Source organism: Pyxicephalus adspersus, chromosome 5, assembly GCF_032062135.1.
Source record: "Pyxicephalus adspersus chromosome 5, UCB_Pads_2.0, whole genome shotgun sequence".
NCBI classification, from domain to species: Eukaryota; Metazoa; Chordata; class Amphibia; order Anura; family Pyxicephalidae; genus Pyxicephalus; species Pyxicephalus adspersus.
The window spans coordinates 66,776,094-66,848,182 of NC_092862.1; the positions used below are offsets into that span (position 1 = coordinate 66,776,094).

Below are 72,089 nucleotides of genomic sequence, written 5' to 3' on the forward strand. Positions count from 1 at the left end.
TTGAGGAATAATTAAGGGAGAACAATTTGGAGGGATCCGATGGAACCATTATACCCAGATATTTAATGGCATCAGAGCAAATCCGGAAAGGCACATTAAAACGCATAGCTGACAGTTGAGCAGAGTCCAAGGTAACATTAAGAATTTCAGATTTGGAATAATTAACCTTGAAGTTACTATGTATAGCAAATTCATCAAGTTCCCTCAGGATGGAAGGTATCGAGATATGAGGGGACGTTATATATATCAAGAGGTCATCTGCGTATAAAGAAATTTTATATTGTGCATCACCCACCTGGATCCCTTTTACATCTGGATTGTGGCGCAAGGCCACAGCCAAATGTTCCATAATTAAGGCATAAAGTAAAGGGGAAAGAGGGCACCCCTGCCTTGTGCCATTCTTGATTTGAAAAGAATCGGAGAGAGCGCCATTAACCCGCACCCGGGCTCTGGGTGAAGAGTACAAAGCTGCGATTCTAGAAACCATGCAGGGGCCCAGGCCCACCTGACGCAACGCCGAGTACATAAACTGCCAACTAACCCTGTCAAAGGCTTTTTCAGCTTCTATTGACAGTAAGCACGCAGGGGTGCCTGAGGATTTAGCGAATTGGGTCAGCAGAAGAGTCTTAATAGTATTGTCCCTGGCTTCCCTTCCATAAATAAACCCTGTTTGATCCTTATGGATCAATGATGGCATATGTGGGGACAACCTATTGGCAATCAACTTGGAGAAAATTTTTGCATCCACATTAATCAATGATATAGGTCTATAATTAGAGCAAACCGTATGGTCTTTGCCAGGCTTGGGAAGAACAGTAATATGCGCTTCCAAACTTTGTGAGGGGAACGGCGTAGCGGCAGAAACGGAAGAAAACACTCTGGTCATAAAGGGGACAAGATTAGTAGCGTGGAGCTTATAGAACCGTGGAGTGAATCCATCTGGACCCGGGCTTTTTCCGGTCGGGGTGGCCTGCAGGGCAGCAGATACCTCCTCTTCCGTAAACGGGGATTCCAATTGAGAAATCACCTCAGAATTTAAAGTTGGCAGGGCTGTTTTAGTTAAATATGCCTGTAGAGAGGAAGGGGTAGCTGAAGCAGGGCGTAGTTGATAGAGCTCCGCATAATATTTATAAAAAGTTTGCAGAATCTCTTTGGGGATAGATGTCAACCTGCCATCAGGATCGTGTATGGACGGGATATATGTAGTGGATGTGCGCGGGTGGAGACCCCTCGCCAGTAGTCTGCCACATTTATCCCCATATTGGTAGATCAATTTACGGAAACGATCCCTGTGGCGTTGGTGGGCCAAGTCATACAGTTTCAAGAGATGGGTTCTAGCAGCAGTCAATTCTAAAAACACGGCAGGGGCCATGTTTTGTTTATGCAGGTGTTCCAGAGCGCGGATTTTATCGGATGTACAAGCTATATCCTGTGCTCTGATCTTTTTAAGCCTAGTGCCTTGTTGTATTAGAACCCCTCGAACAACCGCATTCATAGCCTCCCACTGCATAGGAAGGGAAGTGGAATCCAAGGCATGATCTCCAATAAAATTGGTTATCGCATCGAGAGCCGCTTTTGCACAGAGAGAGACTTTAAACAAAGAGTCATTACATCTCCATGTCCAAGCTCTAGGGCCCATATGGGGGATCTGAAATGAGAGGGACACTGAAGAATGGTCGGACCAGGGGCAGGACTCTATAGAAGCACTAGGACACCAATCAAGTATGGAATGGCTCGCCAGGATATAATCTATACGAGAATACATATTGTGTGGGTGGGAGAAAAAGGTATAGTCTTTGGTAGTGGGGTGCAAAATGCGCCACATATCCATTATTCTAGAATCATGCAATTTAGAACGAAGGGAGTTCAATTTGGAGTACGAGATCGGAGTTTTCCCTGATGAAGTGTCTATGCGGGGATCCAAAACGCAATTAAAGTCTCCACCCACAATAATAGATCCCTCGGCAAACCCTTTCAGTAACTCCAAATATTGAGAAAGGGCCGGAGGCGATGAATGACCCGTGGAGGTGCTAGGAGAACTGTCAGGTGGAAGACGTGGAAGAGCTTGTAATGGTGCTGGTTTGACGAGAAGTGAAGCCGCAGTAGGCCATTCAGGTAATAGGATATCAGGAAGATGCAGAGCTCGTACAATATGAGGCAGATCCGATGGCTCACGAAGAACAAAGGTTCTACTTCCTGTTCGGATAATAAGATGAAAGGGAAATCCCCATCTATATGGGATGTTCCGTTCACGAAGAGCTGTTAGAGCCCTGCGGAGATCCAGAGTATGTTTAGAGAGGTCAGGCAGCAATTGTATCTGTGCCCCAGCATATTCAATATTGGTGGATTCTCTAGCTTTTTTCATGATATCTTCTTTGGTTCTAAAAAAGTGAATCCGACAGATAACATCCCTAGGGCGTTGCGGATTTGTACTGCGTGGACCCAGGGTTCTGTGTATCCGATCTATCTCTATATCCACATCAGATGGGATAGCAAGAAGCTTAGCAAATATAGAGTAGGCCACCGTGAGTAATTCTGAATTCGGTACAGTTTCAGGTAGACCCCTTATGCGTATGTTGTTCCGCCTGTTGCGGTTTTCAGCGTCATCATGTAACAAATACAACATATTAATTTGGGCCTCGTGGCGTTCCAACATATCCGCATGTGATACTACTTGTGAAGAAAGGTCAGCGCATTGAGTTTGTAGAGCTGTGGTAGCGCTTGTAACTTGTTGTACGGATTCACGCAGGGCGTTAAATTCTGCCTTGCAGCTCGCTTCCAAACGCCCTATACTGCACTCTAAATCCTGCCTGGTAGGTAAGGCACGGAGATGGGCCTTCCAGTCCCACTCCTCCTCAGTATTCAAATTTGCTGGGCTAGGACTCAAGGAAGCTGCTAATGAAGGTGACATACAGGGGCTAAGGATGGGGGATTCAGGCTGTACCTCTGATGGTGGGGTGTCAGAGTCATCTGACCCCTGTGCTGCCGGATCCTGCTGCAGTTCGGCCCCCTGTTGTGCGCTCCGCGCCGATGGTGCCTGTTCGTCGGGCGCCTTCAAAAATTTAGCCCCCGGCTTTGGGGCCTTGTTGCGGTCCCCGCGGCTTCCCGCGGGGAAGAAGCTGGTGATGCCTCCGGAGGAGGAGTCGCCCCCTCCGGAGCGTCCCTTTTGTGTCCCCTTAATCTTGGGACCCATGCTGGTGAAGGAGAAAGCGCTGAAGCGCTGACACAGAGTGGTTAACCCAGGCGGGACACGGAGCTCTAAATGTGAGCGTCCTACTCCGCCGCCATCAGGACACGCCCCCTTGGTTGTCTATTTTTAATCAGAATAATATTTTTGGATTTTGGAAACTGTCGGAGCTCTGAACAATTGCATTACACTTTATGTGTGCTAATTTATGCAGTAACAATTCTACAGCTTAAGAAGAGATTTATCTTTTTCTTGTTGCAGAATGTATTACAGAGAATGTGGAAAAGTCCTGCCTGGGGTATATGTTTAACCCAAGCTTCTTAAAATTTATAGAGCCTCTGAATCACTCCAAGTATTAAACCGATCTTGGATTACAATTAAGCAGCTAGGAGATATGCTCATGCATATTGCTCTGTAACCTGAGGAGTAGACAACTCGAAGTTGTCTGATAAGTAGGAAACTGCTTTACAGCCTCCCAGAAAGGAACAGTGTTTCTGTGAAGTTAGTTCTAGGACATGATTAGGATTTGTTTTGTTTTGGGAGCACTTGACCCAGGGAGCTGGCATTGTTTTTCCTTCTACCTTCAGCCACTCTTTTCCTACTCTTCTTCCCCAGTTGCAAGCTCTCGGAGGCCCACACCAAACATGGTTCTCCATTTTACCACACGCCCTTTTTAAGGTGCCCTCTGAGGACCCCAACCACCCCCTCTAACAAACTTACTTTCCCCCCTTACAAGGGTGGGTGGGAGGACAATGCTTCTTTCTAACTCTTTGACTCCCCCCAATTCCTGTTTGACTCCCTTTTAACTGTTCCCTTCTCCACCCCACTTTTCTCTCCCAGCCTATTCCTGTGCCTATACTGTGCCTATTCTTGTGCCTATGCCTTGTGCCTTTCACCTATTCCTATCTTCTTTCTTTTCACCCAGCTATCCTTTGCTCCATCTAGCCCCTCTTCATGCCTGCCCTCTGCTTTACCTCCTCCCCCTGTCACTCACAGCTTCCTGTATAGCTTTGTAAAAATTTGTACACGACACCAAAAGCACAGCATTATTGCAATAGGCTGGTTTTCTATTCTCTAGAAGACTGGTCATCACAGTTTGCCTTACAACCGCTACTTACATTCACTTACATATGAATAGGGATTTATTAAAAGAATCTGCAAAGGGGTTCTAAAGAAAAAAAACTGCTGTTTAAACATGAAATGAGGGAGTAATATTTGAAAGAACATTTCAGCGAACAATAAACAGGTTTGGTGGCTTCCTTGCTAACTGGTGAGTCACAGAAGTCTTAGCCCATGGGTGCATGGATTACAATAAGCTTGGGGAGGAAATATTGGTGCATGACTAGGAATTACAGTGGCTGAGTTTCAGCTCATACACCTGGCCAGGAAATGTCTGCACGTAGAATCCCTGTCAGGGACAAAGATCATTAAAGTGTACCTAAACTTAAAATTTTCACTTTACATAAAAGGGTAGACAACCGTTTTATGTAAAGCTAAAATTCATTTGTTTGTTTTTTTTAAGTGCAACACCCTTTTTTTTAAAAAAAAAAAAAAGAAGGGTGCAGCACCACCCCCTAATTCTCGATTGCCTAGGCGATCGAGTATGAATGGGAGTGCGAAGCCTCCTGGAATACCTACGTCGCGCATGCCGGGAGGCTCTTGCGTATTCCTTCTGCACATGCCTGAGCATTTTTGGCATGCGCAGAAGTACCTTCTTCTGAAAAGGAAAAAATATTGCGCATGCGCAGTGAGCTTGGCAAGTTTCTTTCCCATCTACGTCACCCAATCTCGCGCCTGGGTCGGGCGACGTAGGAAGAAGAATCAGGAGGAAGAAGAGAAGTTGGCGGCGCCCAGAACGCAGACCCGGTGACGGATGCTGGGACGACGCAGGACCCGATGGAAGAGACCTCCGGACTGATCGCCTGCGCTGTGGGATTAAAAGTAAGTGAATTTTTTTTGTTTTGGGGCACTTTTGAGTTTAGTTCCTCTTTAAGTGGGTAGTTGAGGATGGTTACTTGCAAATATGGGTGAGCTAAGGGAATCCCTATTTACCTGATTATCTGTGAGGACTTGAGGTAAGGCTCACCAACCACAGTATTCTAGTAACTGGTAAAACTATTTGGAAAAAGTGGGTGGAAAGCCTGGTAAAGAGACAGGGGTAGACATTTTGATGTAAAGGGTAGGGATTGGGTGTCCCATGTTGGAAAACACATTGCCTTTCTGCAGACAAATATTAAATGTTTCTGTTGCCATGAACTTAAGCATGTGGCTATAAACTGCCCTTTGACTGATGGATTCATGCCATATGATTTCTCTTTCAGTAATACATATAGAATTATGCTATAGTAACTGTGAAATTCAGAATGGCCTTCACTGCACATACATGTGTACACTAATATGGCATTCAAATCCAATTGATCAATTGAGAAAAAGTTTGAAACAATCTTTAGTCTACAAGATCTCCCACAGATCAGTCCATGTGCATTGGACACACACAAAACATATTGACACTCAAGTGTCATATGCCTAGGTTTTTATGTGTAATCTAATGTTATTTTAGCAGAATAAATAGCATTTGTCTTGTAAAAGGATGTTCTCTTAACAATAAACAATTACATTTTTTTCTTCCAGAGCTTGGAGTAAACTATGTTAAAAAAATAGAATGATTGGTACATGGGAAAACATGGGTGATCCAGAAAACAAAAGATCTGGCCCAGAATTGAATGCATTTGCCAACTAATAGCAAATTATTTTGAAGAAATCTATTCTAGGTTTAGTGGATCACCCAGATTCTCCCATGATAATTTATATTTTAATGTCTTGGAGAACTTTAAAAAATCGGGCCCAATGTATTGTCATTGTATTGCTCCCCAATGTCCCTGGTTATGGGGGTGGCCATAATTTCACCTGTTGGCTATTTAAGAGGAAGCCCTGGGGTAATCTAGGGAAGTTTAAAAGAAGGAGCCCACTGGTTAGGGCAAGTGGCCTCAGGCCTTTTTGCCCCCGGGCTCCAGTTTGCTATTGGATTTGCAGATAGGGCCCCAGTGAGCAGATAGTGTTGCAGGCTACCAGAAAACAGGTAAAGCAAACCTATCCTGGGTTTGTGTGAACCTTAGTGCTGTCATGTTTGTCTTCATGCCATTGTCTGTTCCTATAAACAATGAAGCTATATAATGAATTAACAGTATTAAGGTACTGTCCAGCAGTTAACAATTTAAATGAAAGATTTCAGCTTCAGCTCTGTGGGAAAACATCTGTCCACTAAAATTTCTGTGCAGCACTTCAGACAGGCTTACAGTGGTAGAAAAAAGGTTCCAAACCCCCTATGCTACTTGCCTTTTTTACCACTAAACATCCAATTTTGAAGTAATACAAAATAAATTTGGAGCTTTTTTTCCATCGAGTGTGCACAGGAGTTACATTGCCCCTGATTCATCATTGAAATCCGCGATCACTGGAAGCGCGAACGTACGCGCGGCCAGCGATCGCGGATCACCGCGGGCCGGGCTCGAGTATGCGCGTACACCTGCCTCACTACCAGCCGGATTCCAGCCTTCACAATAGGGAGCGCGAATCTGCCAATTAAGGCGATTAGATTTACGAATGCGCGACCGATAATCCGATTTTGCTTGATGAATCAGGGGCATTGTCTCAGACATCTTCATGGGCTCTACACTGCATGGCCTACCGGTATGTGCTGTGCAATATAAGACAAAAATATAACATATTTTATATAAATTTTAAAAAAGCCACTAGGAGCAGGGGAAAGTTTTTTGGACCAAAATAATTCTTACCTGCTGGTGACTTTATGCATTTTGGGTTTAAGATCCCCAAAAAATATATGAAAGTAAACCGTATGGAATTTAAGGAAACTTTACAGAAGAGGCAAGTGCAAAAGGGGCTTTCTTGAAATGTAGTGCCAATCTCATGCATGTGCAGTGAGGTCAGCACTTTTTCTGTAACATTTACAGGAGAGCATGTCACCTGCATGTCACCGCGCCTGCACATTGCGAGATTTGGTGATGTCACCAAAAGGAAGAAGACAGAAGAAGATGGCCGCACCAAGTTCCAGTCTGTGCCAGGAAGAAGAAGGTAAACCAGACCTCGCAGGACTGATTGGACTAGGATAGCGGAGGGAGAGCGACGCCTTTCCACCTGTAAATGTAAGTGTCATTTGTTTTTTAATGACATTTCCACTTTAAACCTGTATTATGTGGTCACACAACACAATCAATCCATGGTAGATGGAAGGGATCATTTGTATCCTTAATGCAGTACTGCCTCCTACTGACCAACTAGCAAAGTGTTTATTCTTGGATTTGTGCTCACCTCTACCTGTTAGTTGCATTTTGCTTTTTGAAAGTTTGCTAACTGGACAGTGATACCAAAAACTGCAGCAAAATATAGAATTCACATAGGACCTATGTATAAGAAGCATAAAAACATTTCACTGATCTAGTCAGTCAGTGAAAAGAGGACACGCAAGGTAAATTGCTACTTAGTTTGGTAAACTGTTCCAGTTGATGGGAAGAAATGAGATAGCATGGATACAGAGTTGCGTGTATCAAGTGTCTGATTTGTGGGTGGGCAGTATTTCTGTCGTCCTATCTCCAGTTAGGTTAGTTACTTAATAGGACATGTATTGGCAATTTCTGGTATCTATAAAACGTGTGTCAGTGTCTGATATCATCAGGATGTACATTAACTATATCTGGTGTTGACGTAAATAGTATTTTCAGTATCTAGTATTAGTAAGATGTGTAAATTTGATGCATTATGCCAGTTTTAATATCAGCAGAATAAATATTATCTGGTAACGGGATGGGAAGTCTGCTATTCTTTACGCTCATACTACTTTGGATGTTTTTTTGTTAATGTTTAACAAGCTAATATAAACACTGGAGACTATGATCAAAGTCAGGGAGTTACTACATGCCTAGGTCCCCATATAGTCTTTAGCTATAGGCAGGGGATTGTGCACGTCTTCTGGCAGTGCCGCTACGCCCAAACCATGTTGAAGACCTTGGGACAGGAACTGAGCTGATTCATGTAGAGGACGTCCATCACACATCGCATTGTGCTGTATGGTCTGTTCCACAGCAAGAGGAAATTGAGGGAGCTTGGAGGATCATGAACTATTTTAAGGATGCCATCTGGTGTGCCAGGAAGCGTCTTATCCATCGGAGATAGAGGATGTCTATCGAGGACTGCTGCTGACTGGTCCTCAGTTTGCTCAGAGACTATGACCTTTTGGATTTTCCAGAAGAGGATGAAGACATCTGAAAAAGTGTGTCTGGGAATATAAATAGGTATTTTGTGTGTTGAAAATGTTCTTACCTTTTGAAAAAAAAACAATGTAAGCACCACATCTAACTAGAACCGGAAACTGCAATACATTTGGTTTTTGTTCTTGGGTTTGGTGCCTTTCAATGTAAAAAATTGATATTGTTCAAAAAAAGTGTTCAATGTAGCCTCGGTACCTCTCCATCAGACAAATATAAATAAAAATTGAAAAGGGATTGCTATTTGCAACAATGTGTTGCTCCTACTAAAAACATGTGAACAGTCTTCTATAGAAGCTCTGCATCTGTTCAAATTTTCCCTTGTGTACGTTTCAGAGATAAAAAAAAGGTACTACCAGATTGTCAATTATATGTAATCACTTTCTCCTTTGGTGTGACAGTGTTCTCTGTCTCCAACTGTTCTAGGGCATGGTTGCCAAACCTACGGATTGCAAGCCAACATGTGGCCTGTAGAGCTACGGTAAGAGATCCAGCCTTCTGCTCATTCCTTCTCTGATCTCTCTGCTCTACTTGTGGTGGATGGGGAAAAAGCATCTCCTATGTTTCTCTATGAGATTGTGCTGCCAGGAGAGGGAGCTTCCTGAGCATGCTCAGTGTTTGCTCCCTGGAAGTGGGTGTATGCTATAGACCCGGCAACCAGCTGTGGCAGCTCTCTGCCCACCTTGTACTGAGATAATCCCACCCCTCATGCAGCAGCAGCATGAGAGCTGTGTCCATGGAGCTGACATTATCCCCATGTATAAACCTTCATATCTCCTACAGTGATTGTCAAAGAAATGTGAAATTTTTAGGGTACACAGGGGACCCTGAGAGCTTCTACTAAACATAACAAGTTGCCAGATACAGGGTTACAAGTTTAAAATGCTAATAACAATTGGATATTTTTACATTAAGGTGACGCTATTTCAAGACCAGGGTTCCCAAATTGAGTTTGCATGTTGGGGACACCGGAGGCCAGTTCCATGGTAATGAACATTAGGGTACTGTCAACCCACTCTGTGGTGTGGTGCCACAAATATATACTTGCTTGTTCACAAAACTTCAAGGCTGCCTTCAGACTGGCAGAGGTTGTGATGCGGTTACCCCTTCCTCATGCCAAAGAACCCTGCCTTGGGGGTGACGCTCACTGCCACCTGGAGTCAAATCTGCAAACATTGCAGTGTGAGAGACTGAGCAGCTGGTGGGGTGCCTGTTACACATAGCTGACCACTTACCTTCTCTGAATACCAATTTCTTTGAAACAGAGGGATGTTGGCAACTGGAAATATGGAATCCAGTAGGAAACCCTTTTGGTGCCCCCTCCCCTTCCCCATTAAAACATTATACCCATCATATCATGCTACCCTGTCACATATAGCTATCCCCCTACTCTCTATGAACCCAAATTACTCTGTAAGAAAAGAGAAATATATCTGTAAGTGGAGGACTCCTCTAAAATTCCATCACTATGGCGCCAACACAAGATACGAATTAATGGTATCACTCCTACAATACCATGAAGCCCTGTCACATATAAGTGTCTGCTTATGTTCTTTAAACCCCAATTTCTCCTGAAAGGGGAGCTGTAGGTATATTAAAATGTAGGATAAGTGGGGGACTCTTGTGGCTAACCCTGCCTAAAATGTTATTGCTGTGGCACCATCACAAGACAGGAAAAACTTTAGCTATTATACCGTGCTACCCTGTCACACATATCTGGCCACTTACCTTTTGTGAACCATAATTTCTCAGGAATGGGGAGATGTAGGGACCTGAAAATGGAGTAGTAAGAACATGTACCCCTTGGCTGTATGTCACATGAATTGCATTTCTCTGGAAGTATCTATTGCAAAGTTTTTGGGGTACAAATAAAATTAGTAGCCCCCTATAACTGACAGATTGCATTGTATGGTGTAGTTTCCTCTTTGGTACAGGAATGGTGAGCGAGGAGCAATATATGACCGGCCAGCACTGTATGATAGCTTTAGTTTTGTATCTTTCATTAACCCCCTGAGCGGTAATCCCGAGTGTGGGGGTAAAAAAGAAAAACATGCTGAAAGGGGTAACCCCGAGCCCCCCAAAAAAAAACACTCACCTGGTCCCATCAGCATCCTGCCCTTCGGATTCCATCCTCCCTCCCATCCCCGTGTCCTCTTCTTCTGATTTTGCGCCAGCGAGTGCTCTGATGTTCTCCGGGAGTACCCAGTGGCGTTGGTGCGTGCAGGAGGCACGGTGGGAAATTCAAATTATTTTGTATTGGATTCAATACTAATTTTATATAGTACTAATTATATATTATATATATATATATATATATATATATATATATATATATATATATATATTATATGCTACTGTACAGTTATATTACAGGTTTCAGTATTTTTTGCACCCTTGTTTTAACAGATTTTTTTATTTAAAGGTTAGTAATAAATTTTTAAATATTGGACATATTTCGGTGAGTTGTGCCTAACAATTATAGGCCTACAATGTAAAATAAGTTTCCATGCAAAACAATGTACCACTTTTGGCGTAAAAATATTGACATAGTAAGACTGCCAGGAAGGTAAATAAAAATGAACATCAAATGCTAAATGAGGATTGCGGAGGAGGTCCTTCTACATTCAAGGAGGGTATACTACTGATCCCGAGCCTGGCCAGTCCTCTGAGGGGGGGGGGGGGGGGATGTGTTCCCATTCCAGGTTGTGGATTGTGGTGTAGCCTAACAGATGTCTATGCATGCCCAGCCAGTACATACTATGGATCTGAAATACACCACTAAAGAAGCCTTTCAGGAGAATTTCTTTGCTGATTTGAGAGTGCAAAAGACTAAAGAAGAAAAGAAGACCAAAAAGCCATTGGATAAACGTGACAAGTATTTCTTTGATAAAAATGAGGAGAAGAAAGCATTGCCTAAAGAGGAGAAACAGAAATTAAAGGAGGAGGCAAAAAAGCTTCAGCTTGCATATTGAACGGGCATCAGGAAAAAATTGACAACCTCAAAATCGAATTACTGGGTTTTTTCTGTGGCCGAGGTGACTCCCCAAAATGAGTATAAAACCAGAAGATGTCATTATAAACTGCAGCAAAGACTCAAAGATTCCGGAGCCCCCTCCTAGCCACAAACAGAAGGAAGTACGCTTTGATAACACGGTCACCTGGCTGGCTTCCTGGACAGAAAAAATTTTGAGTTCAATCAAGTACATCATGCTAAACCCCAGTTCAAAATTCAAGGAGGGAAAAGGATTGGCAGAAATACGAGAACATGGAATCTGATGGGTCTGAAGAAGAGAAAAAACCTGTCAAAAAGCCTGCAGCCAAGAAAAATGTAAAGGAGGAGTCTGAAGATGAAGAAGACTCAGAAGATAGAAGCAATGGAAACAAACCTCCCTGTCGCTAAAGGAAAAACTGCTACTTATGCCAAAAAAGATAAATCTAGGGATAAGGAGGCGGAAGATGCTGGGAAGTCAAAGGTTGGAGATGCAAAAAGTGAAGTAAAGGCTAAAGAGACAAGCTTCAGATGAGGATGTGGAAGCTTCTGAGAAGACTGGGGACTCTTCTGAAGCGCCAGCTGAAAAGGCTGCCTCTTCTACAACCCCAGCTGTTTCTGAACCCCCATCACAAGAGTCCAAGGAATCAAAACCTACATCTGAAGAAACTGAAACTGCAAAACCTTCAGCTGAAGAAACTGCTACGGCACCAACTGAGGTTCAGAATGCAGAAAATATCACTAGGGAAGATGCTCAGGTGTTAACTGAGATTGAAGCTAAAGAAAGTGTTCTTGTATTGACTGACAAGAATACCGTATTTTTCGGCGTATAAGACGCACTTTTTCTTCCCCAAAACTGGGGGGGAAAAGTGGGTGCGTCTTATACACCGAATACATGTTAAATATAATAAAAAAAAATCATACTCATCCGATACCGCGATCCCGCGATGCTGCGTGCTTCTTCTCCTCGCTCTCCTCCCGGCTGCAGCGCGTGTCTCCTCCTCCTCTGAGCGAGGAGAAGCCGGCACACGTGCCCTCGCGATCCGGTAAGCAGGCTGATCCAGCCTGCTTATGGGATCGCGGGGGTATGCGTGTCGGCTTCTCCTCTCTCAGAGGAGGAGACACGCGCTGCAGCCAGGAGGAGAGCCAGGAGAAGCCGACACCCGTGCCCCCGCGATCTCATAAGCAGGCTGGATCAGCCTGCTTACGGGATCGCGAGGGCACGGGTGCCGGCTTCTCCTGGCTCTCCTCCCGGCTGCAGCGCGTGTCTCCTCCTCCTCTGAGCGAGGAGAAGCCGGCACACGTGCCCTCGCGATCCGGTAAGCAGGCTGATCCAGCCTGCTTATGGGATCGCTGGGGTATGCGTGTCGGCTTCTCCTCGCTCAGAGGAGGAGGGGACACGCGCTGCAGCCAGGAGGGGAGCGAGGAGAAGAAGAAGCCCACAGCATCGCGGGATCGCGGTATCGGGTGAGTATGATTTTTTGGCACAGGGTGATCAGAAGGGGATACATTGTGTCAATGTATCCCCTTCTAATCACTCTGTGTCAATGTATCCCCTTCTGATCACTCTGTGTCAGAGTGATTAGAAGGGGATACATTGACACAGAGTGATTAGAAGGCGATACATTGACACAGAGTGATTTTTTAGTATTTTGTTCAGAATCTTTTTTTTCTAGGTTTTTCTCGTTTAAAATTGGGTGCGTCTTATAGGCCGGAGCTTCTTATACGCCGAAAAATACGGTACTTCTGTGCTGACTTAGGTGCAAGCTGATGAATGTGTTCCTGTGTTAGCGGTAGAAAAGTTTCCTCTTGTTGAAGTCCAAGCTAAAGGATGGGATACTGTTTCAGCTAAGACAAAAAACAGCCCGAATGGCAGGAAGAAGCTGTGCCAACGGTGGCTGAAGATGAAGAGAATGAAGGGACAAAAAAGAAAGAGGAAGAAGTTGGCAATCTGTAACTGGGCCTGGTCTACCAGTACAGTAGCAAGCACAATAGTGCCATACCTCACTTCACACAGTCTACTGAAGTCATAGAGAAGTGAGTGGGTCTACCTTCAGAACAGTTGAAAAAAAGCTGCAAATGAATCCAATGAGAAAATTCGGAAGGAAATGGATGAATTAAATGGACTTCTTTCAGACATAAAGGAGAAGATTGAAGATTCCAAGAAAACCCATGATAGTATCTCTGTTTCCAAGAAGGTGCGAGAAGAGTTTAATAAATTAAGTGAAGTAAAGATGAGAAAAGCTATATGAATGCTACGTTTGTCATGTTCAGTTTACACAGGGTGGAACCATGAAAATGCACTGCAAAAAGCCTACTGAGAATGAATCCGAAATTCACTGCTCTCATTGTGATACAGTTATTGCAAAAAAAAAAAAAAGTGATCTAGAGGCTGACTTAAGAAAGCAGCGTCCTTCTACCAAACAAGAAGTGCAACTTCTGTGATACATTCTTCGATGACCATTATGCCCTTATTCAACATCAGAAGTTTCACAACAATGAAAAGCAATTTAAATGAGATTGGGGTGTGGCAGAGAAAAGTGTGAAGACCATCACCACAGTGGCTGTTAAGGGTGCCATGCCAATAATACATAAACTGGAAGCTTGCTGTAGCAAACAACATTGCTGGCATTGTACTGATACTGATTTGTATCAGCCAAGTGACAAGATTGTAACTAATGCCTCAGAAGCAGTCGTGGTGCTAAAGAAGCAGTGATTCAAAGTAAACCTGGAGTGGTTGATAAGACCAAGGGAGCAGTGTATGACAGTGTGGAGATGACCAAATCTGTTGTAAATGTGGTGCTCAAAATGAGCAGTGGTGTTGATACTGCTCTTTCAAAGTCTGAAACGCTTCCTAAACAATACCTACCACCAACTGATGAGGAACTAGAAAAGGAGGCGGCAAAAACAGAGGGGTTTGGGGTGTCAGATGACAAAGCAAGCTACTATGTTTGCTTTGGATAACTCTACCAAGGCATGCAAATGTGCTTACCGTTAAGCATTGGCAAGATTCAGGGATGCTAAATGCAGAAGTCAGGAGGCCATTGCTCAGCTAGTCTACAGTTGACCTGATTGAATATGCCAAGAAGAACATGAAGATGCCAATCAGAAGATACATGATGTTCAGGAGATGCTCTACAACAAAAGGTAGAAACCTGGACAAAAGCAGAAAGTGCGGTCCAAGCAAGAAGGTTCAACCAAGTAGTAAAGATAAAGCAAGGACTGGGTGAAGAGTTAACAAAGGAGAAAATTGACATTCTGTGTAATACCTGCACTAAGCTAAAAGAGCAGAAGAAGTTAGTAACAAAGGAGAAGGAAGAACTGCTGGAGCTGAAGGATGATGTTCAGGAGTACTGTGAGGATCTGGAAGAAACTGATTTAAAAAAAAGAGACTTTGGCGAAGTTGCCTAAAGATACCAGAGACAACTTGGTCCAGAGCACCGGGCCTCTAAAAAAATAATTTTTTTTTGTGTTTGAGTTTTGGCCTGGAAAAGGAATGCAGTGGCTCTAGCTAGGATTATTGTTATGGGGAAAATGTGTCCAACCCCATGGGGGTTGAACGGGGGGCGGGAGAGGTATGTGGTAGTGTGTCCCTAAAATGTCAGAGATGGTGTTAAAAAGGCTCCAAGGAAAGAGAGTGTTAATAAGTTTCTAGGAAGAAACCAGGTTCTTTGGGGGCCTGGAGCTGGCCAAGGGAGTGAAAGGGTGGGTTCCTTGGCCCAACCCAATCCTGACTGGGATATATGCACCTGCACTGCACTGTGTAAGGTGAGGAGTAGGAAGTAATCAGCCAGAGGTATCCAGGCTGAGAGTGAGCAGTCATAGGCTGGAGAGAACCAGAGGAATCCAGGCTGAGTGCTGGAGGGTTCCAGGCTGAGCAGGAAGTGGCCTGTAAGCAAGCTTGTGGGGAATCAAGGAGGAGGTTGCTGTTGATGCTGTCCTGTGGATGTGGACCTCTTTGTTTGCTGGACTGTGGAAACCCTAGGCTGGGGGATTGGACCTTTACACAAGACCTAGTTTGGACTTACCTATACCATGGGGACGTTCGAATGGAAATTCACACCTAGGCTGAAGTAAGCCAGTGTGTTATATTGTTTTCCTGAGTTGCTGAAACGAGGCAGTTTTGTTTAGCTTTTTCCCAATAAAAGTTTGTGTTCTAATGAAAAGCATGCTGGTTGCAATCTGAGTTGATCCCCAAACTTATTCACTGTATAAAAGACACCTGTCCACAGAAGCAATCAATCAGATTCCAAACTAGCCACCATGGCCAAGGCCAAAGAGCTGTCTAAGGATGTCAGGGACAATATTATAGACCTACACAAGGCTGGACTGGGCTTCAAGACTATCACCAAGCAGCTTGGTGAGAAGGTGACAACAGTTGGCATGATAATTCGCAAATGAAAGAAACACAAAATAACTGTCAATCTCCCTCGGTCTTGGGCTACATGCAAGATCTCCCCTCGTGGAGTTGCAATGATCATGAGAACGGTGACGAAGCAGCCCAGAACTACACGAGGGGAACTTGTCAATGATCTCAGGGCAGCTGGGACCATAGTCACCAGGAAAACAATTGGTAACACACGGTGCCGTGAAGGCCTGAAATCCTGTAGAGCCAGCAAGGGCCCCCTGCTCAAGACAGTACATGTACAGGCCCATCTGCAGTTTGCCAATGAACATCTGAATGATCCAGAGAAGAACAGGGTGAAAGTGTTGTGGTCAGATGAGACAAAAATTGAGCTCTTTGGCCTCAACTCGCTGTGTTTGGAGGGGGAGGAATGCTGCCTATGACCCCAAGAACACGATCCCCACCGTCAAACATGGAGGTGGACACATTATGCTTTGAGGGTGTTTTTCTGCTAAGGGGACAGGACAACTTCACTGCATTCAGGGGACAATGGACAGGGCCATTTAATGTCAAATCTTGTGTGAGCACCTCAGCCAGGGCATTGAAAATGGGTCGTGGATGGGTAATCCAGGATGACAATGACCCAAAACACATGGCCAAGGCAACAAAGGAGTGGCACAATAAAAAGCACATAAAGGTCCTGGAGTGGCCTAGCCAGTCCCCAGACTGGTTGATAGGGTATGAAATACTTATTTAACTCATTACAATGCACATCAAGCTCTGACTTTTAAGCACTGGGTTTTTGGGGGTTCTTTTGATGTTATTCTTTCTCTCACATTACCATTACAACTATGGAGGGCAAACGTACAAAATCAGCAGGGGATCAAATACTTCTTTCCCGCACTATTCGTTACGGTAACTAAAAACATTTCAATTTAATTTTTATCTCAGTGTCAACAGTGGCCCCCAGAGGGGGTTGGGCACCACTGTCCTAGGGTCTTTGAATTGTAATCACCCTTGTCCAGTGCCACCACACTACCAACAATATCCATGGCCCTGATTAATCTAATGCCTTCTCTGCCTAATGCCTAAAATTACCATGACATGACATTTTTTAACCGTCAAATTGCTGCTACTATTTTTGTATTTACCTTTCTTTTACTTCATATAATTGATCCAAAAATGTCCTTGTTATTTGATTGGGATAAAAAGATGATCGGTGGTATACAGGGGATTGGATGCTCTACATGTTTGTCAAATGTCACCTTCAATGCATTTCTAAAGAAGCTCCACCAATTATATAATGGCAATACACTCTTTAAATGTTTCACTATACCGAGAAACATTTTGACAACTATCACTTTCAGCCAGTTCTAACTTCATCTTCTTCACAATGCCTCAAATATGTTCTTTCAACTTTAACCTCCCGACCGTTAAGCCCGACCTTGGTACGGGCTAAAAAAAATTGCTATAATGGTTAACCCCGAGATTTTCCGTACATTAAAATCCCCACTTACCTGGTCCCGCTGTGCTCATCCAGCGTCGTGTACGTGTTCCAGCGTCGTCCTCCGTCGATTGTCATCCGTCGATCTCCCTCTCCAGCGTCGGGTGCCTTCTCCTATACCAGCGGGGCCGGTAAGATGCCGGCCGGCTTCTTACCTGGTCCCGCTGATCGTCCCGCGTCGTTCTCCGTCCAGCGCCGGGTGCCTTCTGAAACGAGAAGCCGTCCGGCGGAGAAAAAAAAGCCGCTCGGCTTCTCCCTGCATGCGCGATGACGTCGGCGCGTGTGCGGGAAATTCAAATTCAAACTCATTCATTCATTTTGTATTGGATTGAATACAAACTTCTGTATCCAATCCAATACAAAATAATTCAAATAAATACAAAGTGTGTAATTGGTAAATTCAAACTCTCATTTTGTATTGGATTGAATACAAACTCCTGTATCCAATCCAATACAAAATAATTCAAATAAATACAAAGTGTGTAATTGGTAAATTCAAACTCTCATTTTGTATTGGATTGTATACAAACTCGTGTATCCAATCCAATACAAAATAATACAAAATAAATACAAAGTATATAACTGGTAAATTCAAATTCATATTTTGTATTGGATTGGATACAAACTCGTGTATCCAATCCAATACAAAATAATACAAAATAAATACAAAGTATATAACTGGTAAATTCAAATTCATATTTTGTATTGGATTGGATACAAACTCCCGTATCCAATCAAATACAAAATAATTCAAAACAAACTCCAATAAATACACAATCAAAGTTTTAAAAATTGCCACACTAGGGAGGTGTTTTAGAATAATATAGTACTTTACAATATACAGAGTTATTGCTTTTTCGGTATTTTCAGTATTTTTGATTTGTTTATGTAGTCATGTTTAAGCTGATTTTTGTGTTTTTCCTTTAATTTTAATAAAAGTAATTTTGTTTTTTACATGATTGTGTGTTTCAAACATTTTTTTTATTCATAATATCTACTAGACCCTTGTTCGGACATATTTCTGTAAGTTACAAGTTACAGGTCTACAATTTAAAAAAAAAATTTCATGAAAAACAGTGGAACACTTTTGGTACAGAAATCAAGACCTCTAGTGTAACGCTCAGGTGGTTAAAGAGTATATCAAAGCAAAATAGAATATAATAATAATATTAATATTATTACTATTATTATTAATAATAATGATAAAATACTTGATCTGCCAGAAAAGCATTTAAGACATGTTTTGGGCTGACAATAAACTGTATTTTGTGAACTTAGGGGTCTAAATATGAATGTGTTTACTCAAGATTTACCAAAATTTATGCAAAAGTCACATATTTTTTTGCATTGGATAAAGATAGGAATCGTCTTTTACTCATGATTTATATCTAAAAAAAATGTGAACAGTGCGCATGTGCAGTACATACACTGTAGGTGTCCTGACATGCCCTTGGATGTCAGGAATGAATGAACTCCCATGTGAATGCATTAGAAATACATCATTCTGGCCTTGCCAATTCAGATGACTGGGTGAAAATGGCAGCACCTGTGGCTGTGCAAGGACAGGTGAATGTAATTAAAAATATGCAATAAGACAGGTAAGTTTATTTTATTGCACAAGGGACATCACCTTGAAAAAATGCAAGATGCCTTTAATAAAAAAAAAACAAAACTTTCCTTTACACTGATAACAAAATGTGTTGTTGCATGCATTTTAGCTATTTTTTCACAGTAGTAGTTACAATAACAGTGCCTATTCAATGTCTGTAGAGGATTGCAGTGGGACGCAGGAAAACGGTGGAGGGGGGACAAGTCCCCATTCATCACCTGTATTGCCCTGTATGCTTAGATAGAGAATCTCTATCCAAGAATACATACCAGAAGCACAGCACGGCAACAGCGATTGCTGTTGCAGCAGTGTACTATGTATTCTTAGATGGAGTTTCTCTAAGAATACAGGGCACTAAAGGTGATGAATGTGGACAGGTCCCCATTTATCACCTGTACTGCCTGGACATTGTAGAACTGCAGAGGTCATCTGCAGTTCAGTTTCCCACTGTGACGTCACCTGGGAAACTGATCTGCAGATAACCTCTGTAGTTCTACTACAATGTCCAGGCAGTACAGGTGATGAATGGGGACATGTCCCCATTCATCACCTTTAGTGCCCTGTATTCTTAGATAGAGAAACTCCATCTAAGAATACATAGTAGAAGCACAGCACGGCAACAGCGGTTGCTGTTGCAGTGCTGTTTTATGTATTCTTAGACAGAGTTTCTCTATCTAAGAATACAGGGCACTACAGGTGGGACAAGTCCCCATTCATCATCTGTAGTGCCTGGACGTTGTAGTGGAACAGAGGTAATCTGCAGTTCCACTACGATCTGCCCGAACTCGAACCCAAACTTTTCCAGAAAAGTTTGGGTTCGGGTCCCAAAAAATGTAAAGTTCGGTACGAACCCGAACTTTACAGTTCGGGTTCGCTCAACATTAGTCTATGCACAAGATATTTTTGTGCTGGGGATGGACACAGAAGATAACATAACACATACGCACAAAATTCTAGTTAAGTATAAATGCTAGCAGTCGAGTAATAGTTTTTGTTTACAAATAACACATACCGTATTTTTCGGCGTATAAGACGCTCCGGCATATAAGACGCACCCAATTTTAAAGGAGGAAAATCTAGAAAAAAAAGATTCTGAAAGATTATTCCCCTTCTGATCACCCTGTGCCAATTTAAATTCCCCTTCTGATCACCCTGTGCCAATTTATCCCCTTCTGATCACTCTGTGCCAATTTATCCCCTTCTGATCACCCTGTGCCAATTAATCCCCTTCTGATCACACTGTGCCAATTAATCCCCTTCTGATCACACTGTGCCAATTTATCCCCTTCTGATCACCCTGTGCCAATTCAACCCCTTCTGATAAATTGGCACAGAGTGATCAGAAGGGGATAAATTGGCACAGGGTGATCAGAAGGGGATAAATTCCCCACTCTGTGCCAATTTATCCCCTGCTGATCACCCTGTGCCAATTCATCCCCTTCTGATCACTCTGTGCCAATTTATCAGAAGGGGTTGAATTGTGCCTATTTATCCCCTGCTGATCATCCCTTCCCACTTACCGGTCCGTTTCTCTCCGCCGGCTTGCTTCCGGGATCGCGTGTGCAGGCTTCTCCTCGCTGGGTCTGCAGGAAGACGGAGACACGCGCTGCAGCCAGGAGGAGAGGAGAGAAGACAAGAAGCACCCAGGATCGCGGGATTGCGGTATCGGGTAAGTATGTTACCGCTTTTAATTATTTTTAAAACTTGCATTCGCCGTATAGGACGCACCCACTTTTCCCCCCAAGTTTTGGGGAAGAAAAAGTGCGTCTTATACGCCGAAAAATACGGTACCCTATGAAGTCTCTGTATTGCATAGTAGCAAATTGCTTGTTTTGTATGCAAAATTCTGTTAGTAGAACTTCTCTTGTATCCTGGAATTGCTTTGTATACTGTATCTAAGTCCTGTGTACAACTTCCCATGTGTACATACTGCTTCTTTTAAATGGTATTGATTTTACTATTGATTTAAGTTGATTATATGCTTTAGCTAATAGATGACTAGTTCTGTTTATAGAGTGGTTTGAGGGGACGCTGGTACTGCCAGGTGGCTGTTATCATCTAACTTTGGCGGAGTCGATTGATATAATAGTAAGAATTATGTCTCCATTAATTGAAGTGAATTTGGATGTAATGTCATGTTGATTTTACAATGCCTATGTAATGTAACAAGAACAATTTATCTATTTGGGGCCCCTCTTGGCAACTGCTTGGAATTTTTGCTAGTAATCAGACCTTCTGATTGTGCCATTGGGTGTCCACACATGTGTGCTTTGCTTTATCTCCTAATCTTTTACTTTGTAATGTTTATTCTAAATAAACCCATTAAATCATCTTACCACGGACAGAGGTATTTATTTTTCTTATCATAATAAAACATGCCTCATATGCCATAGTCATATTTTATACCATCATGCTCCACACAACCCTTTTATATAACCCTCTGACTGTTTACCAATATTGACATCTATGCTAATGATGTGCTACTTTGCCATGTCATGTCACATTACCGTGTCATGTGGCTGCATTTTAGGAAAAGGTGACATGCCCCCCCCATACCTGGAAGTGCTGGGTATTTATGCAGTATGGCGTACGGGTTCAATCCCTAGACATCTTCAAAAATGTCTAGGAACCGATTAATTTTTTCATGTCCATGTGAATGCATAATATTGACAAATCCCCAGCACTGGAAATAACATACATAAAACTATTTTTTGAAACATGTTGGGAGGTATCATAACGTTTATCCGTGCCACCAGTGAGTGGTGAGAGTTTTCCCCACGTCCTGTCCCTGTGTTTCCATCCATCTGTAGGATAACAATGGGGGGAAATTTCAGAAATAAAAATCCTCCTAGTTCCATCAGGAAACAATTACTGATGACGGTCTGTCCTCAATGACGTGACAAGACCCAGACCAAATCATGTGACTGAGACATCAGCTAAGCTTCCGGAGAAACCAGCGAATCGTCACGCTAGTAGCACGCATGCGCTATTATAACACGTACATGCCGTGTTACGTCAGACAGGTGCGGTCCAGTGACGTCGGCTGTCATCGCCTGGTCATGTGCTAAAACTGTACTAGTCAGGTGGTGGGTGAGTCGTCAGTGACGTAATCCGGAAGCGTTCTGCTGCACGCGGAAGTAAGAGAACCGGAGGGTGTTGCTGTACACCCGATACACTTCTCCTTCTGGGGCCTTTGAAGTGGAGGTTTAGCAGGGAAGACGGGAATAACATTTCCAAACACCGGGAGGAGAGATGGCAGCGAACGGGACCAATCTACAGGTAATCAGTGGAGGTAGTGGTGGGGGATAGAAGGGTTTGTCCTAGATGTATTCACCTGCTACTTGTCCCTATTAAAGTTTATCTACATGTCATTCTTCCTTTGTGTATATATATAACTGATATGGAAAATGGTGACACTCTAGAAATACATCTTCAAAGCCCACCTCTGTATGTGACAGGATTGTGTAATCATAGCTGCGACCTGCCCCCTATTGGCAGGAATTGGCCTCTTCTAGGAACCAAATTCTCCTCTTCAGATGTTTAAACAAATGTCATATTTAAAGCAGAACTCCATCCATGTCCTTTTTTTGTACATTCTACACCCCTGAACTGAGATTGTTTATTCTGATTTCCCTGCACACTGTCAGATTCTCATAATGTACCTTCGAAGCTGCAGCAAGTAAGAGTTTGTTTTTCCAAGCTGGAGGGCTTTTGTAACTTTTCAGCTTTTTCCACCTCTGCCTGGATGTAGCTGGCCTGTCTCTTTCATTCATTTGATTTCACCTCTTTTATTTTTACAGGCTCAGTATCATGTGTGGGAGTTACCACAGCTTCCTACTTTCAGGAAGCTATGTACAGGGCCCAAGTGGCCCCTCCCACCATCTATGATCTCCATACACTGTATGGAAAAGGCGATAATGTCACTGGGTATAAATGAAGTATGCAGTGATTGGGCGGGGGGATGAAAAGGTGTAGAAAGGAAGAGCAGGAAAGCCAAATAGCCATAAACATTATACTTCAGCTGTAAAGTGTATCTAAATTTTGTTGTGTTTTGAAGTGATGTGAGGCTTAGACCTCTGTCATGCTTTTATTAAATAATATTATTATTGTGGCATGTGATCATTTAGTAGATTCAGGCCTTTTTCAGACTTTAGTCCGTTGCATGCTCAACTTTTCCCCATCTGCTCCCCTTCAGCCTAATGGGAGTTGTTGGGGAAGATTTTGGACAACACACAGGTTGGTTTGTGTTGCAGAGTGGTTGCGGTGCAGTTCCTGGAAGCATCTTGTTGCTTCTGCCTTCATGACTACATTTCCTTCTGTGGCAGAAGATCCTCAATTCTACGGCAATGCATGCAAACGCATTGATCTCATCCCCAAATTTAGTGTTAACTGACAAAATTTGAGAAGAAAAGGCCTGTTTATAGCAGAGAGCTGATACTGCTGGGCACTGCAGTGTTTTCTGTATATTACAATTTTTTAAAGTGCATCTCTGGATAAAACCTTTCCAACTGGAATTGAGCATTAAACTGGCATTTATTAGGGGTAGCAAATGACAGACAGTGACACAGGGGGAGGAGAGGACCCTGCCCCGAAGAGCTTAAAATCTAGTAGGTGGGGGAAGTATCACACAATAGGAGGGGAGATACGTAGTGGTGGGAAGTAGTGACAGTTTCAAAAGACAGAAGAAGAAGAGTAGGCAAGTTTTAAAAAATGTTTTGAGTGCTCTACTAAATGAGCAGAAAGTAGGAGCCTAATGTGCATGTATGCATGATAAAACTGCACATTATTACAGACTTGTCTGCCAGTGTGCCCCCTCCATCTGATGGCTGTGATGTCCCTCATTGCTGTTGCTGACTTCATTGGGGGGATGAATGAGCCATAAAGAGCCCAATTTTTATAACAATGCCAAGCAATAGGTTCCTGCTGGATGCTACCTTACAACCTAAATGATGCAGATTCTGGATCATACAAGACCTGGTCAATGAACAGTATTGGGGAGAATAAGTTAACTTTGCTGGTTTTGTATTTCTGATTATAAGTGGAGATTTCCCTTCACCTTAGTGACCGAGGTTCCACTAAACACAGAGCGAGGGAAAATCTCACCCCTGAAATTACATAAAGAAATAAAAAAGATCCGGCATGAAATCTAACCTTTTCCTGTTTTATCCAATGAAAATCTTGTATGCAGGTAAACAAAAGGTTTCTTATTTTGGTGCTGTGAGATTTTTTTCCTGGATAACATTAGTATCACAATGCTGTACAGATTTTTAATAATGTGATGAAATTTATACAGAAAGTTGTGTTCCAATTACCACATGTAAAGACTAAATAACACTATTGTTACGTGAATGGTTTTTTTCACTTTCACATGTTTTCTTGCAGCAGTATTCCATCAATGCCATATCATAGGCATGTCACATTAAACGTTTTCTACCTTCTGCCCCTTTGCAGAAATATTTTTTAATTGATAACATTAGGGAAATGCTAGAAGAAACCAATAAAAGTGTAAAAGATGCAGTGTGGATTTTTCATTCTCTTAAGATAACATACTGATTTAGTTATAGATTTTTTTTCTTCAGATATAAGAACGAATGTACTGCACCCTTCCTATTGCTGATAATTTTCTCATGACTTTATGACGTTCATCACAACTTCTAACTCTTATTAACCAAGCGGACATTTATTAGGGTGTTGCATCATAAAGTGTTTCAAATGTTGTACGGGGGCACCTACTGCATCCACATATTTACCAGTAACTCTTTCTATATACAACAACTCAGATCAAGGGTTGACAGGCTGCCTTTGTCTGTATTCTTTCCTGACACACGGACAATCTTCTAGCCCCAAGGTTCTCTCTGTAAAGACCCCTGAATTTGTGCCAATGTAATGATGCATAAACTGGTTGTGTAGTAATATAGGTTAAGGAATGATAAGCTCAGGCATGATAACACCTCCTTGGGCACCCCTACCTAATTTTAATAATACTTTATCTGGACACAAAATTATTCCTGGGGAAACACATGATTGTGGATTGGGAAGGAAGGGGTGAGATGGAGGAGAAGGGGGGTTGCTAGGAAGCAGATAAAGAGCCAATCATGGGGAATCAAAGTAATGCAAAATAACAGTAACTCATGAACGTACAGGGAGTGGGAACAAAGAAGACAGCTTGATGGAGTCTGTGCAGTCAGAAGAGGCAAAGTGCACAGACAGAAGAAGAAAAGACAGAGAATGGAAGAAAATGAGGAAGAAGGTAGTGCTGATTGGGTACTAGGGAGAGTAAGGATGAAAGTAAGACTAGGTACACACGTGCAATAGTTCTCGACTGATCGGCTCTGGGCTGATATCGGACGAGAATCTTGCCTTTTCGTACAGTGTCCGTCGTCCAAATGACCGTCCTGGCGGATCAACGGACGATGAACGGTCGTAATGGAAGTGAAGGGGGAGAAAGCACAGCAGAGTGCCGCTCCGTCATTCTCCCACATCTCCTCTCTATAGAGTAGAGTAGTAGCACTTGTTCATGCATCTTGCAGCTGTTTGTCGTGGGAAAGGATCATGAAAGATCCTTTCCGACAATTATTGCACATGTGTACTTAGCCTAAGAGAGAGGAGGCAACGAGATCTGATAATTCGGTGCATAGGTAAAACGGAACATAATCTAAACATAATCATGGGCTGAAGGGACTATGGGAAAAGTGAAGTTGAGTAATGTTGGGAGGTAAATGTGAGGGGCTCATGAGAGCAAGAGAGGAGGCAGAGCAATAACTGTTAAAATATTTTTATATTTTAGTTAATAAATATAAAATGAGAGACCCAAATTGTACAAAAGTAACAAGTGATATAGGCTGTGTTGCTCTGCGTATTGAATGTAGTGTTGTTTCCCAATAAGTACAACTGACTTGATATGTCCCTTATTGTAATAAGTTTTAATGTGTGCTGAATCTTTACAGGAGCAGTAATGAATATGAAAGGAGAGCTTAGACTAGCCTTATGCTGTAAAGTTTGTCCTGGACTGCTAATGCATGTAATTTGTGGTACAGTACCAGGTTTTACTTTCTTCCACTGTTCACATTTAGGCAGAGCTGAATTTATTAGCTTAGACATGGGCATGATGTTTTCAAAATGCCAGTCACTGTTGCAGTTTACAATATTACTGTTATGTGCTTGTTCCACCTGACTTCTCTGGTGCAGCAAGCGGCACAGCAGGAAGTGGAGAAATATAAACAGATTGCTACAAATGTGAGATCAGCATGAATACCTGTTTTTGTAATTGATTCCAGTGCAACATCCATAGTACAGTGGTGATAATAAGAATGTGAAGACAAGCACTGTGGAGAATGGGGAACACAGAATGCTAGAGACACTAAACCTGTGGTGATACGGCAGCCATCAGTCAGCCCAGAGTAAAGATACCATCCAAAGCATTAGCTATAGGTCATGTAGTGCAGAGTGTAGTTGACTGATCACTTATTTCTAAATTCTTCCCATTGCGCTTAAGTAAACAGGAAATAAGTGGCAGAAAGCTTAAGCTTCAATCCTAAACTGCATGCACACATGTATTGTACAATTTTTTTGTATGACTACTACTTATATACTATATTATTTTGTATTTCTTACAGAAAGCAATTGACCTTGCAAGTAAAGCCTCTCAGGAAGACAAAGCAGGAAACTATGAAGAAGCGCTTCGGCTATATCAGAGTGCTGTACAGTATTTTTTACATGTGGTAAAATGTGAGTGTTTATACATTTCAGTATATATTAATGTCATAGAGGAGAACTCCATACAAATGTAAAAACACATTTTTTTTTAAAATAAAAATGGGTTTTACGTGAAATGGATAAATATAGCCTACTGAAATTTTAGGCCAGGTAGGATAAATGATCTAGAAAATACCTACATGTTTTTAAGATTTCTAGTTTCTGATCCTCCTGAAGATATCGGATTTCTGTCTCTTTTAGTGGATTTCAAGAAGAGAATTTTATGGTACATACTAATAAAAACACATTCAATTGAGTGTATTCATTCTGTGGCCTTTCTTCCCATTGTTTGCCAAACATTAAAAACATGCTCAGAAATCCTGGTGATCTTTTTAATAAAAGCATGCTTCCAAAGTGTCTCAACCAGCCAGAAAGCTCCCACCTTGGTTATATCCTGTCATGGAATAGCTATAGTGTTTAATTAGGCAATTCCTTCTCTGATCCCTTTTGATTACAAAACAGGCTAAATAAACATTTCAGCATGGATCAACAGAACAGCACAGAGAAAGAAGACAAATCACCTCCACATAGTGTAACTGATTTTTGACAAACACATAAACGGCACTAGTACTTTACAGCGCTATCTATATGAGGTGTTAATTACTTTCCTTCCTTGCTTCACAAAAATCTAGGATCATAGCAGTATCTCGGCCTAGAGTTTTTACTGTCTGGCAGGTAATGGAAAGAGAAGCACAGATTAAATAATTTGTTTGAAGTGAATAATGAATAATAGTGAAGTGAATTTTTTGGCTTAACCAGCATTAACAATATAATGTGAGAAGTAGGAATTTGAAATGTTATATTTACTGTGTGTATATGTCATATTTTCCTTAGATGACACTCAGGGTGAAAAAGCAAAGCAGAGTATTCGAGCGAAGTGTATAGAGTATCTTGACAGGGCAGAACAGCTGAAGGCATATTTGAAAAAGAAAGAGAAAACCCCAGCAAAACCTGTAAAGGAAGGAGCACCTCCTCGAGCTCCAGAAGAAAAAGGGTATGTGTCCCTAAAAAAACCTTCCTACTTACATTAACCTCCCTGGCAGTATGATTAAAAAGGATTTTTAAATGTAAAAGCGGTAAATTTAAAAATCCCCATTTTTTTAAATTTCTCGCCTACCTGACCTCGAGTTTAAGACTCGGAGCAGATGCCCAGCCGCCATCTGCTTCCCCTGGCCCCCCAACGGTCACACGCCAGGGTCAGGCATCGCCAGGTTACGCAGATGCCAGGCCAGCATCGCCAGGGGAAGAAGATGCTGGGCATCGCTGGTGTATGCCGCAGGCACTGCTGGAGGGCTCCACTGGAACGTGGGAACCAAGCAGGACTTTTATTCTCCCTGGAGATTCCACCCCAAGTGTGGCACAGGGTCACCACTTTTGCAATGGTAAATCCACCCCGAGCCACACTCGGGAATTCCGCCAGGCAGGTTAATCCAATTTGTAATATTTGAATATTTGTTTTTTTTTTTTGTTTTTTTTTTTATAATGACATTTTGACTTTTTTTTTTTTTGAATGGTAATTTAGGCTTCACATTTGGTGATTCGACATCTTGGCAGTGATATAAATATAAAAAAAATATATATATATATAGAAATAAGTATTTTTTTTTTCAACTTTATTTTATTTAGGAATGATAGTGATGAAGGGGACTCAGAAGACCCTGAGAAAAAGAAGATGCAGAGTCAGCTTCAAGGTTACATTTCATTTATGTAGTTATATCATCATAGTTTCTTGTTTATAATTTTTTTTTATATTTATTAATCTAATTCTTACCAGAATTGTGAGGACAGAACCATCAAATGACTAGAAAAGTTGTGTAATGTTAAAAAAATAAAAATAAAAATACAGTGACAAGATTGGTTTTAAAAAGAACATTCCAAAGAGTCTCTCAGAAGTAAAAAATCGGGAGGAGGCCACACCACTGTGGAAGATTACATGGGTATAGAGTACAGTAATTCAGGAATAACTTTTTTTTTTATCTTTAGTACATACAATTAAAGGATTTAGAATACACATAGAAGTTTATGTATGCAAAAACAATATTAGATTATTTAAATACTTTTTTTTGCAGCATACAGTTGCAAATATATGTAAAGCCACAGTGCCACATCAGATCTCTGTAAAATGTAGCACCCTATTCACATCGGTTCTAATTATCCACCCTATCCAAAACCGTAAAATACAGGATGGAGTGTTTTGCTTTAATCATTTTTTTTACTAATGTTTTCTTGTTAATTTTCAGGTGCAATTGTCATGGAAAAACCAAATGTAAAATGGAATGATGTTGCTGGCCTTGAAGGGGCCAAGGAAGCCCTTAAAGAGGCTGTGATTTTGCCAATTAAATTTCCTCATCTCTTTACAGGTAGTTATTTACCCTGTAGTATTTACACTGGTATTGTGTCTAAATATAAACTTAATCTTAAAACTGGGTTGCTGAGTTGACCATTGGAAAATGCCTCATTTCCATTATATATCTCAAATGTGTGTCTCTTAAGCTGTATTGCTGAAAGCATTAATCCATGGTAGGTTTAGCAATAGCATAATAGTGGTTATGGGAGTATTACAAAAAAACATTTGGTTATACTTTCCAATATGCGTTCACAATCTTGTAGCTTCTCCTTCAGTTTACAAAGTTTACATTTACTATTGAGGTTTCCAAGCATCAATTCTAAGCACTGCACTTGTTTGAATATTTTGTCACTTGCTCTCGCTCTCACTCTCACTCTTGGAGGGTGGGTTCGAGAGTGAAAAAGGCACTTGTGTGTAGGAAGTTTATGAAAGGAATTGGAGAAGGGGAGATAGGTTTAAGCAATGCATATATAGGTGAGGCCAAATGTGTCCAGGGTTTCGAAACTAAGCGTTGCTAAAGCATATTTTGTTTTCCAGCAGAGGACAACTTGTGTGTTGATTTTATAAGCAGATAAAGTTCTCTGTTTAGCAGGGAATGTAGTTTGCTTCAAGGGGTATTCATATTTATTGCCCTGGTTTTTCAATGTATCTCGAGTGGCGATTTTAGTCACCCACAGATATCATTTAGGAGGAACTCAGTTGAGCACATTTTACTCTCTATATAAGCAACCACTTAAAAATATTTATAATATGCCCTATAGGGAAAAGAACCCCTTGGCGAGGGATCCTACTTTTTGGACCTCCAGGAACAGGAAAGTCCTATTTAGCCAAAGCTGTGGCTACAGAAGCAAACAACTCCACTTTTTTCTCCATATCATCGTCGGACCTTGTCTCAAAATGGCTTGGAGAAAGTGAAAAGTGAGTAACCTTGTTTTAGTAGATTATATTTACATGTTTCAACTGGATATATTTATAAAGTAGTAAACGGTTACTGCAGGAACATCTTCCTTTTTGAATTTGTTTTAAATTTGTGATTGATTCTTCTATACCAGGGGTGTCAAACTGTGGGCCAGGGGCCAAATCTGGCCCCCAGCGTATTTTTTTTTTTTTTTGGCCCCCAAAGGATTTCTAAATATGAACTGCAGCTGGCCCACCGCTGCATTGAAATAGCGCCGCTCTCTGCCTTTGTGTGGCCCCCATTGGACTGTTTTATACACGCAAATAATGCCGGGTATTTAGGTAGCAGCGCTATTTCAATGAAGAGGGAGTTTCAGTGGCGGGCTGTTCATAAGAATTAACTCTGCATTGGCCGCATCTGGCATTTCCAGCACTCTCCCTCAACAGTACTTTTCCTTGCTATTCCAAGACATGGACTTGAACGGTTGGATTTTCATAGAAGGATATTGTTATTATTATTGTTACCATTATTAAGTTACCATTATGCATAAAGGGTAATATTGACAGTTTAATTCAGAAAGCTACAAATAGAGAAAGGCATAAGATTTTTTCCTAAATAAAAGTAAAAAAACAGACTTTATGCCTCTTTCTCTATTATAAGCTTGTTCCTGATTGAATGTGAAGCAAAATCTCTTTGTTTACTATATGAAAAGTGTTTATATCTAACGAGAAGGAAAAATTTCCTAAATTTTTTTCAATAAATTTCAAGGTTGGCCCGCAACTTTGTCTAAGTTTTTAATTTTGACACCCCTGTTCCCCTGTTGTCTACGTATTTGGGTTTGACACCCCTACGTGTTTCACATGGGTCACATTCAAAGCTTTATAACTATGACCTTTTATAATGTTGTTCTTGTAGTTCTTTTTCATGCGGTGCATTGGCTGACTGTTTTTTCCATTGTTTCCCAGCATTGTTTGCATGCCTTCTTTTAACTGAGATTTCAGTTATTTTTGTTTTTCTCTTTAGGCTGGTGAAAAATTTATTTCAGCTTGCCAGAGAACATAAGCCCTCAATCATCTTTATTGATGAGATTGACTCACTCTGCGGCTCAAGAAGTGAGAATGAAAGTGAGGCTGCTCGCAGAATTAAAACCGAATTTCTGGTTCAAATGCAAGGCAAGATATGACTTTTCTAACATCTAATATTTAGCAGTTATGGGCTTGGACTGTTATCAATAGTTTTTTTTTTTTTTTTATTTAAAACAGGTGTTGGCGTTGACAATGAAGGCATCTTAGTACTTGGTGCCACAAATATACCTTGGGTATTAGATTCTGCAATCCGGAGGCGGTATGTCAATTTATCTTAAAAACATTCTTGTATGTTTGCTCACTATAATGAATGGTTTTTTTAATTATATTTATTGTGTATGCATTTGCTATTGTAATTGTTTATGAATAGATATATGACAATGTAGCACCACACATGTGTAAAATAAATTGTGGGTCCCCATCAATTACTGTCACTTTGGAGATTTTTGTTCCTGAAGACTGGCAATTTACCTCTTATTTTGTCTCTTATGAACAAAGTCTTAATCTGAACCACACATGTGTAAAATAAATTGTGGGTCCCCATCAATTACTGTCACTTTGGAGATTTTTGTTCCTGAAGACTGGCAATTTACCTCTTATTTTGTCTCTTATGAACAAAGTCTTAATCTGAACCCATCTATAAAGAAATGTGTGAGAAACTTTTCCCTTTTTACTTTAAGGGACATCCCTTCTATAGTTGGTGAGTTGGCCTGAAAAAAGCACATGTCTATGTCCCCTAATATATACAAGCTGTGAGCTACATTTTAAATGCATCTGTCATTATTATTTTATTTAAATGTCATTCCAATGTATGTTCAAAAAAAGCACTATTTACCTTCTTCTAAATGATCACAAGTGGCATTGTCTGTCTGCTTCTTTAGACCATAACACATAAAACAAGATATAAATAACTCTTCATTACACATTTTGACTATCATTTCATCAGTATTTGTTTATGTTGATCATGCTCTCTACATCATTTGGTCACAATAATGTATATAGAATTTGTTTTCCTTTTCAGATTTGAAAAACGAATTTACATTCCCCTTCCAGAAGCACATGCTCGAACAGACATGTTTAAACTCCATCTTGGAACAACAGCTCACAGCCTCACAGATGCAGATTTTCGAGATCTGGGCAAAAGAACAAATGGTTACTCTGGTGCCGATATCAGCATAATTGTGCGAGATGCCCTAATGCAGCCTGTCAGGAAAGTTCAGTCTGCCACACACTTTAAAAGGGTACTTTACCATTTCCTACTGTAAAAAGCACAGATAATTTCTCTGAATGTATTATTTACTAGTTTGCAGCATTATTAGGCCAAGAAAGGGTGCCTTTTTTTATTACAGAAAACACACACATCAGTGATTCTTGTTAGGATTATTATTTGAAGTCATAGCCATCTTTTAGTGATAACTGCCACAGGAACTGTGCAGTCTAAGGGTTCCTTTTAAAAGTTGCAGTTTTTTTTTTTTTGGTTTTTTTAAAAAGGAAACTGAAAATGGTGTGTATTGCCTTTCACAATGTATTTCAAAATGAATATAGAGTATGCTTGTATATATACAGTATATATTTATCTGGAAGATAACATGACCAGCTCTGCTCCAGTCACTAAATTTTCTTTGTTGCATTAAGCATTTATGAATGGGTCATAAATTTAGAACACATTGTGTATAGCCCTGTGGAGTAATACAGAGAACGAATAGCGAAATCCTCTTTCCGTATAAATTTGTCTTTAATGTTTTACAGTGAAATGGTCAGTGTGCCTAAGATTTGACTAGGCTTTATACAAAAGATTCTGCAGTGCTATAACACATAGTGTGTCTGTTTTACTTGTTTCATGCAATACATTTTTACATGTTTTGTTTATTTTCATTGGACATGAAGGTTGCAAAACAAATAACCTGCATAGTAGTAATCTGATAATAAGACTTAACCTGTACCGTATAATATTTTTTTTTTTGTTTTGCCTATAAGTTCTTTTTTTACTCAAATGAGTGAGATTCCAGAAAAGTAACAAGTGATTTTTGTAGGTACAAGGGAAATCTCCTGTCAATCCAGATGAGATCCATGATGATCTGCTTACTCCATGTTCTCCTGGAGATCCGGATGCCGTTGAAATGACATGGATGGATGTACCTGGAGATAAGTTATTGGAACCTACTGTTGGCATGGTTAGTCAGAGCTAATGCTTACTGATTTGTTTCTGTTCTTTCCTAAGAAGCAGTGAGCCATACTTGGTGGCCTAATGTTTTCAGGGCACAGGAGGTAGTCTGTTTTCTGTGCAGCTGGCTTAATAAATTTGATTTGTCCTTTTATATTGAAGATTGTTGTGTAAATATAAGCTGTATTTGCCTGAGGTCATCTATGGTCCACCTCCCTTTACTGAGCTGTTTTCTTTTTTTGGAGTAACTTGTTATCGTCAGTTGCTGCTAAAACTAAAATACCTGAGAGAGATTCCCCTGTCATCAATCATGTGTGGGTTCCTAATAAAGAATAAAGACAATCTTCTACATGAACGTCCTGCTAAATAATAATCCAATAAATTTGGAACATTAGAATCCCTTTCCTTATACTATATAATTCTTGTAAATTTTAATTTCTTCAAATGTCATTTATGTTAACTGGTGGTACTTGTGTTTTAGAGTAGCTTTAGCAATTGATTGAATTATTTACTAATGACAGATTGTAGACTAAAAAAAATAAAAAATCGCTGAATTGCAGTTGTATATTTGTATAAATATATACTGCTTGAGTTACCTTATTTTCACCTGCACTTCACACCTGTACACCTTACATACATTTTGTGTATTATTACTGTATCAGTATTTGTTAAACAGCAGAGTGCTGCTTGTAATTCTTTCAAAGTGAGTCATGTGATCCAGAAGGTATCGTCATTCTCCAAATAGCAGTTCATTATTACATCAGTGACTGAGCAGTGCATCAGGACTAGTGTTCCTGCTAAGTATATCAGCCCTTTATGAAGTCTTTTGCCTTTTATACTGAAATTGTTTTAAAATAACAGGCACGTGTAAGGTTGTCTGTAGTTATTTACCATATCTCCTATATTTATAACTAACCTTTATGGAAACAACAAATTAAATACTGAACACCTGAAATTATTGACATTTATATTTTAGTATTGGATAAAATTAAATTCTAACTCAGTAAATCTAAGCGCAGACAACATACAAACATTTCACAATTTGGATTCTCATTTATGTTCCTTTCTTGATCAGAGAATGCACGAAGGGGTGCGGTCTGTAAACCCCTGAATAAGAACTTTTTTTACCTTTTAAATATACCAGTGAAAACATTTTGTTTTATTTGCAATGTCCAAAAAAATAAGCTGTTTTGCTTGTTCTGTTCTCTACATTGAGTACTCTGCAGTTTTATCTTAAACCGTGTATTCCACCCTACCCAGTTACTTCAATAAACTTCAGAACATTATTATTATCTCCTATGTTATGCAGATGAGGGGAAGGGTGTTCTTTAGTCCTATTAATTTATTCCTAGGGTTACAATTTTGCTCCCCTATAGATACATTAAAGTGAGTGAGCATGGTCTTTGTGGTAGTAAGCATTATGGGCTAGATTCTTAGGAAGAAAAAATGTGTAAACATTTAGTTACACCAGAACTCTTCATCACTTTGTCATGTGATAAGCTTAAAATAAGTTAACAATATTCTACATATTAACTGTATATTCCTTTCCAGGCTGATATGCTGAGATCATTGACTAACACCAAACCTACAGTAAATGAGCAAGATCTGGAAAAATTAAAGAAATTCACAGAAGACTTTGGGCAAGAAGGATAAGTTGGCATAAAAGTGGTTACAAGATCACTTTCAATAGCCTTTTTCCTTTTCTGATATATTCTTGCAACAGTATACATGGCATACCTAATATTTGCCTGCAAAACTGATTTTTCGAGTATTGTGGAAGTGATTTAATTCTACCAAACACTTGCTGAGCTGTCTTATATACCAGAATCTACTGTCAAATCCGCTTTTAAAAGACAATATTCCTGCAATGGCTTAAATCAACATAAACACTACTATGTGTCAAGAAGCAGCATGTGGGACCACTGGCTGAGCATCTAAGGCCATCAAGAATTGTTTTTCCTATTTTATGTAATATAATACAAGAACTCTTTCTGCTTGACCATTAAATCCAGATATGTGTTCTCAGTAAACCAGAAAGTTTCTCTAGGGGGAAAAAGTCAGCGGCAATTTAAAAATATGTGCAATCAGTCCTCTAGAGAAGCATTAAAGGACACTAGACAAAACATTCAATAAAAATGAGTTTAAAAAATGTTTCCTAAAGCCTACATGATTATTGTGTCTATGTAACCATTTTACAGTCTATCCTTTAGTTTTCAGCAATGTATAGGATAATATAGATGTACATATCTTTTATGTGGTGGTGTTTTTTTTTTTTTTTTTTTTTTTTTCCCTTGATTCCTTTGTTCTACAATAATATAACTGTTTAGATTAATATGCAACTTTTTCTGTACATATAGCTATTTTTTTATTTTACATTTCTAGGTGCATAGATTTGTCAATCACATGCCAAAATATTACAGCAGGACTAAAAGGAATTTATTACAAGTGTGTACTTATCTTCCCTGTCAAAGTTCAGAATTTAATAAAACAGCAGTTGCAATCATGTTACAGCCCAGAGGATTCTAATGTTCCAGGAAAATAGGTTTTCTTACCTCACGGATGCCTTGATTGAATATGGTGGCAAAAATACATATTGTACATTTGTGAGCTCAGAATGTAACTGAATGTATTTTTTGATACAACCCTTATAACAGGTTTGACCGAAGTAGTGCCTTGTAAGGTAAGAGGTTCGATTTTGACTTTTGTTCAGAAGCTAGTACATTCCATGGGCTACTTTTTTTTTTTTAAATGTATGTACTGCGTACCAGTAAGTTCATCAAGCTCGTTGTTAATGGGGATTTTCAATTTCTGCAGTTATTCCTTAAAGACATTCTTGTTGTCTGCTGTTTTTGTTCTGGGCTTTTGTACTGTCTGTGTGAAATCATAGAACTGTTAAATCATCTGTTTACTTCAATAAACTTCTATTCACTACAAGTAAAATGTGGTCTTATATTTTTCAGTATGTGTTTTTATTTGTTATGGTGCCCTTGAAGAGTCTTGCAAATTTCACCATTCTTTAGTTTAACCACCTGAGCGTTACACTAATTTCTAGATTTCTGTTCCAAAAGCGTCACAGGTTTTCATGAAATTTTTTTTTTTAAATTTACAGCTTTTTTGTATTGAGTTCAATACAAAGGAACTCAATGCAAAATTTTGAATTTGCCGCCCCGCCTCCCTCCCGCGCCGACGCACGCAGTTGTTGCAGATTGTATGATCTGTAGCCTGTGGAAAACACTAAGATTTCATGGTTCATTTTAAACAAAGCTGGTCATGAATATGGAGGCTTCCATAGCTAGCTAACGATAGTTGCCAGTCTATGCTTAAACTCTTTAGGTCACTGACAAATATACAGGTAAGGGTTTTTGACTTTTGTCTAATTTTTCTAAATCTCCACCACATTTATTCGAGGTCAATGATTTGATTTAACATGTTGATGGGAAATGTAAATGAGCCTGGCAACTTGCATTGCATGAAAAAGAGGTCCGCAGTGGCTGCCTTTACGTTGATCTCACAAGATGTTTCCTTTAAATATTTTGCTACAAGTGTCTTGTACTGCATGTCATGGCAATAAATGGATTACATCAGAAGCCCTAAGCTTGTTTCAAAAGTTGGTTCTGGGCTATTGAAGTTATCAGGGTTGCCTTAAAGTGGCCAGATCAATTCTGGTGGCTTTGGAGGTTCTACTAAGCTCTTTCACTGGTTCAGGGAGCCCTGGAACACGAAACCTTTGTCAGGATGGGTGATAGTTTCTGGATACTCAATGTTTCCTTCATACAGTGAAGCACTGGAAAGCTTCTGCATAATTTGCACCTTGTTTTCATGAAGAAAAAGGGGGGTTAATACTTGCAAGTAAAACACTTAAACTGCAGAGAGGCCGGAAGAAGCATGCCAAGAATGCATTTAATTTTGCTGCTGTGCAAGGAGCATGCTGATGGGAGGTTATAGAAAAGCTCACTGGTCTGTTCCTTCTCACTGTACAGTCATGGGGCTTGGTATGGGCAAGAGACCTGTAAATTGAGAAACTAGGAAAGATAAAGATAATGTCCCCTCTGTTCACCTCTGTGCTGCTGGATAGAGCGGTTCAAACCATAGGACTAGATAGACATAACACAAATCCTTTGTCAGGCAAATTAATGATTGCATATGCATTTTATCATTATTATTTTTTTGTGATTTTCCCGGAGTCCAGCTTTTAAAGATTCGTTTTAAAAAAAAAAAGTCAGCATAAATCTTTTACACGTTCCATTTCTGAATTGCTGAGGTTTACATTTTTCCTATTATTCTGTAGCCCGCAGTTACTTTCTGTAACTGTTTACAAAAAAAAATAATTGCTACTATAGCAACAGTCAGTTTGCAGATGAGATTAAATAAAACTTTTTCACTTTGCTACTCTTTGGCTGTTTGCCACATCAAATTGTTTGCATAAACTTTCTGGCCGAATTGCAGTCTGTTGTACTGAATTGAACATTTCTTCATTGAATTCTAGAATTCTTCATTGGTTAATACACTGGACTTTCATATTTTACCCTAATCCTGCACGTCTAAAGTATTGCAATGTATTTATTACAACACTGGGTCTAGTTATGTGAAAAACACCAAACAAAACCTTCCTCTTGGCAATTAAAATAAGATTGAGCAAATACTTTGGAATTGCATATGTCATTATGTACATACATTTTTTTTTTTTTTGGGTGGTGGTGGATGGATTGTAAGACAAAGCTGCTGGTGCTACTGCAATTTGAGATAAACCTCTAGTTTATCTAGCTGCTTGGTATCCTGTCCTGTATGCAGAATCATTTTTCTTTTGCTTGCTTTTTATTCTTGGTCCATGGACAACAGATCTCATTAGAAACTGCAGCTCTTTCTTTATATTTTACAGTGTCAATATAATATTTAAAGCTTTGCAGTCTGTGCAATTAAAAAAATATTTATAATAACATTGATGATCAGTTTTTTAGCAATTAATGTTCCAATAGGTTTTTTTGTAGGGTTTAATGAGAAGGAGCTAGCCGCCAGCCTGACATACAAGCCCCATCACCACCAATACCTCTTAAAACCATTGAACACACATGACTTCACCATGACTGGGATTGGTAGATACTAACCACTGCACATTGGGAACAAGACATCACCTTAAAGAACTGACTTCACTTGCTACATAATACATCTCTTTCATTTACAGATGCTATTATCACAAGATAATCAATGTTACTCACTTTACTGGTCAGCAGTTGCCCAGCCTCAAACAGCCTAAAAAATGGTAAATGATGTCCCTAAAATACTTCATCCCCCTCTGGTGAGTACACAGATACCGAATCTAAAACGGCTGCACATTGACTGTACAGTATCTAAATTCCCTACCGTATTAGATAACACTTATGTGAATACTGTGTGTGATGTTGGTCCATCAGACATCTGTATAGGGATTCGCACAGTGTATTTTGTACTACAGCCTTTAACTACAATGCTTGTGATTAGTGCCGTTTATTAAGATATTAATAATAATTGTATTTCCATACATATATGGTTTTTATTACAATTATTTTTTTTTACCAGATCTGGCAGTTTAGTATACCTCCATTAATATTTATTATTTGCAATCCTAGCAGAGGTCAGGTATTCAGCAGGCACATCCTATGGAACGTCTATAAAAACAAATAACTGCATTCTTAAAAACTGCCGCTAGATGGCTGTATAGTAGCTCCCTCGTGCCAGAATCCAGGCAGAGCCCTCTTGACTGTAGAGAAAGTGAAATGTAAACAGGAAGAGGCGCTGAGTGGGCGGGGCGTGCAGAGGGACACAGGAGAGGTGCATGCTGGCACATAGCAGGCTGTGTCAGCGATCTCTGCCTTCGGTGCCTCTTATAAGGAAGCTGTTGCTTTGATTTCGCCTTGTTCCTGTCCTCTGTATTTCCGTCTTCTCTTTCCTCACTGTTCTGGCTTGTGCTAAGTCTGTGGCTGCAGTGCTGCTCTATGCTCTTTGCTCCTGTTGTACAATAACCTATGTTTTCTTCTTTGTCACCTCCAGGCTCACTTCCCTATCCCTGTTCTGCCTAACTTCTAGCATTTTCTACTTTCATCCAATAACTTCCCTTCTGGGGTATCCTGGTTGTCAGCCAGCTTTGGGGTATTTGCCCCCATTCTGTGACTGAGCCCCCATTCCCCCCTGTGTGCCCTTCCTTTCTTCAGGCTGGACACCTTCACGCAATCGATCATGTTATTGCTGGCCGCGGCCTTCATCGTGGCGTTTGTGCTGCTGCTGTACATGGTGTCTCCGCTCATCAGCCCCAGCCCCCTAAAACTGGCCGGAGCCCATGTGGTGGTGAGTCCAATCTGAGCTTTATGGGTTTGTTTACAGGTTGGGCCTGGTTCTGTGATCATACCGAGGATCCTGGCTGGCCTGGCTTGCTTGCCAAGCAGATGTTCTGGTGTGATCATCCTTTTATTGTACAACTGTATTCAGGGCAGTCCAGACACATACAATCCAGGATTTTTATATACCAGTCATTTTTGTACTTCAAAGGAATGTAAACTGCACCATACATCATGTACTACTGAAAGTTATATTCTAAAAACGTTTGCAGATCCTGGCCCACTACGACCTGGGGTTGGGAAACCCAGATGGGAGTAGCAGGACGCCAATATGGATGATGACTCCACGTTGATGCTTCTCAGTCCACCCTTACAACTTTCGTTTTTCTACCGTATCTAGACAGGTTCTCTAACAAGCTCTTACTGAGAATGAAGTGGTTTTATAATGAGGATAAACTAGGGAAAGGTTCTGTTCTGGGGAATATCATCCAACCTGAGGGGTTGCAAAAGCAGAAATTAAGTTCTTTCTGATGGGTCAAGATTTTAAATAAAAAAAAAATGTCTGGGGTTTCACTATATGCTTGCTTAAACTAAGTATTGTTATAATGTATTGAGAGTGATTTGAAGGCTGCCATGGTTCCCCATTTCTATAAATGCTGGTTGTCTGACTTATACTGGCTGTAGTATTTTGCCATGTGGATCCCAGTGACTTCAGTACTTTGCCATGTGGATCCCAGTGACTTCAGTACTTTCTAAGTTCCTAATATTAAACCAGTATACAAATCAGTAGTAAAAAAAAAGTAGTAGTCAAAAAATAAAAAAAAACCAGACAGCCAGGAAGCCAACATTTTACAGAGAAGTCAGGAATGGCAGCCTCCATGTTTCGAGTAGCACAGACTTCTTTTAATAGAAATGGACCACAAGGAGTAATGATAGTGTTCTCATGCATAGCAGCCAGAGATCATTGACTGGAGCCAGACGTTGTGTTAATATTAATATGTTCTCCTTGTTTTGCATACATTATGGAAATTGCTGTTTACTTGTATAATGTCTTAAGGTGTGTAAAATGCCTTCATTGGTTTTAAATGCATACTTTGTTTTACAGTCATATAAATAAGTAATTACACCTGTTAAGTTTGGCATGTTTAAACAAGCAAACTTTAGATGTTCTTTAAAACCGTGCCTGCAGAGACAGTTTATTTATGTAAACCAATGACTGTTACAACTGAAGTGATGTATTCATTATCATGATCCTAATGGAAATGCAGATTTGTGGAAACAATGTTAGCAAAATAAATATTATGCACCATTCTTATGCTTTGATTGGCTGCTGATAAACTCTGCTTACAGCATGGATGTCATAGGATAGTTTTCCGTTACTAATATGGGGAATGGTATAGTCTTGTGTTCTGAAATAAAGCTCCTATGCAAAAATTATAGTCACTTACATTTAACAAACTGTTTTTGTTCTTTCTTTTTTCATTAGGTGACTGGTGGTTCCAGCGGTATTGGAAAATGTATTGCCATTGAATGCTTTAAATGTGGTGCTTTTATTACTTTGGTTGCACGCAATGAGGTAAAAAAAATGTAATTGTTTTGGAGGTAAAATAAATGTCATTGTTTCAGATTTGAAGTGGTTGGATTTGTGCAGTAATCATATATATATATATATATATATATATATATATATATATTTGCTAACATATAATGTTAAAAGCTCGCTAAACCAAGAATACCAAATGATTAATCAAGCCAATTATATAAAGTAAGTTGATTTCACTGGAAAACAAACTCTGTCTATTATTGCTCCTTTTGGCCTGGTGATTATTTCATTTGGGGAAAAAAAAGTGGTGGTAAATCCTTGCCACTAGAACAAAAGTCAGTCCTTCTATGTGGACATGTGCCCAGGTGACAGCTGACTTTACACACCTACCTTCTTTTTTTTTTTTCTTTTTTTTTTTTTAGTTATATTTTTGGTATGCTTGTTTTCAAAATGATACTTCTTTTTGCATTCCCAAACTGTAACTTGTCTTTATTCCTGTGTAAAATCCCATATAATCAATTCAGATTTGTAAAAAGTGCAGATACCACAATGGATACCACAAATCATAAACCAACCCCCCTCCACCTAATGCATTTCATCAGTTTCTGACTTCTAAAGATTACTATACTATCAGTGCTAGATTAGTACTATGTTCTAAAAAGTGAGAGCAGTCAGTTTTCCTAATCATCACATCTTTTTCTGCTTGTAGTTACTGTAAAAGGGGCTAATCAAATAATAAAGTCCTAGAAAAAAGTACCAATCATGTATTAGTGGGAGAGAGACCCCCGATCCAAATTAATAACATTATTTGGTTAACGGCAGAACATGTAGTGTTGTGTTTGTCTATCTAAGCACAAAACTTATTTTCTGTCCTTCAAAAGCCATCTTTTGAAGGACAGAATATATAAATAATAAAAATGTATGGGATGAATTTTACATGATATGTCTACTGTCTACTGAAAGTTTTGTTATACTACCTTGCCTTTTGTTGGTAAGAATGAAGTATACATGTTTATGGAACGTTGTTTCAGTGCAGACGGGTCCAATGTAACCTGAAAAATACATGAATATGCATGGTGGTGGACTTCAACCTGTATTAACAAATACGTTTATTGAACTGATGTACTGACCTTTTGTCTGTTGACTAAATGTCGGCTTTAGAACATATAGAAAATGTCTGGTTGATAGTCTTTTGAAAATGTTGATTTTTTTTTTCTCATTGCAGAGCAAACTAGTTCAAGCCAAAAAAGAGATTGAAAAGTATGCTATAAATGAGAAACAGGTGAGAATATAATATGGGATATGCTTGGTTTGTTAAATCTTTTATTTACACATATGCAGTAAGCTATGAATATGGTGTGTGTTTTTTATGTTTGTTTTTTTTCTTCTTTCCTTCTTTTGACTAGGTTGTAATATGTATCTCAGTTGATGTATCCAAAGATTATAGACAAGTAGAAAATGTCATAAAGCAGGTAAGATATCAAAATTCCATGAATTCTCAACCATTAGACTTACCAGTTTAAACAGTTCCTTGGTAGATAGTATTGTGCTTCAATTTTCCTTAAAGGGGCATCAATTGGCCACATTTCTCACGCGAAACTGTTAAAATCTATGGTAATAAGACATGCTAATGGGGGTGTCTTCACATGTTAACATGCAATATGTATCTCCATACATATTGCGAGTTATACACCCTATCCTACCTCCCTCTCCAATTTTTTTACATCATTTACATCCAGGGATCAGATATATTTTAACAAGATGTAGCAAATGTATCTGTCTATTTTAGGCATGCATCGGTATAAAAAAGCCTTTTACCAGGTATACCTCAATGTTTTGTAAAGTTGTTTCATGCCTTCTTTATGATGTATACTTTTTATTTATATATTATGTAAATTGTTCTGTAAGTCAGCTCATCTTGGCTATATACACAGGTCCATAAATATTTGGACAGAGACAACTTTTTTTAATTTTGGTTCTGTACATTACCACAATAATTTTAAATGAAACAACTCAGATGCAGTTGAACTGCAGACTTTCAGCTTTCATTCAGTGGGTTGAACAAAAAGATTGCGTACAAATTTGTGAGGATCTAAAGCCTTTTTTTTACACAATCATTTCATTTCAGGGGCTCACATTGTTATGCAATCTGTTTGTTCAACCCATTCAATTAAAGCTGAAAGTCTGAAGTTCAACTCCATCTGAGTTGTTTCATTTAAAATTAATTGTGGTAATGTACAGAACCAAAATTAGAAAAAGTTGTCTCTGTCCAAATATTTATGGACCTAACTGTAGTTTATTTGCTGAAACTCTAAACCTGGAAAGCAAAGATCTTAGGTGCATAGGCATCCATAGTCCTGTGTTATGGTACTTTTGTCTTTAGACATTCATTGAACCCTAAATCATTTTTGGTTTACACAAATTTCACAAACCACCACCAAACACGGGTCAGAGGGGCAATACATTTAATGAAAATGTATAAAATTGTGATAATGTACAGTGGACTTTAATTCTAAGCTGCTGAAGCCTTGCATTGCTAAAGGATGCTGTTTTTAACTATTTAAAGCCTAAGCTTGCAAAATGCACAGCGTGTTAGTCCACAGGGGAGAGCTTGGTCAATTTAGCTAAGGTTTCCGTTAAATAAATGCCCATATGTACAACCACTTACTACATGACCCACAGTCAGCACCCTTTTGTTCGGGTGTTCCCACCAGAAATCAGTTTGCATTACAGTTACTGCACTTACTCCAAATAATTGTTTTAGCAGGTAGCATTAGATTCTGCTTGTTTTTAGGGTTTACCAACATCTGAGTGGCCTGTAGTCTTAGTCTTAGATCACAACTACTGCCTACATATAAGCTTTTTTTGTGTTCTATTTAGAATGTAATGTAGTATAAAACCCAGCAATGTAAATGTTTCCTCTATATTCAAGGCATGCCTCTGGTGATAACTGTTACAGGGACACTGTTATTATCTAAATACTGCTATTTTGGTTGAAAAGAAGTAATTATTAAATGTGCAGAAAATGTCTTCATTGTCCAAGTGGAGCGTGATAAAAAAAAAAACATTTTTTATAGGCTCAGGAAAAACTAGGACCAGTTGATATGTTGGTGAATTGCGCTGGTATGGCGATTGCTGGAACATTTGAAGAAATAGAAATTGGTCAATTCACAGTAAGTCATTTAATTTTTCTATGATTGCTATGTTATTTTTGGTAAATTGCTAAGCCACAGATGAAAAAACAGTAGTTTTATAATGTATGTTTATATAATAAATTGATGCTGTGCACTTTTAGTCAAATATGTAAAGGCAAAATGTTTTAAAGAGGACGTAAACTCCAAACTGCCCAAAATGAAAAAAACAATACACTTACCTTCAATCCCGCAGAGCAGTCGAGCAGTCCGGAGTTTTCTTCAATCGGGTCGCGCGTCATCCTGGTATCCGTCTTCGGGCTGGTGCACTAGGTGCCGCTATCGTCTCCACTACTTCCAGGTTCTTCTTCCTACGTCACCCGACGCAGGCGTGAGATCGGGTTATGTAGTGTGGGGAGAAAACTTGCTGATCTCACTGTGCATGCGTGAAATCAGCATTTTTTCTCCCTTTTGACAAAAGAGCTCCTTCTGCGCATGCCCGAGGTGCTTGAGCATGTGGAGAAGGAGCACCCAAGAGCCTCCTGTGATGCGTGACGTAGGTATCCCGGAAGGCCTTGCACTCCCATTCATTCTCGATCGCCTAGGTGATTGAGAATAAAGGGGGCGGTGCTGCACCCTTTCTTTAAAACAAAAAAAGAGTGTTGCATTTAACAAACAGAATTTTACCTTAAAAGGGTTGTCTAGGTACGCTTTAAGTATATTTTGAGGAAAGCTATTTATTTTTGTCCCAATGGAGAAAGTCACACGCTTTATTGGTCTTTGTGGACACTGCTGCTGACACCAAAACAAAAGGGAAATCCAAAATTTCTCACTTTTTGGCAGACCATGTGTTGACTGAGAAATGCATTTCACTTTCTTGTATGTTCAGTAGAAAATGTAAATTGCAAGACTTTTTTTGTAGAGATCTAGAACACTATTTTACTGTTTCTTATCTCTATCCACAGCATGCTTTATGAATTAAATTGTGTGCGTTTTATTTCCTCCGTTAAGCCTTGTTATGTCCATCTCCATTATGTAGCGAAAAAAGCCATAACCCATATCATGATTTCAGGACGCCTTCATCAACTAGATTTGTTGTCCTGTGATTTTTACTACGTTACTGCTATTTATTTGAATGTCATTTTACCTTCTGTAGAGACTGATGGAAGTAAATTATCTGGGCAGCGTATATGCTAGTCGTGCTGTGATTTCCACCATGAAGGAAAGGCGGATGGGAAGAGTTGTGTTTGTTTCTTCTCAGGCAGGACAGCTGGGATTATTTGGCTACACTGCATATTCTCCTTCTAAATTTGCTCTCAGAGGACTAGCAGAAGCACTACAAATGGAGGTATGATAAACTATGTCATTTTCTCTCTAGCCACATTGTCCACCTTTTACAGTATATAGTCTTATATCTCCCTATGTGTGCTCTTCTAAATGATTTTTTCCATATCCAGCAATAAATTAAAAAAAAAATCTCCTTTGTTGCAAAAAAGTATAAAAGTTCAAAGCCAAACACTGCAAAAGAGAGTGCATCTACCACACTCATTTACCAAACACTATAGCACCCAGGTGTACATATAGTTTCACCAAGGTTTTTACTTTTTAACTTCTTTGTTTTTTCTTTCACATTGTGTAGACTTGTGTGACATCTTGCAAAGTAATTTAAAAGTTGTTCTATTTGGAAGACCTAATGGGTGTCTGCACATTTATTCTAAAATTTCATTTAGTTTTTTTTTAAATAGTATTGGAGTATATAAAAGTGCACAGCATTATCTGACAATTTTTGATAGAAGAAATTACTGTGCCATTTAGGAGAAAACTAGCTTTTATCTGAGGATAGGTGTTCTCTGAACATTCTGTCAGGGAGACAACTTTGACTTGATATCAGCTTCCTTCCGTCTTTTTGTACAAAAGCGATTGGATTGGGAGAAGCAGCACAAGGATCCAGTCAGTTGTAATGCAGCGCTCATGTGCTAAGTTATATGCTGATAAGAGAATACAGCACAGTGTGACAGATGTAACTTGACTTGAAAATGTGACTATGGCAGAGAGAAATTAAGATACCCCAACAAACAAGGCTGTGTTGTGTGTCAAAACTGCATAAACCTCAGGATGTAGACAGAAATAGAAATCCTCTGGATAAAGCAGCTACCATTTACGCATTGCATTTGTGTATTTGGCCATTTGCCGAAAATTCAGTATTATATTGAAATGCTTTTGTATCATTGTTATTATGTATATAATGTTGGTTACAATAAAATTGAAGGTGTATTGCATAGGAAACTTTAAATTTTAGGCTTTTACTGTCACAATCGGTAATAACTAGATTTCTTTTTTAGGTTAAGCCATATAACGTTTATATTACTGTTGCCTATCCACCGGATACTGACACGCCTGGGTTTGCTGAAGAAAACAAATCAAAGGTAGAAGTTGCATTCATTTTTTCCTGTTCTACTTTTAAATCTAGGCTAAAGGTGCTGCTGTTGGAAGTCATTAAAACACTGGCACTCCTATAACTTGTGTGTGCACCTAAAACATTCCTTAAGAGACATATGTAAAATGTGCATTAAAAATACAATGCACTCCAGGAAAAAGCACTTCTCTGTGTGCGTGTGCATAGAGCTTAAAAGATTGCAAAATACATAAAACATTGGCTTTGTTATCCACAGAAGTGTGCACCCTTCCAGTGGACCCTAAGTTGTGTTGTTTAATTTAGGTCCTCCAACCATAATAGATTTATTAGGACTTAATCCAGGTAAGGTGGGGATAATGCCATGTGCAAAGAAAAAGTCAATTACTGCAGCAAAACTTTAAAACAATATCAAAAGTCTAAGCTTGGAATTCTTGGATAAGCAAAAGAAATTGTTATAAAAGTCTATTGCTTACAATACATGATGCCAGGTGTTGCTGTCCTAATGAGCAAAAAAATCACAACTCTTGGCAACGGTTAAGTGATGGGGGTGGATTTTTTATGCTTTTGGAGTTGCATGCCATAGGAATTATTGATAATATATGGGTAAAGGATAGTTACTATAAAATATCCAAATACATAACAGATTTTGGAAACCATAGTTTTTGAAGAATAAAAATCTGGTTGTAGTTTTTTAGGCATTTATCAAAACATTCAAAATCACACAAGCCTGAAAATGAAAATATGGAATAGTCATCCAGTCCCCAGGATAGTATAAGAGTTCTTATATAGAATAGGAACTCCGAACACTACATAATATTTGTTTGCATATACCTTATGCTTTTAAGTAATTAGCAGATTATATAATACTTTTTTTCTCGACTTTATTAACATTTTTTTCAATATATATGTGCATCTATTACATTATTGAACAATATAAAGTAATTGATACCAGAGAGAGAGAGAGTCCAAAATTGCTAAATTCTATAGGCTGTATATATAATAAAATAGAGGAAAATCTAGCTAAAGTAAAAACCACAACCTGTAGTATAAAAACATAGGAAGCAGGGAATATATATTAGACTGGTTAAATTTGTATGGAATAATAGATTAGATATGTGAATAAGTGAATTGCCAATAAGAATTAACAAAAAATCTACTGGAAAGGTAGAAACAACAATGTTCATGGAGGGGCATAAAAGTGAAAGCTGTGAGTAATGGTCTAGAAAATGACACAATTCAGTATGACAGCTCAAATGCAGAATGCAGTACAATACATGCATTAGATGCTATGTTTAGATGCTGCAATAAGTGAAGAGACCATTAGAAACTTCCCTATTAATGCAAAATAAATGTGACGAGAGATACAAGACACATACCTAATCTGCAGGATGGGTTTGGACCAAGACTATGATGTGTGTCCTGATGAAAGCAAGATGCCAATTTTAAATCGGCACCCAGAGTTTGGCAGAAGATTCTTTAAATCTTACTGGTATCGTGGGTTTGCCTTTATTTGACTGCACCATTTTTTCCATTGCTCCATGGTCTAACTTTCATGGCCAGGCATTATTGGTCAAATGCACCTTGTAGGCACTTTGTTCAGTAACCAATTTTTCTGTAACTAGAGCTACAGTAGGTATCAGATAGGATAAGATGGGCTACATCATCAATCTCTACAGACATTGGTGAACCTTGAACACCCATGACCCTTTCACCAGTTTACTGACTGTCATTCTTTGACCACTTTTGTAGGTACTAAACAATGCATATCAGGAGCTCCCAAAAAGACCTGCCGTTTTTTTTAGATGCCCTGACCCATTCATTTGGCAAGTTACAATTATTTACTCGCAATCTTAAATTTGCTCCTTATAATTGTGGTTAAACTTATGTACATATTATATGTACATAATATGTATTATGTTTTACATATTTCATTTAGGCCTCCTAGATTTTAATTTAAAAGGATTTTTTCTGGCACAACCTCAAAGTAGTTGTAATGTATAGATGTTGGTTACATTTGTTGTTTTCAAAAGGTTAAAATAATTGTATTGTCTTAAAATGATGGGACACACTGTGATCCTCTAAACCTACCTTGATGTTAAATACATATTTTTTAAGCCTTTGAGCCCTGAGAGGAGCAGCACCAAAGACCAATCAAAGTTTCTCTGACAATAAGAGTGAGAAGTGGTTGCATCTTAATCTGCAGTTGGACACTGAAGGAGTTGTAAATTGCATTACTGGATGGACAGAAAAATAAAGCAGCTTATGTACTATAAACAATACTCACAACATAAATCAAAATTCTTTATTTGCCAGCCACTATGCGAATACTGTAGGTAGTTCTAGGGCTTCAAGTTTCTTATCAAGCACAGGACAATGGAACATAAATAAAATGAAAAAGCAACCTAAACTCCTGCAATTCCTTTTTTGACTCTTCTTGAACATTGGTTTCTCCATTTCATACAGTTACAGAATATATAGAATTTTTCTGTCATCAAGTATATGGTCTGCTTTTACCTGGAGGAACAAGGACATGGGTATAAGTGTTGCATAATCAACTGCTCTATGCGTTTGGTTTGTATGTAGATGAATAAATGTATGCATCTAGTTTGACTGAAAAACCGCAAAAATGCACGAGGGAAGGGGGACCTAATTGTGTACACCCTCCCTATTATAAATATTTACATGCAAATTATGACTTGTTATGAAACTGTTGTGCATAGATATGATACTTATCCTAAGACATATGCTTTGTCTTTCATTTCAAGCCACTGGAAACCAAGTTAATTTCTGAGTCCTCAAGCCTGTGCCAACCTGAACAAGTTGCCAAAGTCATAGTTAAAGATGCTATAGTAAGTATGTGGTAAAATACACCTACACGTTTAATTTCTGATCATTCTTATATCTTCAGAGTCTAAACGTCAAAGCTGGAGAATATACAATTTATGGAATTTTATGACATGAACCTAATGCACCATAGAAAAAACAATAAAAGCTTTTTTATTTCCCCCTTTTTTTTTTGTTTATTTATTTTTTAAGTATAATTCAGAAAAGTATGGGTATGGGTAGTGTTTTATAATACTTGCGTGTAAGCAATATTAATTGTAAGGCTTTGGAAATTACAGTATTTCTTTAAGTCTGTGCAGGAATCACACTGTCGTATGTTTTGGCTTTAAAAGGACTTGCCAGACATGAAGAATGTTTGGGCTAATCAAATAATTAACATGGCAATCTGGATGGTAGCCTAAACTATCAAGTAATATAATATTGTTAGCACACCACTAATTGAAGATGGATTTGTTACCACAGCAGCTATAGTGTTACATGTAAATTTTTGAAACGCCACATGAATTACTACATATACCTCTTCATGATTGAAACACTATATATATACTCATGACATTGTGTGTGTGTGTGTGTGTGTGTGTGTATGTATATATATATATATATATATATTATATATATTATATTATATGAGACTGAGATGGCAAGCATCCAATAAATGCCAAACTTTGTATTGCATACAGCAATTGCATGAATAATAAAAAAGCCATATTCATCGAACCCAAAGGGTGAGGGCTGTTTATGCCAGGTCTTCTACATTCACAAGCTGGTAACTTGTTTGTGTTACAGACCAGTAAAGTGCTAATTTTTAAGATTTTTTTGGCACATGATTCCATCCTTGGAAACCCATTATAATGGTAGTTAAGTTGCTTCTATTTGATTAGTGAGGTCCAGGAAAATCACATTCCACTGACCATACTTTATCATTGACAGTAACAAAGAAATGCCGTGCTTTCTTGATTAAAGTGGAAATCCTTTTCAACTTTAACATACTAATATCGGCTGGCCCAATAACCAGTAATCCTCAAAATGCTGACTTCCGAGTATTTTTTTTTGTAAACCTCATATCATGTTTATTTTTTTTTTCTTACTACTTATTTACAGCAAGGTAATTTCAACAGTTCTGTGGGATCTGATGGCTATATGCTGTCATCTTTAACATGTGGAATGTCACCTGTCACTACCATAACAGAGGGGCTCCAGCAGGTAAGTAATAAATTCAAAATATTTTTTTGTTATTGTTGAGACAAAAGGGCAGTATTTCCAGATAGGATAGTAACCAATCTTTCTCCTAGACCTGATTTTAAATTTTGCATACTGGAAACAGAAGAACCCTTCAGTTAGGATAGATTCTATAATATTTCATGTTTTAATATTTACCTTACTCTGCATGACTGGAACATAAGAAAAAATTATCTTTGGTTTTGTCACTATAGGCTTTCAGGCAGTTGGTATCGAAAAATATTGTTTAAATTATCAATAAAATATATTTTTTTAATGTAGGGTCCCTAGGGATGATCATTACATTTTGGGCTTTCCAGATGTACTGTGCAATGCCTAGCTTTGGAACTCTGAAAGAAAGTTGTGTGGAAGAAAAATTAAAATGGTAGACCCCAGTCATGTGACCTGTCAGTCACCTGCTCTCCTAAATAGTGACCACACCATAGGGCTTATCCAGCTACACACTCTAGCCAAATATCCATAAGTGAAATGGGCTGCAAGATGTGTAACGAAGTGAAGTGTAAGGGAGATTGGTTAGCAATATAATATAATGTTATTGAAATAGATTTTGGGTTATTATTATAGTTATTTATATTGACAAAATGTGTAATGCCACTGGTTTTTATTCTAGGTTGTCACAATGGGACTGTTTCGCACAATTGCATTGTTCTACCTTGGCAGTTTTGACAGTATCGTCCGCCGCTGCATGATGCAAAAACAAAACTGTGAGCAAGCCAGTAAAACAGACTGAGCCTTGTACTGCCAAGAACTTATTAAAATGCTTGCTGCTAGAAAGCACATGACCTGAAGATAATACCACCATCTGACTAGTTTATACTGTTCCCACCGTGGCACTACATGTCTAAATGATGGGGGGAAGAGAATTTAAATATGCCAAGCACCAGCACAGTACTATGCAAACTGTGTGGAGAAGTTTTAAGTTTTTTTTCTTTCTTTTATAAAGAAACGTTGAAATTGTATCTAAATACTTTCTGATGTTCTGTTTTGCTTTTTCCCATGACCTTATGCAGTTTTATTCATTTTCTGCACCAAAAAATGTAGTTGCTTTCAACAGATGAACCATCGATTTTATATAAGGTTATGTAGAGATGTCAAAAGCTACAGTTATCAGAATTTTGTTATCTGATACTGAGCAATAATTTCAACTGATGTTTAGAGTAAACTGTATTCCACAATATGAAAGCTGAACTCTGGGCAGATAATAAAAGATGCAATGTAGCAGCTCTGTATCCCTAAATGTGTTTATCTTCTTTAACTCTACCAGTATTAGTCTGAATTTGACTTGGTATTAGCCTATTGCAGTCCATTGTACAGCAAAGCTGTGGGTAAGAGAGGCATCACAAACAGTCGGTTGTGCTGCAGTTAGTGAGAAAGCATATTGGATAATGCAGAGTGACCACACATTGGTCTTCTGCTTTTGCTTTGCTTTGCTCTGTCGAATCACAGTGTGGGGGGAGAGACAATATCCATTAAGTTTACATGTGCACCTGTTATCCCATTCTTTTTATTGTGAAATACAGAATTACCTACACCGATGGTAATTAGATCAGTTTCTATAAGATATTCAGACTTGTGGAAAAGTTGGGCCATGTTTTAACTTGTTGTATGCAGTGCCTATGTGTCTTTGCAGTATACCTAGACTGAATGGTATTAGAGAGGGTTTTGTTGTTCAAAGCCAAGAACGTTTGTTAAACATTGCTTTTACTGCCAGGCAGAAATTTTTCTGGAACAAAAAGCTAAGCTGTACATAAATATATATTTTGTCCCTTATAATTCAGACTGTTTAAATACAATATTAGCACATTTATATAGTAGTCAGATTGGTTGTGCATCACAAATCGGGAACCCTGGGCCACCATGGCAAGGTCCATATCCTGCCTGTTCTTATTCTACACTGTTTTACTCTTTATTACAAATGGTCACCAGTTTCCATGTACTTTCATGATACAAGTTCTGAACAGCTGCATTCATTGAAGTAAAAATAGGTCCTTGGGGAAGTATTCAAAGCAACTACCCATTAAAAAAATAAAAAGTCACAGGTGATATAGTTAACCTCGGCATTACCTTTCAGTGATTAGTTCACAAAGGTAGTATATTTCAACTTCATGTTGGTTCAAAAGTTACCATTTTTGCCTTGATGGTTGGCATATTCTCATCAACGGCTTACATTCATTCCTTATGGCCGCAGTAGTGAGCAACACACTTGCAGCATCCTCCTAACAGCTGCAGTTACTGCTAGTGAGGAAGTGTAGCCAGATGGCTCCCACAGTCCCTATAAACTAGCCCTAACAGTTTAACTTGTACAGACTACATACCAAGAACCTATATTAAGTGATACGTTTGTTTGTTTTTGAAACAAAACAAACAGAAGTTTGACACAAAACATTGATCATTATTCTATACTTCTTGTAGTTTGTACAGTAAAGTTTATAGCACTATTATTGTTCTCACTAGAATGGAATGTGCCTTTTTCTAAGTAACTGAAAATATTACTGGTCCCTGTGAGGCACAGTGTTGGGAACCAAAGAACAAAAGCTCTGTATCTAGAAATAAACATTATGCAGGGAACGCACTGTTGCGTTCTTTAACATAGCCAACGTGCTAGCTCGCTTTTGTATAGTTCAAAAACATTGCCATCATCAGAGACTTACCCTGGCATTCTTTTGAGCTATACACTCATACCAGTTCTACATTATTTCACAGAATTGTTCTCTGTAGTGTATTTAAATGACATGGTGACTTGTATTCCTGGACAAGTACACTGCGTTTGCAGTACATTTAAACAAATTATCCAGGATATATGTTATTGTGTAACAAATACAATGCTTTTGCTCATTTCTTGATGGTTATTTATGCATTAAATCTGCATGTTTAACCAATAAAAAGTGGGTTTAGACTTTCTCAGGGAAAACTGTTAGTGTGCAAAACTATTAAGCAACTATTAATGTTTTGGCAAATAATTTACAAATTCCTTTTTGTTTATGCTCACATTTTACAGTAACCTAAAATTCAATATGTATTTTACTAAATAATTCAAAAATGGTTGTTAACAAATATAGTCATCCTACTTTTTAATAACTTCCATGAGCCTTCAATAGTCTGTAAGCTTTTTGGTCTGGTAATGATGAACTTTTGCTGAAGCGGCAACCACATCCTCAAAAATACTGTTCAAAAATTCTCCTGAATCCAATAAACAGAATAGTATGTGACCTATCCTGGGTGTGTGTGTTTTTTTGTTTTTTAAATTAATGCACAATCTAATTTTTAAACAGATTTATTTTTTTATAATTTGTTAAGGACTTGGTGGAGGAAGGTAATGATACATACTTTATTAACTTAGATGTGAATTGTCTTCCTTTACTATTGTCACATTTAAGAATAGTCAACGAATCCTCAATAGGATTTAAATTGTGTGAGGAAGAGGGTGAGATCATTATTGGGTCAGTGTTTAGGGGCCTTTGGATTTATGCAATGAAGTTTATTCTCTTCTTGAATCTTGTACCACTGCTTGAAAAAACTTTCTTCTAGAAATTTGTTGAACGGTTTAGGAGTTGATTTTTAGATCATCTCGCCTGATAACTGTTTCACCATTAATTTTAATAACCCACACTAGTAACCCTCTCTTGCTTATTGGCACCTGACTTTAATTGATGTACTATGCATATTATTAATCCAAGAGTCTATCCTAGTTTTACCTATCAAATCTCATGTTAATTTAATTGGTTTAATGGTTAATTTAAATTCTAATTGGTGGTGGTTACATAGTTACATTGTTACATAGTAGGTTAGGTCAGTGGTTCTCCCCCAGAGTGACATCATGATATGACCCCGCCCACTCTCCCATCGCTGATCTGAGCCTGCGATGGGAGAGTGGGCAGGTTGTGTCCAGGGAGTTCCCTGAGCCTGGGAACTGTACAGGGGACATGGTCCACGGCTCTGGCCGGTGCTTCCCCCCAGTGGGGTCCTTCTCCTGACCCTGCTCGGGGGTGCACCGGCCAGAGCCGCTGACCACCGGTTGGCAACCGCTGGGTTAGGTTGAAAAAAGTCATAGGTCCATCAAGCTCAACCAGTAGGGAAATAAACATATCCCAGATATAAAACCCTATAAATTATAGTTGGTCCAGAGGAAGGCAAACAAAAACCCTGGTACAATTTGTTTCAACAGGGGAAAAAAAAGTTTCTTCCTAATTCCGTGAGGCAATCAGTTTGTTCCCTGGATCAACAGTCTCTGTTAACCCTACTTTAAAGCCTTAATACGCAGTTAAATTCTGTGCTTCTAGAAAAGCATCCAGCTTGTTCTTAAAGCAATCTATAGTAGTTGCTGAAACTACTTCCTGAGGGAGCCGATTCCACATTTTCACAGACCTTACAGTGAAGAATTTCTTCCTTATCCGGAGCTTAAACTTCTTTTCCTCCGCAAAGAGTGCCCTCTTGTTCTATGTAATGATCTCAAAGTGAATAATGGGGAAGAGAGTTCTCTATATGGACCATTTATACAGGATGATCATATCCCCCCTTAAACGTCTCTTCTCAAGGGAGAATAGATTCAGTTCAGCTTATCTATCCTCATAGCTGAGCTCCTCCTGGTGTTACCATGTGCCCTTGCCATGTTTTAGAGCATGTTACTTTATGGTAGCACTAGAAGCTAATGTGTTTTTATTTTTTATATTTATTCTTATTCATTTGCCTTCATTTTTTGTTCAAGTGTTTTTTTGTGATCTAATTCCAAAAAAATCTAAATTGTCCGTTGGTCACCACTCAATCATTTAAATGTTGTGAGCATCCAGAGTGTTTTACAACACAATGTTGTAATTTTTGACTTTTTAGTATATGCTAATCTTTTGAAGCTGTCTAAAACTTATGGACAATTTTTTAATATAAATTGTGAAAAGCTTTAACCTGCATCTTCCCTCTTTAAACAATTACATATAACATCAAAATGATTACATATATAGGTTCACAGTTAAAAAAAAGTGTGTGTGTGTATAAAAAAAATTCTGAATATGGATGGGCTTGCCAAATATGTTCAGTCAGTGTATACTATATGTTCTATACTATTAAAAGACTATAGCAGCAGATGTACTTTTATTGTCAGAAATGTAAGTTACTCAATTACTTCAAACGTAATAAAATATTGATATATATATTTTTCAGCTTTTCAGCCTTCAATTACAACCTTGAAACATCTAGTGAAAATGCAGTGCTCTGACACTTTTTTTTTAATTTCAAAACAGGTGATGTTATACCGTAGGGATTTGTTAGAGGTGGCAGATGCAGATGACAAAGCTGTGACAAAATTTTTTGATAAATGGTATGCTTATATGGAATATTCCTTGGAGCCAGCTGAATTGTGCCAAGTCTTGCACCGGTATCACTATTCTACGTGGCACAATTTACATTTCCTATAAGATCGGGACCCCTATGGGTAGTGTGATAAGCCATTAAAGGGGATCCACTTTATGCCTCGAGTGACAAGACATACTATGACATAGAGATGACATGGAAATAAAAAAAAAAATAAAGAAATAGGATGCTAGTTTACCAGAGCAGAAAAGTTTCCCTTCCTCCCTTCCCACCCCGAGTTTTGGCTGTTTTTATTTTGGTTCAATGGTTTATGAACCTGCGTTCTTTTTTTCTTTTTTTTTTTTGAGTATTGTTTGGCAAATTTTAGAAAATGGAGGACACAGTCAGACATGATGTGATTTTGTTAATCTGTTTAATTCTTATACAACAAGGAACGGGCACACACGATGTTATACCACTGTACTATGTCGCACTGTTGATACTTGCTATGATTTTTGTATACTGCTGATGTGTTTCTTCTTTTTTTTTTTTTTTTTTTTTTTTTTACGGCCCGATTTTTGTAACACTAATCTTGAGCCTGGTATTGTTTGTTCTCTCTTACTCTGGCTTAGTACTGTTCTGATGATATTTTGGTTATTATTTTGTACATTGTCTTTTCTGTGTCTATAAATAAAGTTTATAAAAAAAAAATTTCAAAACAGGTGTAAAACATATAAACAAAAAATAAATTTAAAAAAATTGTAATGATGCCCTCAGCTTTAAAAAAAAGTTGACCATTTGTAGGAACGTTTCTATCAACCCCTTAAGGACCTGTGCTGATGCAGAGATAATTTGATTTGCGCAAGATACATTGAACAACATATGTAGACCCTCCCCGGCTTACAAACATCCAACTTACTTAAAATTCACACTTACAAAAATAGGCTGTATAGCAGGGGGTGCATCCAAAGCCTACTGCATATTTTTCTTCACAGTCTGTGTTTGTCAGAAGATCGTAAGAGGGGTGTCTGCCTTCACTGAGACCACTGTACATCCTAGTACTGTACATTATACTCATTGAAGCAGAATGGCAAAGTTAGAGCAACAAGATCCAGATACAGAGAGGTTTATCAAAAATGTAATGTACAGTTTAACGAAAGCCTGAAATGCCATAGGATTAATTATGAGAGAAAAAGAAGAGCACTGTGTAAACCTCCCTTGATGCCTAGGAAACTGACTCTCTAATAACATTCCCACCATCTCTATCAAATCCATGATCTTTTACCAAGATTCGTTATGGTTGTAATGCTGTTTACATATTTACAGAAAGTATGCACAGAAAGGTAAAAAATAAATATGTTAAGACAAACATCTGTGCAAGTTGCATTTAATAAAATAAGTATCTGTTCCAACACACATACAAATTCAGCTTCACAACAAACCTATATTATGAGTAAAATGCCTCCATACCCCAGCCGTTTCACTGCAGCCATCACCCTTAGTACCAGTTATTAGCCACCCATCCTTTTCGCCAGGACTAGAAGACTTGGGTCTCCGCAACTTAAGCAAGGCACAGCAGTTCCCTATTTACAAAAGATGGCCCACTCTAATGGAACTGATGGAATCTCCCATTTAAATTGTCGCAATGCTGAGCTAGCCAATTATTGCGCTTCTAGAACCCCCAGGGTTCTCACCCACATACCTGAGATCTTGGGAGAAAGACCTGGGCATTAAAAGATTGTCACTATGGTATAGGGTCCCAACACGGATACATCAAATATTTACATCGGACAGATGCTGGGGGTGTGATTTGGAAAGAGGCACACAATTACATATCTTCTGGACTTGCCGAAAATTCAGGAAAACTATGCAAACATTTATGGACATACCTATTCCTGATGATCTAGCCTTTTTTCTTCTCCATCACAGTGATAGACCCCAGGAAAGCATACCATAAATTGGTTCTTAACTGCATGGCCAACACATATGGGGCCTTTTTATGGATACAGTTAAACCCACTGCCCATTGGACTGTGGTTTTGTACAATTGATGAAAATCAATGCTCCTGCACCCCCATTAACCCTTGTTTTTCCCTTATGTTCCCCCCTTCTGTATGATGATAAGCTGTTCTAAGTAATGTTACAATTTAGTATCTCGATAATGTTCCTATACTGTTAATGTTTGTTTTATATTTTAAAAATGTAAATAAAAAATGTTAAAAAAAACAACAAACCTATATAACCTATCTTGTTTGTAACCTGGGGACTGCCTGTATTCAGACCAGGGAAAAAATCCTGTTGCTAAATTTCGGCAAAGCTATTAAATTACATCAAGGAAAATAAAACTAGAAAGTAAGAAAAGATGACACGTGCATTTGTTATACAGTGTATTTAAAGAGTGAATGAGACAGTCATTAGATAGGAGCTGATCTTTAAGGTCTAGTTTTCCTAAACCTGCATTGTTTGGAAGGAGGAATTTTTCTTCTTTGGGTAATTAATCTTTAAATACTATGGGATGTTCTTTGATGATGCAAGAGTGAATTGCCCTTTTTGGTTAGACAACATGGCTCCCACTATTTGATGTCTGGTTCAACAAGCCCCACTTTGATTTGTGTATGAAAAGCGATTTCTTTGCTTGGTAAATTCCCAGAAGAAGCAAGTCTCCCGCGAAACACATCAGAGGCTATCAAATGTTGTTTTAAAATTTGTACATTGTTGGTATTATTGTCATTTATGTCTTTTAATCAAGATATCCAATAAATATGTAATATTTTAATGGCACATAACTCCTTGCTTTCTATAGTAGTTCAGCCTTAAAGAACTTCCCTTTTTTCTATTTATGTTGTATTTCCTAGGAGGTGGCACCACAAATTTTGTTAATAAAATTAGGGTATTTATTGCATTTTGGGCTTCACTTTTCCACCTCATCAATATTTATAAACATTCAAAGTGTTGCAACACTGATGTAATTAAAAAACACATTATAGATGTGTCATCAGTTTCTGATTGAAATCAGTTTCTGATTGAATTGCATTGCTTAAATACCTGTCTTTGGAATTTGACCATGTTAAATGCAAGTAACCCAAATTGATATTTGTTCTGGCATATAGATTTTCCAGCTCCAGCATTGATAGTCCTTTGTGTGGATCTTTTTGGTGCCAAAACAAGTGAAAATGTAATCATAGGCTAATGACCCCAGCAGTCAATTTTTTATTTATTCTTTATTTGCCTTTTCAACATGTGACCCTAACATGAACTCCACATTTAATCTGAAGCCTAAACCGAACTCTTAGGGTTTACAGTTAACATTTAGAACATAATTACCCTTTTGTGAAACATTATGTTGTACATTAACTTGTGTTGTATTAGGCAGTCCATCAAATATCCATAGGCTAAATATATAGGCTAAACTAAACCCTGATGTACACAAAAACATGCAATGTTTTAGAAGTGAGTATGGAAGACAAAATGGCTCCAGGATATTTCCTACTGAAGCTGGATCCCTGTTAATGATTGTTTGAAAAATATTGCAATAAAATAAGTATATATATGAAGACATACTTAGTTTGCTGTAAGAGGTTATCATGCAATAAGATGCATTTGTGGGTATTTGTAACCTTATGGTATAGTTATATGTCATTATTTTTAATAACATAGAGTCAAAATTGTGATAGGATGAATCCTTGCTCGAAAGGCAAGGAATAAAGTAAAGAAGAGGCACTTTAGAGCTTCTTAATTATTAAGGGTAGATTTGCAGGTTGCGTGGTCCACGTGTAGAAACCATTAGGGGGGCTGTAGTAACTATCTCTGCCTTTTAAAGCAAGAGAATGGCGTCGCTCATATAACCAGAAGTGGCTCTATAATCTACAAATAAGCCATGAATTACCAGGGGAGGAGTTTGCCACACAGTTGCTGCAAAGCCTGCAGCAATATACCGTGGCCAACGGGTGTCCTCTTAGTCAGGACCCCGGGTCCCCCGCTAGCCGAAAGGGGGCGGGCAACAGAGGGGAGGGACAGGGTGGGGAAATAGTGAGATGCCTATACTGGAAATAATGTAGAGGGGGTGTGTCTAATCATGATAAGGTGTTGAATATTAGTAAGGATACTAAGGCTTAGTCTACACGGACTGTTTCCCCGGCGTTTAACCTGAGGCTATTAAAGCCCTTGTTTGGAATCCCCATGCTTTACAATGGGTTAATCTTTATGAGATTTAACTGAAACGTTGCTTGCAATGTTTAAAAATTAAAACGCAGGGTTAACGCTGTAAAACTCCCGTAAACGCTTCCATTGCGTTTAACATTTTCAACATTTTGACATTTTCCTGCAAAAAAAAAAATTGTGGCAAAAGGCATAGGCATTTTCAGCATTTTAAAGGCAAGCTTTAAAACGCTAATAAAAGTGCATAACAAACGCAATAGGAATGTTTACATGTGTTTTTACAAAAAGTCCATGTAGACCCAGCCTAAAGTGAGGAGGATTTTTTGAAAAGGCAGAATTACCATCAGTGCAAGCATAAGCTGGTCAATATACAGATCAAATAACCAATATTTTTTTGGAGGAACTGTGGTGTCACAAATCATTTACACATTCCAAATAGCAGCCATACAGGTTTTGTATAGATGATCATACTGTAGCGACATATATAAAAGTAAATGATGATAGTATCTATATAAAAGAAAAAAACAGGAGAAGATACAAACAATATACTTCATATAGGGTTATCCTAAAGGTAATCAAGAGTAATATATTATGAAGTATATGATTTATGAAGTATAAGGAGTTATCACAGATTTAAAGCAGAATTAAATGGTGGGTGCTGAGCTTCTACCAGGCACAGTATACTTCCCATTATGGTATATGTTTACTTTGTACTTTCTCCCTGCAGGCCCAACCTGTCATTCCTACAGGAATGGGCGCTGCCACCTTCACTGCCAGCTCCACAGTGGGCCTCTGTGGGGATAGCAATCCTACTTACTGATTGGATGATGTAACTCCTGCACATGCGCAGTTGCACTATCCCTGGCGGCTTCCTATGTGCGGCACAGAGCCAAGCTCCAAGCTACATGGTGCATGTGCTGTGTAGTTCGGAGCAGAAACAAAAACACACCAGTTTTGATGCTAAACAAAATGTTAGGTTCAGACAAAAAGATCTGTACAGACAGCACAAAAATAGTCAGAAAACCATGCAGATTAGTAATCAGGGTTGACAGAATATAGGATTTGGGTCTAGAATAACAGGCAACATCAGGAGCAAAGTCATCACTGGTAAATGCCAAATGTGGACACACATAACATGAACGTTAACTCACTACAAATTAATAAAGACAGATTAGGCTGAGATGATGCATCAGTGCAGACATAACAAAAAATATGAAAGAAAAGCAAAAGTTTGCCAAAATATCCCAAAAGTAAAGAAAACAAATAGAAGCAAAGCAAATAGCCAAATGTTGTCATTTGAGGTATTCCACACACACCAGTCCTTGGATCAGGATTTTTTTTCAATAAGACCGACATTTATTTAGATTTTACGCATACCTGGCAACTGTTTTTTTTTTCCTGATATCCTTGGCTACTTTTCTGTAATAAAGTCTTTTATTTATTTACATATGTCTTCATCTTCAAAGAATAAGTACAAGGAATGCTGCACTGGAAATACCTTCTTTGGTATTGGGGTATTATATCAGAGCACAAAATAGCCAGATGGAAGCCAGTTTAAATTTTACGGAACAATATAATCCCATACATTAGTAGTGTGTTACTGGAGAATAGCAAAACTGTGGGTGAGAGCCTCCACAATGAACTATTTGGCAAAGTTAGCACTTTCGTAGGCAAGAATTAACATTTGAGAAGATGATAACACCTCTGCGTTGGATTAAAGTTACACAATAAATATATATCAGTTTATTAGCTGGAGAGCCTTGCACCAGTGGTATTTTAGTTGATCTGAAGTAGTTTATGGAAACCTAAAACCTACATATACTTAATTCGACAGTGTTTATATATAATTAAATATATATATAATTAAAATATATGATAGTAATAATAATTATATTATAATTAATAATATTAAATTAATTTCTCTGGGCTTTTGCTTTCTGAATAAATCATTATACAAACAGACAATAATGGAACCTTAATCTTTTGGATCTCTTGTAGTTTTATAGCATGTTCCAAACCAGAATTACACCATTGAGATTGGTCTCTGTATCTAATCTGTCCTAGAACTTGGGACAAGTTTTCATTTTTTGTTATGGGTAAAACATGGTATGTTTAACAATTTTAATGATATTCTGTACACTTGCAACAGCTATTTCACTATTTGGTTTGTAACCCCTTTTTCTAAAACCCCAAACTTCATAAACAACCTAAACTTCTATCCTGGTGTGTGTAACATGAATGTGGTCTTTTATTCATGGACATGTTATATGGGCAAAATAGCAACAGAAAATGAGGAAGGAGATTCCTTTTCCCAATGTACAAAAAATAAAACCAAATTATCCCAAATGAAGAGTACTATTGGTAACCTTTTTTATTTTCTTTCCAGTTTTTATATAGCCCTAAATATATATCTGAATTAGTGTCCCTTGTCTTTGCCTTTGTGCTTTTCAACATACACAAACCATGTCTGATTTCAGATATCAGCATCATGCAACTATTACAATTTTATTTTTATATTTCCAGAAAATACAGATGATAGCTCACTGAATTGCTCAGTCTGAAATAAGTTCAACAATGACATATAACATTTATACAGGTGCACATTCAACAGTCATTCTGTGGTTGTCAGTAGTTCCTTCCTGCATTATCTAATATTTTGTTTGATTTATTAAACTTATAAAGTTAATTGTTTATGGTTACAAAGGTTCAAAAAGCATTTTCTACTGACTCACTCTATTAAAAACTTCAAAATGTATATAGATATTTAGAGTTTAAAAATTACCTTTGTCTTTCAAATGGCTGTCAAAAAAATACCTAAATGTTTCCATAAATTACTGTTGTAAATGGTGTAAATGACCCTGGAGAAACTGGAGATATACCACAGTTTCAGATGCTTCACATTTTCTTTTTGACCTAAGTGAAAAAAGCACCTCAGTCCTAGATTATTTTTAGAAATCATATTGTTTTGTTCATTTAAATTATATCATTGTTCATTTAAACTATATACGTGTTCAATAAATCCTAAATATGAGCCACATAAAAATTTGCAGTATTGTAAGCTTTATACATAAGTGGTCTAGTTGGAAATCTAAGTCTGAGAAATATGTTTTAGAATGTTCTTACTAAGAACCGGAAATATTTCCACAAGCAGATTCAATTTTCAGGCAGGTTTGAGAGAGATACTTTAGTTTTTGGTAAGCTAATTGTATGTTAAGTTGTTCTGACTCCTGTCCGTTCAGGATAGAACAATTTTAAATGCAGATAAAGTTACATGAAAAATCTACATGTTTTATTAGTTTTTAGGTGGCTATGGTGTGCAGATCCTACATTACTACAATACATTTACTACAATAACCTAAGAATCGACACGTAAGCATAGTAAAATGTATGTCAGGTAAAACTTTGTTGTAAATATTGGAATACTAATGCAGAATGTGTTGTAATTGAAAATACAATATACTTTCCTTGTAACATGTCCAGCATATATCATTGTCTACTATCGGCCTATTCAGTACCTCATTGAATAACCCCAACAAGGATTTTCTCTTGTTTGCTCTCTTTTGGTCGGTTAAATATACCATATAAAATACTTTGATATATCTGTTTCCTAAGTGCACAAATACCAGCTAATCTGGCAGAAATCTAAAACTGATAGCTTTTTTTGTTATCTACATCTAGTATACTCCTATCACTTAACATTTTGTACAGTGCTTTCTGTGGACAAAAATGCATGATTCCATCTATTATAGAATGGAAAGGAGTTATGTAATCCTAGCACACTTGCTGTACTAGTATTACATAACTCTTATTAGATGGTGAATGAGTTTATTTACCCCAGGAGAGGATGTTTGTTCATTGCTATGATTACCAGGTAAAGTAACAAAGCCTGAACAATAGTAACTATTACAACCACAAAAGCTGAGCACTGGTAAGGTTCAATAATTTACACCTTTCATTCTTGGGTTTGGATATGTTCTGTCACTCTGAGAAACTAAAAGCACTAATAAAGACTGCTTGTGGGATTCTTAGGAAGAGGTTTAATGCTGGATGGGCTGAATATTGAATAAATGCTGATGGACATTCCCAACTCTCGGATATCCAAAATATTGCTATTTTAAAAAATTCAGTAAGCAGTGTTTTTTATTAAAAAAAATGATATTTGCTTTGGAGGAAATTGGTAACAAAACTTAACACTAGCCTGGCCCCGAGGGATGCTTCCTTAATCTTTGAACAGATGTCCAAAAATTGTCCCTTTTAAACAACCAATAAATATGCTTTCTACTGACTGTTTTCAAATGATGATCACTGTTGAGGTTACTCAGCTACTGCTGGGCCTCCTGTTCTGTTCTATGTAGGGGGAAGGAGGAATAGGAAGCATCCTGCTGCAAGGAATCTTATATTCTCCATTAGGAGTTGGTTGTTTAATGATGCAGCATGAGTGATCTCAAAAAAAAAAAAAAAAAAAAGGTACACACGTCCACCGGTTCTCGTCCGATAATCAGCTCAGGGCCGATATTGGGCAAGAATCTGGCGTGTGTACACCGCCAGTCATCCATCGTCCGAACGACCATCCTGGCGGATCCACAAACGATGAACGACTAAAGATCCTAATGCAAGGGAAGGGGAGGAGCGTCCAGCAGGGTGCGGCTCCGTCGTTCTCCCCCTCCCCACTGCATTGAGCAGAACAGTGCTGTATGTACAGCATTCGTTCATGCATCATGCAATAATAGCCGTTGGAAAGGATTGTGAAAGATCCTTTCCAACGACTATTATTGCACGTGTGTATGTGGCTTAAGTGAATTTTCATTCCCATAAATTGGAACAGAGGGCCTTACCTAGTCACAATTAGGGCTGTAAAAGAAAATATTATTTTAATGTTAAATAAAAGGTGAACTAGTATCTTCTAATTAAAGTAGTTAAGGCAATGTAAACACGTGAGCTGCCCTTCTTTCTATACCATTAAGGAAAAAAATAAAAGGAATCAACATTTAAACTGCAAGAGGAGGGGTGTCAGCTTTTACAATCATGATTTTCCAGGTGTACAATGACTGGTTCTCAGTTTAGCCAGGCAGAACATATGGAAACCAGGCTTACTCCTAGACCCTGGTTGGTTAACTGCCAAAACAAACCCTTGTGATTATATGAGCTGCACTTGCAGGAAAGCAATAACAAATACTGACTGGTAACCTTTTTCTGGATAGGAAAATCAGTTGGTGTGTGCACAAAAAGAGATCACAGCCCTTTCTATATTCTCTCTTCAACTGAGTTGGAGTTTGCACAAGGCTTCTTGACTTCTATTTGTGAACAGGGTGCCAAGAGGATAGAAGTAGGTTAGGTATAAGTGGCTTTGGGAGCCAACTTTAAGTTGAACATTCTGATTTACCTTGCATTAAACATAAATAAACAGGGCTTTTTATTACTTCATTGAAAAGAAAAATGTATGACATTATTATTTTGTACACACTCACTCCTAAATTGTGTAACATGGTTTAATAAATTTAAAACATTATGTTAAGGTCCCTAAATCTGAACTAAATAGTTTAAAAAATGAATACACATTTTTGCATGTGTGTGTTTTCTAATAAAAATGTGTATCAACACTTTTTCGTATTTTGTTTTATTTCTAAAATCAACTTGCTGTCAAAAAGGCCTTTAACTTTTGCAAATCGGAATCTTTTGTTTATTAAAGTGGACTATAAAGGTCAGATCATCAAGAACCCCCTTTCATACAGTATGTCTCTCCTGGTTAGTATTGGGGCATGTTTTCTATTTATTTGCCTGTTATTTCTCTGAGTATTTATTTTATTAATTCAGAAGACCACTGTAAAATGGCTGGTCATTTCTTGTTCCAGAATGACCTTGAAGAGCGCAGAGGAGTGGGCAGCTTTCAGATTGTTAGCATGTGATTCCTTGTTCATAGACATATGCTAAGTGAAAGGTTTCATTGTGAGATTCCATCAAAACATGACTTGACACCACCCACATGTAAAGTGAGCAGTCACCCATGCCTGTCTTTCCCTGTTTACACCAGGATATGTGATGAGAGAAGCCGATCGCTTTATAGGTTCATTCCATTTTCCTTACTGCCAGCAACACTTAGATCACAGCCAGTGACTGCAGGTCGTAATTCCTCCTCCTCCTCCTCTTTCATATCCAAGGCTGGGGGCTCTTTGGGAATTACCACTCATTCATAAGAGCTGGCTTCATTCTGTACACTGATCCAACACCCGCCCACACAGAGAATCACATATCGGTGTGTAGTGCTCTGATTTGCAACTGTATGATCCTTACTGTGTTCCAGAGAATGGTGAGTTAAGACTAAGGGAATGCAGTGCAACAAATCTGAAATATATATGTGTGTGTATATATATATATATATATATATATATATATAATGTATTACTATTATCCAGTACTTATATAGAGCCCACATATTAAGCAGCTCTTTACAAAGTCCAAAGTAATGTCACTAGCTGTCCTTCATAGGGGTTCATAATCTAATGTCCCTACCATAGTCATATGTCATTAACACAGTCTAAGGTCAATTTGGGGGTAAACCAATTAACCTAACTGCATGTTTTTTGAAATGTGGGAGCAAACTGGAGTACCCAGAGGTAACCGACACAAGGAGAACCTGCAAACTCCATGCAGATATTGTCCTAGCTGAGATTTGAACCTGGGACCTACTTTCACCACATGGCCAGAGTGCCCCAACCACTCATAGCGAAAGGCTAACTGCACAATTTACTTCTGAAATAGGCAACTCAAATAAATATGTAAGATTCCATTGCTGACTTCAATGTGAATGCTCCAAGGCTATCATCCTCATATGTCTCCACTACAATGTAATTTATAGATAAATGTCTGACTTTTAAAAGTTTATATTTTTGATTTAAACAAGTAAGAAAAAAGCAACTGCACAATTAGCCCTGAAATTTGAACTTTGAATTTGTATCCGCAGAGTTTGCCTATTTCAGAAGTGAATGGTGCAGTTAGCCTTTCGCTATGAGAGTGGTTGGGAGCGTGGTTGGGGCACTCTGGCCATATGGTAAACCACTGCGATTTGCTGCATATCCAAAATGGTGTTACACTTACATCTTCACTATGTGTCTTTGTGATGCATAATGATTGTATTTAGATATTTATTAGGTACTGAGATACTAGGAGATTCCCACACTCTAGTTCCCAAACTCTCATTGGGTTAATAATGGAGGTAGTGTAATAGGTCTTCATAAATATTGCCAAATGTTATCCTTGATAAAAATTGAAGAGAATCAGACAAGGATGTTTTTCCCTTTTAAATGTGTTTCCTAATAAATTGGATTTTTTAATTAAAAAAAAACAAAAAAACATACCAGCAAATAATTTTGACAATTGGACAACCTATCTATGATGGATTTTATAAACTCAATATTTTAAGCCTTTCTGAACAATGAAGATGTGCAAAAGCTAAAAACATATGTTTATCAGGCTGGTTGCTTGATTGCGGAAGGGGGCTGGATGAGTAAAAGGGCACTACAAAGTCCAAATTACACTCCATCCCTTATTCTAGAAGCACTGACCTCATGTTTGAAAGTCTGGTTGAAAGCACCTTCATTTTTCTTTTATTTATTCCTTATACACATTATCAGAGTCAACATTGAGACCACAAACATGTCATTACTTAACAGGAAGGGAAAAGGAGAGTGTTGTTCAGTAGTTTCCACACTTGCCTACTAATTGCAAACATTAATAAACTGTGAAACAAAAACATTATATGGTGATTTTTCTAGGACACAAATCCTGCTTTAAATTGACCTAGTGTTTTACTAATATTAATTATTCATTTTTTTAATGTTTTTCCTATACCTCAGAAATATTGGGATTGTTTTGCAAATGCCAAGCCACTGATACAGAACTACTATTAAGGGCTTCTGACTTTAATTGCACAAAGTATTGAAGCATTTTTAGAATGAGCTCTGAAGTGGTAAATGCCTGTTTGTTTCATAATAGGTTTTCTTTAAATCCCATCTACAAGAGCCCATCTACCCTCCTAGGACCAGTAGCAGGTGACCGATGGGTGTAATGGATGGCCAATCGCAAACGCCAGAAACACCAAACCACCAAGAGATGGTGGATGACATTAGATATCATTTAGCTAGGAACTGCAAAGATCAGACATTATAAAAGGATGGAGATTATGCTTTAACAAGTATGCATCAGTAGTAGCAAAGGCAACAACTTTCAGAAACGGGGCTGTAAGAGAAACAGATAGTAAATATATATTTAGTTTTACAATATGTGATATTTTGTAGAAGGCAGAACAGTTCATGTTATATGGTAGATTTTTAATGTTATTGTTAATGGTAGGTATTTTTTAATTGTGTTAAGGGTCATTTAAGTTGACTTCAGTGTGTATGTGTATCATTGGTAACAAAGAAGAGGCAAGTTTGCATTATTTAAAAATAGTAATAAAATACCTTTGTATTGTACAAGGCATGATTCTGAATTCTAGGGGAATTCCTGATGTATTCCTGTTCAATAGAAACAGTGACACGTGGAAGATCAGGAACAAGCATGCCATATCTTAGGCTTCATACATACTGCCAAGTATGAAAAGATTAGGGGTATTAAATATCCATGTGCTGGACCATTGAATATCCATATGAATAGACCATATACCAGTGCTGAATTTATATTTCCAGACCCCCTTCTGCCCACTGTGTTGCACAACCAACCCTTTCTACCCCATAATTTTTGGTCAGCCATGTATAGGAGTCTGTGGATGGAGAAAGTGGCACAGGCCTGGCCAAGCCCTTTGCTCAGTCTATGTCAGTGCACCATGAACCAGCAACTATAAGAGCAAATACCTGGTCTACCAATCCTCTAGGATCTAGGTATGCTGTCACAGAATAAGTACACACACTATACCATCAACAACAATGTACAAACTGTTCAGGGTCAGCAACAAGTAGATGTGTGTCTCCCGTGGCCTTGTGACCCTGAACCAAAGTGTATGTTGGCTATGCGGAAATCCAGCCCTGCATGTAGAGTACTGGTTCCTATAAAAAAAAAAAAAAAAAAAAATAATAAATTTTAGTTTGTTAACATGTTGTAGAAAAAAATACCCACACTTTTGTGCTTGCAAAATGAAAAATAATGAGCTAAGTTCTAGGTATACGTCTCTATAAATCCAAGACCTCATATTGGGAAGGAATGTGTAAATCCCTTAGTTGTCACCATATTGACACAATAAACCATATACCAAGTTTTAAGAAGACACATTCAACCTTGTCAACTTTCCCAAAAATCATTGGTGTCATCCAATTTTCTGCTTATCACCTAGCAAGTCTAATATTCTCTTGTGATTACACTCAGTCCTCAGAGATGCAATCTGCCATATTCTTTGTACAAAGGCAGCACTATATCAACATACCATGGTACTACCTTCTACAAACTGGGTGCAATTTGTAGTACCTTTTCTTATGAATACACAGTACATCTTCTTGGCATCTGTTCTTTATACTATACAGCCTACAATATCTATTATGAATAGATACAATATCCATTATGAATCTCAGCCACAGTCACTATTGTTCTGCAAGTTTAATGTTTCCACAGTAAAGGTGCAAAAATAAAACACAGCTCTTCAAGCATAAAAAATTTAAACCCATCTGACTCCTCGGTCCATGTTCCAGTGCCTGGCGCCATCATCTTCCTTCTCTTCTTCCTCTTCTGGACCATCTTTGGCCTTCTTGTTCGGCCATGCCATTAGCTCATCTGCTAACAAAGAGACATCTTTGACATTATTAGTGGCAGGGATTCAGGGCACATTTCTCCAATCTGTCGATAGAATGGATTATTACTTGGGGTTATCATTGCTCACCCTAACACTTGTTAGAGATATTGATGACACTTGTTGGGGCGTAAAGCTGGCCCTGGAAATTGCTGGGGGATATTATTGCTGGCCCTGACACTTGCTGAGTTATCATGCCTGGTGATGACATTTGCTGAATGTTTCCATTGCTGCCCTGACACTTGCTGGGGTAATTGCTGCTGGCTCTGACACCTAATATAATAGCCGAGCTCCTCAGTCTGCTGCTTCTCCTTTTTTCTGTCTAATAACTGGAGGAACACTAAGGCCTGTATTTACTACTGACCTTCAGATGAAAAAAAAATTAAAATCTGCTAGCCAGGGCAACATTGTATGGTGGAGCTGTGTTAGGACTGAGTACAAACAACCCTTTTACGAAAGTATTTTATTTGCATATTTTACTATTTGTCTGAATTTTAGCTGATATTTCTTTAATTGTTTTTTCTACATTATGTTTTCAAGTTGTCCTCTGGTCAGCCTGGGGCTCCATCCTCTAATACTGCAGAGGTAATATTGTCCGAGCCGTATTCTTAATTACTACGAGCCCAATAATTCACAAGAAATGGATTGCCGGGCAATCATTCACCTCAGAAGAAGACCAGAGAAGAACCATTTTTTTTCAATATGCTTGGCCACATTTAGATCACCTGAGAGGGACCACAGAACCAAAAATCTGAAAAAAGCCCCAAGGACAAAGTGAGTATTGCTAAATAAATGTTAAAATAAATACATTTTCAAGTACAATAAACCTGGAGTTGGGCTTTACATCATTTACACTAACACTTCAAACTGTATTTTTCTTCACAAAAATATATTTTCATGACAACATCTGAAAAAAACGTACAATTCAAATAGGACTAGTGTTTCATCTTTGGTTATGCCCCTGTGGTTTTATAAAATTGTCTGATAACAAATATATATAAATATATATGTGTGTATTTATTCACTTGTCAGTTTATGTGAATGAATCTACAACGATTTGTTTATGTCGCCTTGTAGTATTTTGTTTCTGTGAGATAAAATGCAGTTTGGGCTTTTCCCAATAGAGGGCGATGTACTGCCATGCGCAGAGATGAGAAATCAATGTAGTCCGCCCAGCACACGCACACACACACACACACAGATTGCTGTACGCATACACACAGGATAGAATTTAGTGATCGAGCTGTGTCCCGCCTCCACACTCTACTGTAGGGAAGCAAGATGAAGGAAGGAAGCATAATAAAAAGAAACTGAATTACACACAGACCTAAACATTGCTTCTTGCTGCACTGATCTTGTTGCAGCCTGTGCTGGATTCATTGCAAGGGATTATTTTGATCCTGTTTTCCCTGGTTGTGCAGCATATGTGTGTTGCTTTGCAAGGCATTGAATTGGTGGGAGTGCACACACTGCTGCAAGAGCTTGGAGAAGAGGAGAAAATTGCATTTGGGTTCTTCGTTGGAGCACAGGGTTACCTGGGTGGCCACAGGAGCATTGGCTTTACAGGGATGCTTGTGTGAAATTTGGACACTTCACTGATGCATTCAGTTGCCCCTGAGGATTTCAGATCAAACACATTTGTGGAAGTTATTTCATGGATTCAGATGATCAGGGAAGTCCAACATAAGAACCATATTTGGGGAAGCAAGTGAGTATATTCCATCATTTATCATTGCATATGCATGCACAAATATCTTCAATTTGTATACAGATCACCCAGCCTGGGTAACCAAATGAGATATTTGTGATTTTCCCTTTACACACACTATTAGCTTTTACTGCATTACTGCAGTTAATTAGTAAGTCATGTTTTTCCCCTATACTGTAATAGTACACTTCTGTTTGCATTTTTAAAGTTGTGCTTGACACACAAGAAAAAACCCCACACTGGTCTAAAAGCAATGTATTATGTATTTCAGTGTGAAGAAGGGAACGTCCCTTAATCAATGAGAATGAAAACACCTTTACGAGGGAAATTACTGTAAATTTACAGAACTCCACTGGAAGGAAGAGGAGGGGGATGCAGAGGATGAAGAATGAAAGAGAATCAGAGTGACACCGCTCTCACAACTAAAGTGTAACAGTTGCGGACGTTGCTTTGAGGTCTGGTTCAGGTTAGACCCCAATTTTATTTTTTCTATTAGGATTTCATTTTTGTATGCCTG

The 72,089-nt window shown here is 38.5% G+C and overlaps 3 protein-coding genes across 5 annotated transcripts in view; all 3 read left to right on the forward strand.

Moving 5' to 3' along the window:
* Nucleotides 1-21,982: 21,982 nt before the first annotated feature.
* Nucleotides 21,983-36,105, forward strand: VPS4B (vacuolar protein sorting 4 homolog B). The gene is made up of 11 exons (XM_072411806.1): nucleotides 21,983-22,195; nucleotides 26,533-26,644; nucleotides 27,506-27,665; nucleotides 28,298-28,362; nucleotides 28,912-29,031; nucleotides 29,780-29,936; nucleotides 30,940-31,088; nucleotides 31,179-31,260; nucleotides 32,023-32,242; nucleotides 33,035-33,175; nucleotides 34,717-36,105. Exons 1-11 carry the CDS (start codon nucleotides 22,169-22,171, stop codon nucleotides 34,816-34,818), a joined length of 1,335 nt encoding a protein of 444 aa, XP_072267907.1. The 5' UTR covers nucleotides 21,983-22,168; the 3' UTR covers nucleotides 34,819-36,105.
* Nucleotides 36,106-38,945: 2,840 nt separating this feature from the next.
* Nucleotides 38,946-53,862, forward strand: KDSR (3-ketodihydrosphingosine reductase). The gene is made up of 10 exons (XM_072411807.1): nucleotides 38,946-39,486; nucleotides 40,963-41,052; nucleotides 42,245-42,301; nucleotides 42,426-42,491; nucleotides 44,097-44,192; nucleotides 45,307-45,498; nucleotides 46,493-46,576; nucleotides 49,332-49,415; nucleotides 50,512-50,613; nucleotides 51,260-53,862. The coding sequence occupies exons 1-10, from the start codon at nucleotides 39,379-39,381 to the stop codon at nucleotides 51,377-51,379; spliced, it is 999 nt and encodes a 332-aa protein (XP_072267908.1). The 5' UTR covers nucleotides 38,946-39,378; the 3' UTR covers nucleotides 51,380-53,862.
* Nucleotides 53,863-71,082: 17,220 nt separating this feature from the next.
* BCL2 (BCL2 apoptosis regulator) overlaps nucleotides 71,083-72,089 on the forward strand; it is a 123,273-nt gene continuing 122,266 nt past the window's right edge. The window contains exons 1-2 of one of the 3 annotated variants that reach the window (XM_072411811.1): nucleotides 71,083-71,572; nucleotides 71,844-72,089. The exon at nucleotides 71,844-72,089 is cut by the window's right edge and continues 781 nt beyond it. The gene's annotated coding sequence lies outside the window, so the exon portion shown is untranslated. The remainder of the gene's footprint in view (nucleotides 71,573-71,843) is intronic. The other 2 variants (XM_072411812.1, XM_072411810.1) reach the window with 2 other exon arrangements.

Coding starts and splice junctions, on each gene's coding strand:
- KDSR (XM_072411807.1), top strand. CDS start 39,379: ATGTTATTGCTGGCCGCGGCCTTCATCGTGGCGTTTGTGCTGCTGCTG. Junction 42,492..44,096: donor TAGAAAATGTCATAAAGCAG/GTAAGATATCAA, acceptor CATTTTTTATAG/GCTCAGGAAAAACTAGGACC. Junction 50,614..51,259: donor TAACAGAGGGGCTCCAGCAG/GTAAGTAATAAA, acceptor TTTTTATTCTAG/GTTGTCACAATGGGACTGTT.
- VPS4B (XM_072411806.1), top strand. CDS start 22,169: ATGGCAGCGAACGGGACCAATCTACAG. Junction 26,645..27,505: donor TTTTTTACATGTGGTAAAAT/GTGAGTGTTTAT, acceptor TATTTTCCTTAG/ATGACACTCAGGGTGAAAAA. Junction 31,089..31,178: donor ATTTCTGGTTCAAATGCAAG/GCAAGATATGAC, acceptor TATTTAAAACAG/GTGTTGGCGTTGACAATGAA.